The 62,168-nt window shown below is 42.2% G+C and overlaps 3 protein-coding genes across 3 annotated transcripts; all 3 read right to left on the minus strand.

The window, feature by feature from the left end:
• Nucleotides 1–37,414: 37,414 nt before the first annotated feature.
• On the minus strand, nt 37,415–39,066 carry LOC308282689 (nuclear factor 7, ovary-like; the record flags this gene model as incomplete). The annotated part of the gene is made up of 1 exon (XM_080723078.1): nt 37,415–39,066. Exon 1 carries the CDS (start codon nt 38,852–38,854, stop codon nt 37,415–37,417), a length of 1,440 nt encoding a protein of 479 aa, XP_080579204.1. The 5' UTR covers nt 38,855–39,066.
• Nucleotides 39,067–45,938: 6,872 nt separating this feature from the next.
• On the minus strand, nt 45,939–53,625 carry LOC308282691 (C-reactive protein-like; the record flags this gene model as incomplete). Its single annotated transcript, XM_080723080.1, has 6 exons — nt 45,939–45,945; nt 47,546–47,745; nt 49,742–50,045; nt 50,692–50,908; nt 51,862–51,925; nt 53,581–53,625. 6 exons carry the CDS (start codon nt 53,623–53,625, stop codon nt 45,939–45,941), a joined length of 837 nt encoding a protein of 278 aa, XP_080579206.1.
• Nucleotides 53,626–56,871: 3,246 nt separating this feature from the next.
• LOC308282692 (C-reactive protein-like) lies at nt 56,872–58,290 on the minus strand (the record flags this gene model as incomplete). Its single annotated transcript, XM_080723081.1, has 2 exons — nt 56,872–57,185; nt 58,146–58,290. 2 exons carry the CDS (start codon nt 58,288–58,290, stop codon nt 56,872–56,874), a joined length of 459 nt encoding a protein of 152 aa, XP_080579207.1.
• Between the last annotated feature and the right edge of the window lie 3,878 nt (nt 58,291–62,168).

Consider the following 62,168-nt stretch of genomic DNA (forward strand, 5'->3'; position numbering starts at 1 on the left):
CATTGTTATACATTGGCAGTTAAGGCACAATTTTACAGCGCAAGAAAACGTACTGTTGTAGATACAGCAGGTTAAAGACGTCACAAAAGAAAGAAGCACCATCAACAATATATACAACACCCTCAACCTTCTTGCATCATGCAAGACAAAATAAATAAACAGCGTCCTTACTGCAATAGAATAGAACAGCATGCACTCCTTGGGGTGTTTTTTTTTGCCACATGTATAGGCCTATATAGTATACTGTATACGAATATACACAGGTGAAATGAGCAGTGAGCAGCCATTGGATTCTACGGCGCTCTGTGAACAATTAGGGGTTAAGAGTCTTGCTCAGGGACACACATCAACATCAACATAGCTGGGCTGGCCTGGAATCGTACCTGGGGTCCCCAGTTAAAATATGATTATTTTGTGGGTTGCGGCCTGAAAACCACTGCTGTAGGCTACCTGTCAGCAGGGAGTGTCGGGTGGGAGGAGTATAGGACGGAGGTCCGGGTAGCTCAGTTGGTAGAGCTCTCGCCTTTGGACTACAAGGTCATGGGTTTGATCTCGGTCATCACAAACTCATCATACAGTATGAGTAGCACGGCTTGGGTGCGGCAAGTTGTGCGGTAGCTGGCCTTCCACCTTGCGCGTATTACCGGCTGATACCGACAATAAGCCACTTCCTGACCTACTTGTTTATGTCCTCCCGGTGGAGGACTCTGTCCTCACTGGCAGTGAGTCAGGAGGTGACCACACACAAATGTCTGTGGGGGAGGATTTATTGGCATGACAACTAAATTGATAAAAAGGGATACAAAAAAAGATAGCCACATCTGCTTGTGTATAATTAATGATTTTGGCAACTTCCATTTCTGAAGTTTGGTTGAATTATGCACAAACTCCTGGAACGTTTGCCAGGAAAGTTCAGATCAGCTACAGCCAACGTATTTCCCTAAAGACCACAAGGTTTTCAAAGCTGTCAGGTGTGTCACCAGGGGGATCCAGGGAAGGCAACTGGAAATGTAATTTAAATTCAGATTTTATTCATAAGCTTACTTTGACAGTTTAACCACTTTCGACATTGCATGATGGATTTTTTTGGCCAAAAAAAGAAAAAAGAAAAGAAAAGAAAATCAACATTTTCCAAAAGGTGAAAACCCTCCTCAACGTTCCACAAGGTTTCACAAGACTCGTGGTGTCGCAACTCTGTCATTCAGCGGTGCTGTGTGCCAAGATTAGCAGATCTACAAGCTGACAGCGTGCCATGACACTTTGTGAGTTCCTAGATCACTCGATTGGTTACTCTTGAGTGCATGCAAGTCGTAGACTCGGGCATCTGCAGGGTAACACCAGAGAGGCGGGCAAATGCTGACCGAGCACGAAACAGTCCGTGAACTCTGAGCATATCTCCAAAAAGGCTGTAATGAATAATGAACTATGTTGTCCGTCGAGAGGATTTGCGGGACGTTTCAAGAGCAAGGTCATCATCGGCCACGGCACACCAGGAATAACCAATGAGGCAGAGAGGAAGCAAAAAGTACGGTCGGTGTTGAAATAGAGCACTGGTTCTAAAAGTGTGGTCTGGGGACCCCTTGGGATCCAATGCGGGTAATCCAGGTTCCTCATCAGCTAAATGATTGATAGGCTACTGATAGTTCGGTCTATAAAGACCCACAAGTGTGAGACACCACCACGGGACAAAATATAACTCACGTTTACGCTTCGTTTCCACTGTGATGTGTGTTTACCATCCACTGCGTTGACCACAGTGGATGAAGTTAAATGATAGGGGAGCAATTAGCCTCTCCCCGCTGAGCCATTTAAGGCAGCCAACGGACAGCATTGTGATCACTTTCTATACTCCCATGGCCAACGAGGAAGGCGTTGTTTTATTTCCAGGCTGCTTATAGCTGTCAGACGGTAGCAATGCTTCCTACGTGAGCACCATGCCTTGGGTTTTAATTGTAAACAAGCATTCGTCTATGTGTGACCGCAAGGGAATTACATAAACACACACAAACGGTTGCTGTCGGGCAGAAACCTTGTGCGTCCATGTTTCAAGTTTCTTTTCATGTTTCCTCGTAAATTAGCGCTAGTTCATTATACACGAGGGTGCGCACAAAAGCATTGAAAATAGCCAGTCTATAAAAGCTCACAACGCAACACTTGTACCGTACGTTGCCTATTTTTGCTGCTTTAGACATTTTTGAAAGTTAAAGTGGATAATTGTTGTCTGGGGGATTTAGAAATGATGTATCCAAGGAAAAGAGCTTGTGAATGAATAATAACCACCACACTGGATCCATTTAATCAGGGCATGGCAGCTGAATGCCACCCCCTAGTGTTCACATTTAACCTCAAATTCAGTTATTTCATACATAATGTCCCCAACTCTGAATTGTTTGAGAAAATTAATCAGATTCCTGATTTCTACATGTGACACGTTATAATTTGCCCTTTATTGTTATGCAACCATTCATTTATTAACCAAATGTGGCATCCCTGCCCTAAATTTTTTGCCCCCAAAACAAATAGTTGATCTACAAGCTCTCAACGCATAGCTTGGCGAGATGCTGAGAGCTTGTAGCTCCATTGTTTTTGCTATTTTAGAAATGGAGCTATGGACTTTGGTAACTTAACTTTTGCCACCCCCTGTTTTTCTGAAATTACGCCTCTGTGTTTTAGACGTACAGTACAAGTTTTCCACCTGCCAGCGATGAAATACACCACAGCTCTTTCCTTTTCTGTATGAACTGACAAAACGTCCTCAAGGATGCCTGGAGGAAATGGAAATGTTGACAGATGGCAGAGAGGCCACTACAGGGGACCGGGCTAATGGGAGAAAGTGAACTGTAGCTTCTTCTTTTATGAGTTTCTAAGAGTGGGCCGGGGGAACACACACTGATAAGAATCTGGAGACATTCCAGGACCGCCATGACAATGTGCCGGTCATGGTGGGGTGCTGGCTGTCTGATTAGTCTTTCAACTACTACCCCATTGGTTTTCAAGCTTTTTATTCCATTATTAGACAGCATTTGAGCCGTGGACCGCCATTTGATGAGATTTTAGCCTCGATTTTGGTCGTTGGATAAGATAGGTACCGTAGGAGCAGGGGGGGGGGGGGTTGTAAGGGGGGGGGGGGGGGGGGGGGGTGGCGGGGGGACGTGACTCGGGAGCAGTCTAGTTTGTGTAGGAAAGATTTGAGTGACTGTGAAAGAACTTTCGCCCAAGGTAAGATTAAGACATCATACTTTATATAAATCCTATTATATTAAGCCTAAATGGTTCTGCCACCGTGTAGAACTGTTTTTAACCGTTTCTTTTACTTTAAAAATGAATAATTTCCCGTGAAAAACCCGTATTTTTCAGCCCGTGAAAAACCAAGGGGGGCCCACGTGGAGGGGGGGGCAGGTCTTTGATCTTGACCCCCGTCCCAAAAATCTGTACGACGGGCCTGCCTAGGAGAGACAACGGGCAAATACGTATCAATATGTTGGTCCTTGACGTGAAAATGCTTGAGAAACGGAGCTCATATACAGGCAGCCCTTTTTTTTTAAGATTTGTTTTTGGGCTTTTATGATGTGTACGTTATACAGCAGAGAGACATGTCATACAGAGGCAGTGGTGTTGCAACGTGCGCACCACTGCCAGACGGAACAGGTGGTTATCAGCCCCCTGCAGAGAGAGAGGTCACCTAATGTTCAGCTTCCCTGAAATGAAATGGGTGAGTCCAAGGAAACTCTATCTATAAGGAAAGGACGCCAACGTCATTTTCTCTTTCATGCAATTCCAGGTGGCAGATTCGTCGCATTGGATAGCGAACACACACTGGAAGTTCGGCGAAATAACATTGGCTATGAGAGCCGGCTGGACAGCTTATGGACAAACACTATTTCTGAACGATAGAAACCTTTATAAATTGCTCGGCTCAGGAAAATAAAAGAAGACGTACAGTATCACACATTGTTTTCCGCTGTGTTACTTTTCGATGTGTACTCTGTACAATTTCACGGAGGTATCCAAAGAGCACAAAGTACGTTTCTGAACATGCCAAGTATCTTGAGAGTCGAGACTGCATGTACAGTACACCATTTCCTGTCCAATAACCAAAACTCGCGATATCCTCCTAGACAAATGATACCTGCCGAATCCCGATGCCTCAATAAAATGATGTAGGCCTACTGTGCACATCGAAAGCAAGTGATTGTAAAACAACCTGCGATCTTCTTTTTATATTCCTGAACCAGTTATATGTCAAAGGTCGCAATCATTCATAAATAGCGTTTGTTCATGAGCTGGTCTAGCCGGCTCCATTCACTGCCATGTATTTCATTGAACTTCCGGTGCGAGTTTTGCCACCCATGAGCGCCATGGCGCATCCCCGGCGACCAAGCCATGGTCCAAGCAAATCTTTTCCTTTCATTTGTTCCCAGGGTAAGTCCCGGTGGCCAGCCTGTCTGTCTGTCTGTCGGTCTCTGTGTATGAGTCAGCTGAGTCAGCTGGCCCAGGGACTCTGGGCACAAACGCAAGCACAACTATCAGACGGAAAACCCATTGGACCAAACCAGATTATAAGAAAACAAAAAGAAAGCTACAACATACTGTAAAGAGACAACCCAAAACCAAAGCAAAGTGGAATGCTATCTAGCACTAAAAAGAGAATGGCAGAATATCTGAGCACGGTAAATGACCCAACACTTAGGAAAGCCTTGACTAGGTACAGACTCAGCAAACGCAGCCTTGCAATAGAGAAAGGCTGCCACAGACAGACCCCACTTCCAAGGGAAGATATGCACCCACTGCACACAAAATGTGGTGGAAACAGAGGTACACTTTCTAACCACCTGCCCACTATACCAAGACATCAGAGACACATACTTCCCACAGATAACGCACACCCAAAGTGAGTTTTTAAACATGACCAACGACGAAAAACGCCCATACCTACTGGGAGAAATACAACAATGTGCAAACACAGCAGTGAATGGGTAAAGGCGCTACATGAATGCACCATTAATGACCAAACTAATAGATAAAACAGAAATAAAAAGTACGGCATGACATCACAGGTCATCTCACATTTTGGGTGACTGGATCCCTGGCTAAAATGAAAGGAATAAAAAGGAAGCATAAAAAACTAAAATCAAATCAACAGAAAACTAAAGACGCTCAGGAAAATAGCAGGGGAACACAAAGGGTCAAAATAATAATTGAGATAGGCGAGAATGAAGCAAAAATAAATCTCTTTAGATTACACTTAAAATATGTACTGGTTCAGCCTTTCCTTGATTCCTAGGAGCACCAAAGCAACGTTTTAAATATGTTTTATTAGCACATGCTCATGGAATGCCTCCAGAGAAACCCACAAGGACTGGCCCACACATTTCAGTCCAGGACTGATATGTGTGCCGCTTTTTAAATTGACTTTTTTCCCACTTTGAGCACAGATTAAATTTAATTAAAGACAACTTTTCCGCATTGATCTCAGCATGTGGACTGATCTTTACTGACGACCCGTTAAGTTTGTCTTCGGCACTGCCGGGAAAACTTTTTGATGCCTCGAGCGTTATGCAATATAGTGCTTGGAATTGCTAATAGAAGTTGAAATAAGAGGAGGGGGAATAGAAATTAGAGTGGCTGAGTGGCTGGTGTTGTTGGTTGACTACTGAATAACTGAGCTCACCAGTAAAAAACGAATAACCTTCTCTTAAAGGGGTAATTCGCCCCAGAAATTTCTTATTTTTTTTCTCTATCGATTACTCACCCCAAGGAGAACTTGAATTCATGGATATTTTTCTGTATTTGAAGCATTAAAGTAAAAAATGTGACGACCAGCAGCGGTTCTATGGAGACATAAAGAGCCTGCTTTGTTCCCTATGGAAACACAAAGATCTCCTCAATTTATTGGCTTAGGAATGCGACAAAAACAAAACATATCCATGAATTCGAGCCTGTATTAGGGCAAGTAATATAAAAAAAAAAAGTCAAATCATGGCGTGGTTTAAACCATGTATTAGTAAAAACAAACCTGAGTGGTACTTGTTTCACAGATCTCCCCCCAAACACACGCACGCACGCACACGCGCGCAAACAAACACAGAGCCTTGGCTGACAGAAATGTATTCCATTCAGATTAGATTGAAGATTAAAATATGTAAATCACAAGCCACCATGGTATGTAATCGTTTGATAATTATGGTGGGTGAGGTCATCCCCTGATTGGGTGTTAAAGGGTGCTACAGCACTTATTATTATCCCAGGTCAAAGCATCACCGTGTGTGGTGCCAGGAGCAGGGACGTGCTGGGCCCCTGATTCAGCCTGGGAAAAAGAGTTGGAGAGGCCCTCATTTTTTATTTTATTTTTAGTTATATTTTGTCGTTGTCGGGTGGAAACCTTGTATGTCCAAAACCGTTTGTTTTGTATTTATCATTTTAAAAATGATTTAAACTAGTGAAAACAGCCGATCTACAAGCACACAACGCCTTGCAATCACTACTTTTGTGCAACGGCCTTGTATGATGAAGCAGGGCTTGGAGATACGAGGTTTCTGCCCGACAGTGACAATTTACTTTGTTGGCCGCCCAGCCCCCAAAATGGAACTAAGGCCGACACTTTATTTTTAATTTTTTCCTAATGGCCAGCCTGGACCGGCTGGGAATGAACCGGCCGTTCGGGAGTTGTCCCGCTTTTCCAGCACGTCATGGCCAGCACGTCCCTGGCCAGGAGAAAGTGCACACAACTGTCTCTGTTGGATGGGAAACCTTTGTACCTCCAAAACGTTTCATTTTTTTAATTATTATTCCAAAAGCAGTGGTGGAAAAAGTACTCACATTCTTTATTTAAATAAAAGTATCAATACTGCAATATAGAAATACTCTGTCATAAGTAAACGTCTGGAATTCTAAATGTGCCTGAGTAAAAGTACAAAAAGTATTATCAAAATGTATTTACAGTAAAGAACCAAAAGTAGAAGTACGCATTCTGCAGAAGTTTTTAAAATGCAAATAAATCTTTTGAAAATAGCAGATCTACAAGCTCACAATGTGTCACATCGTGACGCATTGTGAGCTTGTAGATTCAAATGGCTGAAATGTATAGGGCTGAAGTAATGTGTGTTTTAATAATCAAAGTCTACAAAGTAACTGTAGTAACTAAAGTTGTCAAATTGTAGTGGAGTAAAAGTACAGTTCGAAGTGGAGCGGTGCATTTGAGCATACTGTTTGTGTGTTTTGTGTGTGTGTGTGTGTGTGTGTGTGTGTGTGTGTGTGTGTGTGTGTGTGTGTGTGTGTGTGTGTGTGTGTGTGTGTGTGTGTGTGTGTGTGTGTGTGCGCGCGCGCGAGTCTAGGCTGCGCAACAGCGGCACTTCTGGTCACCCAGCGGTATTGCAGCTGTTCGTGCTGCATAGGGACAGGGTTGAGGACAAACTAAGTAAAATGGTGGGAGGCGGCTTCACAAGGGATGGGTATTGTCTGCGATACTTTTAATGGTATCGATTGCATGACGTCGATACTATCGGGTACCGGTTCACGTAAAAACGAACAATACCTCGTTTCGATACTCTGGAACGCACCCCTGGCCGGTCGCTTCTGTAACAGTTGGGCTGAGAGTTTAATGACTTTAAGTTTAATGCTTTAGTAGGCTACAATCGTTACTGTGGAAAATAGCCGACAATAGCCTATAATATTTATTATTATGATGATTACCCAACGTCTATACTCTCCGCTCCGCCACACTGTGTGATCAACATCATCGGCAGCAGCAGTAGGGCAGTTAAACTTAAATAAAAAGTATCGAAAATGGTATCGAAAAGGGTATCGTATCGATTCCCAGGTATCGAAAAAAGGTATCGTATCGATTCAAAGGTGAACGATACCCATCCCTAGGCTTCACCGCTCCAAAAACATGAGATAGTTGAAACATGGAGATACAAGGTTTGTGCCCGACAGTGAAGAGGTCGGTATACAGCACTGACGACTGTGACGTTGTGGAATTTACATTAACTTGTCCATTCCATTATGCAAATTGGCATCATCAGCTTCACTGCAGCTGACCATGCCTCTGCTTCCGGTCAGAATTAATTAAAGTAGTTTTATTTAAATATGTATTCAAATATTCATTGATTATAATGAAATATTTATATTGTTGAATATTTAATATTTTCCTTTAGGGAGATGTAGACAGTTGTGTTGATATCGGTCTGATGTTTGATCACGTTTGATGTGCTACAAGCCTCAGCTATTTTAACTCTCAAATACCTGGAACGCGCCCGAGTCGCGTTAGATTTTAAACACTTTAACCATTATTTTATGCTTTAACTTTAGAAACATAGCAGATATACAAGCTCACAGCGCGGAACCGAGTGCCGCGCTGCGAGCTTGTAGATCTGCTATTTTTGAAAAATCTTGAAAATGTGTGCAAGTCTTTGATTATCTTTGACCCGATCTATGACCCGACTTCTAAATCCTTCCCCTAAATCATGTTGTTCTCAAACTTTTTCATGTCAAGGACCCTCAAAATTACAGGTATTTGGCCACGGACCCCCATCTCAAAATATGTTGTTCCAGGGACCACCCAGAAGCAAATATTTGAGTTACAAATGTTCGCTTTTAAATAGATATATTCAAAGACTTGCAAAGAAAAATCATGATGATTTTTCAAAAATAGCAGATCTACAAGCTACAAGCCCGCGCTGTGAGCTTGTATATCTGCTATTTTTCAATAGTTAAAGCAGTCAATAATCCTAAGCCTAAATGGGTTAAGAGTATAACTTGAGCTCAGGAAAACCGCCCCTAGGTTTTCGGTGTTCAAGAAGCTTAAAAACAAAGGTTCAAATCCACATTCATTCACCCTCAAATCTCCATGTTTATCAGTTCAAATAAACAAGTGCTCAGTCCACCGCCGCGGTGGAATTGGTTTCAAATTACTATTTCCCCCTCGGTTAAAAGCCATGAAGGTTAATGGCGGCCAACGCGCGCATGTGTGTGTGTGAGATACATCCAGGGGCGTCACAGCGGGGGGGGGGGGGGGGGGGGGGTTACTGAGTTACTAGGGCCCAAGGTGGAGGGGCCTTAATTATCAGATCTACAAGCTCACAGCGCGGCACTGAAAAGTCGTGACAAATTTTGAATATATGTATTTTTTAAGTGAACATTTGTAACTCAAATTTTGCTTCTGGGGGGTCTCTGGAAGTAAATATTTTGAGATGGGTGTCCGTGGCCAAATACATATCATTTTTGGGGGTCCTTCACATGAAAAGGTTTGAACACCACTGACATAGAAACATAGGTTTTTCCAAAAACCTTAGAAGGATTTAGAAGACATTTATAGAATCGGGTCAAAAATATTCAAAGACTTGTGCCGCTCTGTGAGCTAATTATCCTTTTCAATGGTTAAAGCACAAAATAATGCGTAATAATGCGTTCCCAGTCTAAATGGGTTAAAACCCCCTCCCCATATGAAGAACATTCATGGGGGGCCCGCAGTGAATCCTTGTACCCAGGGCCCAGAATTTGGTGCGACACCCCTGCGTGCGTGCGTGTTACATCCTGTAGCTACCAAGCTGTTAGCGTTGTGTCCACAAACAGCGGCACTTTACAATTTCAATTTTCTCACTTGACTTGCAACACGTTGGGGAGACTGTGGTGGATATTCACACGCCAGCGTGAAAAATCACACGAGGAGTGATATGGAGAGTGACAGCAACTTTTTAAAAAAAAAGAGAGAAGACATGAGAAAGGAAGAGTTCATAGTTCATATTACAGTCAATGCTAGAGATTCAAGTGAACTATTTTTACTCTCTTTTCTATCAATGATAGGCTACAAGACGCCCGTAAGAAACCCAACTCTTGATTTTATTTCATTATTGTTTATTCTCTATCCGTTAAATATGTCACCATCTGTTTATTTCACTTTATTATGTATCCCATTTTGCCGCTGTTTGTTTTGTGTGGGTTGGAGGGGTTGAGGTATGGGTGAATAGCCTATTTCAGAAAGAAAAGCAATCTGCTTCATTCTGGATCCGTAATAGTCACGCAGCATTGTGCTTTTGTGCATGCGTGCCTGTGTGTGTGTGTGCCTGTGTGCCTGTGTGTGTGTGTGTGTGTGTGCGTGCGTGCGTGCGTGCGTGCACGCATGCACGCGTGCACGCGAGAGAGAGAGGCCCAGAGACAGATGAGATGAAGGTATTTTGAACAATAAACCTCCTAACTATAAAATAATGATGTTTAGAGATCCCATTATCCCATGCAGTATTATATTTGTTTATGGTGCTATAGCCTACGCTATATAGACCTAACACATTGCCAGAAATCAGTCCGCTTACTCAGAATGCAGCTACACCCATTTTAACCGAACGTTTTGCCCCTTATTATGAAATGCCCAGAATAGAGACGGTAGGGTTTGTGTCGTTGACTTGGATCCTATCTAAGCCTTTTGTGCGCAATGAATCAAGATTCAAGGCGGCGAGCGGTATAGACTCCCGCCGCCCACGCTAGCATCCCTCAGGCTCTGCTTAGTGGAGACCGGTACTGGCAGGGGTGTCGCACCAAATTCTGGTCCCTGGGTAGAAGGATTCACTGTGGGGCCCCTGTGCTTTAACTATTGAAAAAAGTGCCGCGCTGCGAGCTTGTACAGTAGATCTGCCATTTTTGAAAAATCTTGAAAAGTTTTTTTGAAAAACCTATGTTTCTATGTAAGTGGTGCTCAAACCCTTTCATGTGAAGGACCCCCCAAAATGATATGTATTTGCCCATGGACCCCCATCTAAAAATATTTTGTTCCAGAGGCAAAATTTGAGTGACAAATGTTCGCTTAAAAAATACATATATTCAAAGATTTGCACACATTTTCACGTCTTTTCAATAATGGCAGATCTACAAGCTCGCAGCGCGGCACTCGGTGCCACGCTGTGAGCTTGTATATCTACCATTTTTCAATAGCTAAAGTATAAAATAATTAAGGCCTCCACCTTGGGCCCTAGTAACTCAGTCCCACTTTCCACCACCTTGTTGTGGCGCCACTGGTTACTGGGCCAGCTCGTTCCTAACTAGGTATTTCTTTGGTTAAAAAAGAAAAACAAGTATTGTGTGGGTGTCAAAAGTCCAAAGTAAAGAGTCGATTTGTCGCCAAGTTATTTACAGCCTCCAATATTGTCTCATATCACCGCTGTGTAGGATATCTCCATATCCTACGCTTTTGTCGTAAAAGAATATGCCCTACTTCGTACTACAGCGTCACACAAAAGCGTAAAAAGTAGCAGGTCCTGCATTCGACGCGTGTTGAGCTTGTAGATCTGCTGCTACTTTTGCTGTTTCTGAATTTGAATGCTGTAAAGTAACATCATTGGACATATGAGGTTTCCACCCGACAGAGACGATTTCTCAAGTGAACACACTTGAGATAACATCTAACAGTATGTATAGGCTATCAGTGTAAACCTAAATCCATGGCATGATGAAAATAGGGCTATAACACAATTGATAATTGATTAGTTCCAAATTAATAAACATCATTTAAAAATATATTAACAATGCATCTTGATTATTCGATTAATCTGATCAAACTGATTGCTGCGGCCTTGGTGAACACACAGGTGTTGACAAGCATGCTTGTCAAGGAGTGAAGGACCCTTGAGAACCACACAGTATTAGTTCAACCAGCGACGGCTCCAGAGAATTGTGACCGAGGGGGCTATGGCGGGGCTGGCTTTTTTAGAGCGGGGCCCAGTTAATTTTGACAAACTATAATGAATAATACTAATACAACAAAGGCGATTCTCTCGCTTAGGGTATGGACACCTCCACGACAACATCAGTGTGTTTGACACAGAGACCAACTGCTGGCTGAGCACACCGTCTGTACAGCTTCTTCCAGGAGGACGCATGGCTCACTCAGCCTTTGCCTGTACAATGAAGAACTGTACATATTCGGTGGCGTCAACCAGACCACCAACGTTCTGTTCCAGCAACCTTTTCCCTTGGAGAAGGTTCAGCCCAAAAAAGGAAAGGCCCGTCTTGGGCGTCTTGGATGTGTTGTTGCATGCATGCCATGGTGGGAGATGGCATCATCCTCTTTGGAGGACCTGACCTGCACATCCTTACCTTGACACAAGTCCTATAGTCTCAAGACATTATGCAAATTAACAGTTAGTCAGTATGGCATGGAGGAGTTGGAACTCCCACACAACATCAGGTGGGAACTGGCAGCCATGACTACAACTGAACAAAAAAACAAAAGAAGAAAAGAAAAAGCCCATTAGAAAGTAAGTAAAAGGGGAATGCACAAGCACATACTGTATATAGATGTGCCATTTCAAAACTTCACACGCCCTGCCATTGGCAAGGGGTGCATCTCTCCATTCCGACATGTCTCCTTTCCGACAGAACTAACCCTATCTCTCTCTTACCCTAACCCTAACCTTAACCTCTGTGGAGGTGGCGCCACTCCGACAATAAGAAGTCACTGTAGGTGTGGCGACATGTCGGAATGGAGAGAGCCTCCCATTGGCAAGACAGTAGATTTCCAGTGGATAGGGTTGAACATTGAGCTTGTAGATCAGCTATTTTTAATATTTTTATGACCTTCTCTGACTCCAAAGTTTAAATCTACCTATGAAAGTTTGTGCTTTTAGTTTTCAATGGGAATGTTTCTTGCCATTTGTGGGTTTCTGCAAAAATACGCTCCATTCTCCATGAAAATGAGAAAACAAACGGGGAAAGAAACCTGTGGAGTAAATATCATCAGGACATTTTCAGGAAGAGAGCAGTAAAAGGCTTGAAACGGCACATCTGCACGCATGCACATTTTATCAAATGGGGGTCCTTGGCCAAATGCGGGGCTCTATCCTTGGGATTATAGAAAGGTTGAGAAATACTGGTCTAACAGAAGGACAGAACCGTGCTGGGCAGTAATAATGTGTCCCGTGTGTGTGTGTGTGTGTGTGTGTGTGTGTGTGTGTGTGTGTGTGTGTGTGTGTGTGTGTGTGTGTGTGTGTGTGTGTGTGTGTGTGTGTGTGTGCATGCGCTGCGGATTGGAGCCCTGGGGCGGACAGTGGACGCACTCCTCTGTCAGAAAGGTCAGGCTCCAGGGATAGTAATAATGGACCTCACAGTGTCCGTGCAACCACCACTGACCCAAGGCCACTGCACACACACACACACACACACACACACGGCCACACACACACACACACACACACACACACACACACACACACACACACACACACACACACACACACACACACACACACACACACACACACACACACACACACACACACAGGTGTAATAAACCTGCAGGGAACCAGCAGAGAGGCAGCTGGTGTTTGGCTCACAGGTTTCATTTCAGTCCAGCTCCACGTCGCGTTTCAAAATATGCAAACCGTTGCCGCCCGCAAAACATTTGATCCATTTACGGTATCTATTCTAATATATTTTAATCTGATAAATATATATATTATATATTCCCGTAATTGCTGGACTATAAGCCGCACCTGAATATAAGCCGCACCAGCTAAATGTAGAGCAAAAAACAAATGTTTACATATATAAGCCGCACCTGACTATAAGCCGCAGGCGTCCTTCCTGCTTCCCACTAGAGTGCCCCTGGTGGTCGTTAACTGTAAAAATCTATATATAAATCCTTGTTAAAGACATTGTAAAACTAACTAACTGGCCGTTAGCTGTAAAAAATCTCTATATAAGCCGCACCGTTGTATAAGCCGCAGGGTTCAAAACATGGGAAAAAAGCCGCGGCTTATAGTCCGGCAATTACGGTGTATATATATATATGTTACAGTATGTTTGGGTAACTCAGGACGTTCATTGTAAGAGCGCTTGTTTTGACGTTCACCACACACTAATCACCACCAGATGGCGACGACAGCCCATAGACAGCCATTCACTAGTGCAGGCGCTGACGTCACTCGTTTGCGACTCTCTTTCTTTATTTACTAGCCTAGCTGGGCGGTGTTTAGCCATTAGCTTAGCCATTAGCTTAGCCATTAGCTTACTATGAGCGTTTATCGTGGGCTTGCCCAGGCCTTACGGCCTGGGCATAAATATAACGATTGCATTCACCACGGCTTCGCGGCCACTCGCGCCTGCGGCGCTCGGGGGCGAAGAGCAGGACCAAGGTCCGCTGGCCTTCGCGCCACTTGCAATGTCGTGGACAATCGAGCGGCTCCGCCTGGAGCACGTTGTTGTGGGCGACCGCTTGTTCCGCCCCGTGCGGCACCACGAGTGCTCCGTTTCTCGACCGTCCTGTTTCTCTAACAAACCGTGACATATATATATTTATATATATATTGTCCTTTCAACGTAAGATGCTGCATTCAAGTTCAGGAGAGTTTGGACAAGGCAATTCTCTTGAATGCTGCCTTTGAATTTCTTTCACCATAGTAAAAACTGCATTCCTGCATTCATCACACAGCCAACCGCTCGCACACAGTAACCTTTACAACCTGTTACTACCAGTAAGACTCCCTAATCGGGAGGCCACAAATAGGCCAAAAGTTTGTTTTACCAATTATCAAGACATACGGGCAGTTGACAGTTTGCCATGGTTACTCATTGAAGTTGAATCTCCATATATGGAGATAACCTACGCATCACACTAAGTCTGACCTCACCAGCCCATATTTGGGCATGAGCAACTTATGTCTCCATATATGGAGATATGATGACATCACACAGTCCTCAGCCGATGATGTGGCGTGATGTCATACAATACACAAACGAGCCCTACAGTATAAAGGGGCAATTCTTGCCAGGAAAGAAGCATTTCTTCGACTCAGACCTTATCGCCAGGGTTGGCTTATAGCAGCTGTCTGTAGGACCATATATGGATTCTGTTAGTGTGGATCTCCTAACAGGGCATCATCTGGGATACAATCCCTTTTATGCCCATATATGGAGATCCCTAACAGAATCCCTTTCATGCCCATATATGGAGATCCCTAACAGAATCCCTTTTATGCCCATATATGGAGATCCCTAACAGCATCCCTTTTATGCCCATATATGGAGATCACTAACAGCTAACAGAATCCCTTTTATGCCCATATATGGAGATCCCTAACAGAATCCCTTTTATGCCCATATATGGAGATCCCTAACAGAATCCCTTTTATGCCCATATATGGAGATCCCTAACAGAATCCCTTTTATGCCCATATATGGAGATCCCTAACAGAATCCCTTTTATGCCCATATATGGAGATCCCTAACAGAATCCCTTGTATGCCCATATATGGAGATCCCTAACAGAATCCCTTTTATGGCCATATATGGAGATCCCTAACAGAATCCCTTATATGCCAATATATTATGGAGAAATCCCTGCTCTGAGTATCTGACATCAGTGTGATGTCACCTGTTTATGCCCATATATGGAGATCCCTGCTCTGCGTATCTGGTTGCTATGGTAAACAGTTGGTTGCTAGGGTAAAAAAAACATGGTTGCTATGGTAAACAGTTGGTTGCTAGGGTAAACAGTTGGTTGCTAGGGTAAAACCATGGTTGCTAAGGTGGTTGCTAACGTACACTAACAGACCAGCAACAACAGACTGTTGCCACAGCAACGTACACAAAGGTTTGTGTACACATGTGGTGTGATGTCATACTGATGCGGAGATATGAGCAGGGCAAAGGTGTGACGTGTGACGTGTGACGGACGGCCGGTGGAGGTTTTCATAGTAAAGTGCTCCCTGACGGTCGCAATAACAACACACTCACCTGCAATCACACCATTCACACACAAACACATGTACACACACACACACACACACACCACACACACACACACACACACACACACACACACACACACACACACACACACACACACACACACACACACACACACACACACACACACACACACACACACACACACACACACACGTACGTGCTGGCCATTGGGAAAAGCGGGACAACTCCCAAACGGCCGGTTCATTCCCGGCCGGTTCAGGCCGGCCATTAGGAAAAAAATCTAATAAAATGTCGGCCTTCGTTCCATTTTGGGGGCTGGGCGGCCAACAAAGTAAATCGTCACTGTTGGGCAGAAACCTCGTATCTCCAAGCTTCAAATTTGTATTTTTTTACGCAAAGCAAAGCCCTGCTTCATACAAGGCTGTCGCACAAAACTAGTGAAAACAGCAGATCTACAAGCACACAACGCCTCGCACCCGCGAGGCGTTGTGTGCTTGTAGATCGGCTGTTTTCACTAGTTTAAATCATTTTTTTATTTTAAGTGTCATGTTTGCTATAGAGAGAGATCTCTCTCTATAGCGCGCAATGAGGGCCTCTCCAACTCTTTTTCCCGGGCTGAATCAGGGGCCCAGCACGTCCCCGCGCACGCACGCACGCACGCGCGCGCACGCACGCACGCACACACGCACGCACACGCACACGCACACGCACACGCACACGCACACACACACACACACACACACACACACCATATCACATTACAGGCAAAGTGGTCTGTAGTGGTCTTTCCTGAGGCTTTCCTGAGGGCCAGTTGCTAGGCAACGTGGAGATGTTCTAAACACGCTGGCAACACGGGACCAAACGGACCCCCAATTTGGTATAAATTAGACCAAGGACCCCCATGACTCTTGAGAGTGTACAAATGGAACGCAATTGTACACTCGGTTACAGAGCTGCATGGGACCATTTTGGTTCCTAAATGTCAATTGAGTAAATGTGCTTGGTTAGTTTACACACTTTTCGTTCATCTATTGCACATCTCCAAGCCGGACCTTCGTAGCCTATTGGCTTTATTATTTTTAATTGGTCTTTCAACCCTCTCTTGGCCTGGTGGTTTTTAATCCATGTAACCTACCTGCGGGTTCTTACATTTGCGTGTGGTGTCATGGGCTGTGCTTTTTGTTGTGTTTGATTTTAGGCTTAGCCGTGACTGATTACTTGTCTTTCTGATCCCTCAAGGGAACCCATTATTGGACCGAAGGACAGAAGGAGGACTGGACACTGGAGGGATAAAGGGACTGAGGGACTGCTTGTCCGAAGGACTGTTTGGGCTATTACATTACTTTGCCTGTTTTGTATTGTATTAAACCGTGTTACCTTTTTGAGCGGTGGTCACACCGTCTCCATAGCGTGGCCGTGTGTGTAGGTATGTTAGTTTGTTTGAATGTGGGTGGGTCTGTATGTAGCCTCAAGCCTGTGTAGTACCTTTTCTGACCACACGTTAAGGGAGGGGCGCTGTTGTCCAGGCCACACACACACACACACACACACACACACACACACACACACGGGGGGGGGGGGGGGGGGGGGGACCACCGCTCAGTTCACACGGGTGTGATTTTTAATCTTGTTTTCTTGTATTCTTATTCTGCACAACCATTGTTTCAAGAACCTGTGTTTAGGCTTTGTGTATTAGATCCACGGGGGAAATTCAGTTGCCCAGAGGCAGCACAGCAGTTAAGGTTACAAGTTACAGAGAAGTAAGAAAAAGAAAAAGAGTACTGTAGTGTACAGTCCAAAGAACAAGCACAAAAAAAGATAAATAAAAGAAAGTGTCGAAAGCCAATGCAAAAAAAAGAAGAAGAATATATACATAAAGTGACCACGAAACATTCAACGCTCATAAGTGACACGTCACACACACAAAAAAGCTATACTCAAAACTTAACAAACAGGGCCAAACAAAAAGAGTGCACTTAACAGTCACTGCTAGTCAATGCAGTCATGCAACACAAGTATCACACCGCCATATCAACACTGCAATTTTTTCTTTTCTTTTTTTTTTTTAAGTCCTGGGCTCATATCCAATCCCAATCACTCCAATTGGGGTAGTCGACCCTTGTTGTAAAAAACTACGTTGTCCTTTAAATTGACAGTCTTGAATTATTATTTCTTTTTTAACATGAATAACCCAGCAAGTAAAGTGGTTCATATGGAAGGCTTCCCCTCCACTAGGACCCTTCAGGGGTGTGTTTTTCTCCCTTTCAGTAAACTGAACAACACAAATGATGACTGCAGGCCTGAGCAGCAGGACAGACTGACTGTTCGCTGTGCAGATGGCACAGTTCTAATTAGACTGCTTCAGGACGGGGACAACTGAGCGTGGAGCCATCCTGGGGATTTAGTACAACGGTGCTCGGATGCAAATCGTCGCTGGAAACATTTATGTCCAAAACCAAAACCAAACAACAATAAAAATTGTGAAAATAGCGGATCTACAAGCTCACAATGCCTGGCGATGTGAGGCGTTGTGAGCTTGTAGATCTGCTATTTAATTTTGTGTGACACTCTTGTATTATCAAGTTGGGCGTTCATTTACAAAAGAAATATATAGGCAACAGAGTCTTATGCACACCTGATCAAAGCTTAGCGATGGGTGCGTAGGCGGGGGTCAACATCATTTCAAACATGCACAAGAAGTACAGGGCCCGCACACCATCTTCAACTTGCCAAAAAAACTCTCTTTATTTAATGCAACGTTTCGGTCAAAGACCTTGCGATGCCTGAAGAAGGTCTTTGACCGAAACGTTGCATTAAATAAAGAGAGTTTTTTTGGCAAGTTGAAGATGGTGTGCGGGCCCTGTACTTCTTGTGCATGACAAAAGAAATATATAAAACGTTGAAATATGGAGATACTGTACATGGTTTCTGCCTGACGGCGACAAAATGTTAAACTAAATATTACAAAAAAACTATGGACTAAAACGCAATTAAATGGACGATCGGTCTGCATCGTCCTATACTCGCCCTGTTGACTGGCGGTGATTTGTTAATTCATCATTTTGTGAGTTAATTCATCATTTTGTGCTAATTAAAAGACGTTAAAACCGTTATTTTCTATAATAATGATTAATTTGCTTCCCTTGAACAAAAGGGAGAGTTAATAACAATGAAAGCAAAAACAAACAAAAGCATACAGTATGGCAAAAGCACATCTCCATAAATCATATACATTGATAGCAAGACCATTGATTTTTTTACGAACAGCTACATATGAATACTTGTGGGACCATCACCATTGACAACAAATTGAAGGTTGATGTAAACACTGGTATAATCTGCATAAATTGACAACATTATAGATTGCACTGCATTTTTTTATGTGGACAAAAGTATGGTGGCTCTGACTGATCATTTACTGAATCCGTTTTCACCTCATCTTTGATGGCCTCATGGTTTTTATCTGTGAAAATGATTGATTGATTGATTGATATTCTTTATTTAAGTGTCATGCTTCCAAAATCCAGCCCATATGGACTTTACAGGACACTTTTCTGTTTCATTTAACAAACAATGAACTGTCATAACAATTCACAAACAATGACCAAACACACAACCAACTAAAATATCCAACTACATACGGAGCAATTGACAAGAAATACAACCTAAAATAGAACATTCTTGTAATTGGACCTGTTAATTCATATCTTAACAATAACAGGAGAGCCGACATGAACCTTTCAAGCCTACTTGAAAAGCTGGGATTGTCTTCTTACTCCAGGCCCTAGAGACAACATATACTGTCTTAAACACTTATCTTCTGGCCATCATCTTCCCAGAATAGCTCAGGTTTTTGTTTTTGTATTACATCAAATAAAGGAACCCCCAAATCATCATAAAGTGTAAACGAAAAATCTTTTCCGACTTCTTTCAGATCACATACATTGCATTTCCTATATTCTCTGAGGCACAGCTGAGAACCAACCTAACTCAATAGCAAGAGGCAGGATGAAAATAAAAATCACACCAGTGTGAACTGAGCGGTGGTGTCCATTAATTTCAAGGATGTGTGTGTGTGTGTGTGTGTGTGTGTGTGTGTGTGTGTGTGTATGTGTGTGTGTGTGTGTGTGTGTGTGTGTGTGTGTGTGTGTGTGTGTGTGTGTGTGTGTGTGTGTGTGTGTGTGTGTGCTTGTGTGTGTGCGTGTACATTTCAAGGATGCTCAACAGCACCTCTCTGGTCACCCAGCGGTACTCAGGCTACATACAAACAGACAGACAGACACGGATACACGCACATGGCCACGCTATGGAGACGATGTGACCACCGCTCAAAAGGTGTCAAGAAGTATATGTCACTCAATGACATGTCAGTCAGAGGACTTGGATTCCTAACATACATTTCACTGCTTGTTCGTCATTTAATTTAAACAAATAATGTTCACCCACAACGTAACACACACAACGTAACCGTAAAATAAATAATTCATAACATTGTATATTAGTTCTATACAGTGCATTGCAATAATGGGTCAAACAATCCCAAGGCACACCTGGACTTGTCTCACGCCACACTAATGTGCCATGTTGGCTGGGGAAGATCGAGACATTACATTGTATTCAAAACGTGTATGCATAGACGCACAGTTCACACCAAGTCCCACAACAACTTAAAGAAACGTGTGTCTCTTCATAGATTAGATTGTCAGTCCGTCACGTCATGCTGTCATTAATGTACATGATCTATAGTTTGCCTGCTAGCAGTAGGGAAACTGGCGGTCCTGTGGTTGCAAAACCGCCCCCTCACCAGACCCCAGGGTTCATAGATAGATAGATAGATACCTTTATTATCCCAAGGGGGAAATTCAGTTGTCCAGTTGTAGCACAGCAGTATACAGTTATTTACAAAGTTTACAAAGAAGTAAGAAAAAATATAGATAAGAGAAAAAACAAGAAAAAAAAACAAGAGCAGTATAGTACCAATAAAGAGAAGGTGCATCAATATATAATATATAAGTATATATAGTGTCTTACAAAAAGAGACCGTAGCAATCAATGCTAGTTAGTGCAACAAGTATCTCACTGTCATTGTTAAACAAAGCACAGACAGTTATCCTCTGCTTCATCCATCAGGTCAGAAGATTCAGAACTTCAGTGAAAAGGGGCAATAGATGGAACACCTTAATTGTGCCATGCTTTTTATGGTTCATAATAATTGTTCATTATGCCCAGTTAATGAAAGAGATGTAAAAAAGAAGGGGAACAAAAACACACATCCTAAACCCACTTGTTAGGGTGCTGCTGGATCAAAAACAGCTCACCACATTCAAAAGATGAAATCCGCACAGCAGGGTGTCTCCCTTTTCGCAAAAACATTTCTAAGGCTCCAAGGAAGAGTCCAGTGCTTGAAAAGTCACTTCAATAAAACACTCTTGCAAATGGGATGGGAGCTACCCGGTGTGCGGAATTTATCTTTTGAACACTATGCCAATTAACCCACACAATTCTGTGCTGCCGCTGCTATTGTACTCTGGCTTACCTGCCAGTGGGGAGCCCCCACTGAGAGGACGTAGTAACTGTCAACGCTCACGGTTTTTAGTTACATCTTGTTTACAGGTACATACAAGAGTGAATTGTGTTTCATTCTGGTTCAGACATTGTAGCTTCATTGTGGGCTCGCCAGTACCTGGCGAGCACACTTTAGATATTGTCATTATTGTGGGCTCGCCTATAAGGCGAGCACACTTTAGATATTGTCATTATTAAGTGTGCCTATGCATAGCATGGGACACTTATTGTTCTCGCTCATATTTATTAAGTGTGCCTATGCATAGCATGGGACACTTATTGTTCTCGCTCATATTTATTTAGGTCTTTCTTTCTGTCCATACTTTTCCCCAAAGTTTGGCACGCTACTCCTCCCACAGTTTTTGCACCAGACACTCGCGCCATATGTCAAATCGACCGGCTTACGCGGGAATGGTGTGCTAGTAAGTTGCTAAGAGAAAGGTTCTATAGTTTAATTGATATTAATTTATTAGTGAATTAATTTTCCCCATTGACTTATAATGGGAATCGCATTCAATTATTTTTCTCTCGCAAACCATAGGGGCTACAGTTTCAAGACTTGGAGAGGAGGTTCATAATGATTGTAAGAATTAATCAAAAAATAATTACATCACTCGGCCTCATGGTGGCGATATAATTGCCAACTTTACGTTTTGCCCCGTAACTTTTGAACCGTAGGTCGGAAAATTAAAATTATTTTTTCCCTGGATTCCTTGGGTCAAGACGCATCTCCTGATATAGGCCACGCCCATTTGCGTATGGGTAGATTTTCCGCCATCTTGAATTTTCTCCAAAACACACTTTTTGCTCCTTTTCCTACATATTTTCTTCAAATGTCTTAAAAACCGGTACACATGATCTATGAAGCCACGCGATAAACATAGTCAAAGGATATTTCGATAGTTCGTACCGTTCGTTCGTAACGCGCTTCCAAAGTTAGCGGGAGGGGCCCGTTTGGCAAAAAATTGCCCTAACTCACAAACAATAGGTCGAGTCAACACTGAATTTCAACCACAGGTCGGGGGTGGCATACTCAACAGATCCCCAAAAGCATTTCCACTTCGACCCCTAGGGGGCGTCACAAACGCGCAAAAGGTAACCGTTTCGTGCCAGAACGCGTTTTTCACGGGGACCGACCCTCTCACAACGAAACGCGGACGACTCGGCGGACGGTCTCGCGGTCCGAACCGCCGCACGGGGTCGCGCATTTAGCGCGCTGCAGGCACACTTGTCAAAATTGACTCTGTCAATTCTAGTTAAGTGTGCCTATGCATAGCATGGGCAGACTTATTGTTATCACTCATACTTAAGCCAGACATGGACACACACACACATGTATTTCCCCAAAGTTTGGCACGCTACTCCTCCCACAATTTTTGCACCACACACTCGCGCCATATGTCAAATCGACCGGCTTACGCGGGAATCGTGTGCTATCAACTTGCTAAGAGAAAGGTTCTATAGTTTAATTGATATGAATTTATTAAGAAATTAATTAACCCTTACCTGTCCCCATTGACTTATAATGGGAATCGCATTCAATAATTTTTCTCTCGCAAACCATAGGGGCTACAGTTTCAAGACTCAGAGAGGAGGTTCATAATGATTACAAGGAATAAATAAAAAATAATAGCGTCATTTGGCCTCATGGTGGCGCTATAACAGCCCAGTGTACGTTTTGGCCTGTAACTGTTGAACCGTAGGTCGGAAAATTAAACTTATTTTTTCCCCGGATTCCTTGGGCCAAGACGCATCTCCCCATATAGGCCACGCCCATTTGCGCCAGGATAGATTTTCCGCCATCTTGAATTTTCTCCGAAACACACTTTTTGCTCCTTTTCCTACATATTTTCTTCAAATGTCTTAAAAACCGGTACACGTGATCTATGAAGCCACGCGATAAACATAGTCAAAGGATATTTCGATAGTCTATACCGTTCATTCGTAACGTGCTTCCAAAGTTAGCGGGAGGGGCACGTTTGGCAAACGATAGCCATAAATCACAAACAATAGGTCGAGTCGACACCGAATTTCAACCACAGGTCGGGGGTGGCATACTCAACGGATCCCCAAAAGCATTTCCACTTCGACCCCTAGGGGGCGTCACAAACGCGCGAAACGTAACCGTTTCGTGCCAGAACGCGTTTTTCAGGGGGACCGACCCTCTCAAAACGAAACGCAGACGACTCGGCGGACGGTCTCGCGGTCCAAACCGCCGCACGAGGTCGTGCATTTAGCGAGCTGCAGGCACACTTGTCAAAATTGACTCTGTCAATTCTAGTTTATGTCTGTCCATACGATTCCCCAAAGTTTGGCACGCTACTCCTCCCACAGTTTTTGCACCACACACTCGCGCCATATGTCAAATCGACCGGCTTACTCGGGAATGGTGTGCTAGTAACTTGCTAAGAGAAAGGTTCTATAGTTTAATTGATATTAATTTATTAGTGAATTAAATTGTCCCCATTGACTTATAATGGGAGAAAGCAAAAATTCACATTCAATTATTTTTCTCTCGCAAACCATAGGGGCTACAGTTTCAAGACTTGGAGAGGAGGTTCATAATGATTGTAAGAATTAATCAAAAAATAATTACATCACTCGGCCTCATGGTGGCGCTATAACAGCCCACTTTACGTTTTGGCCTGTAACTGTTGAACCGTAGGTCGGAAAATTACATTTATTTTTTCCCTGGATTCCTTGGGTCAAGACGCATCTCCCGATATAGGCCACGCCCATTTGCGCCTGGATAGATTTTCCGCCATCTTGAATTTTCTCCAAAACACACTTTTTGTTCCTTTTCCGACATATTTTCTTCAAATTGCACAAAAAACGGTACACATGATCTATGAACCCATGCAATGAACATACTCAAGGGATATTGCGATAGTCCATTACGTTCGTTCGTAACGCGCTTCCAAAGTTAGCGGGAGGGGCCCGTTTTGCAAACAATAGCCATAAATCACAAACAAAAGGTCCAGTCAACACTGAATTTCAACCACAGGTTGGGGGTGGCATACTCAACGATCCCCAAAAGCATTTCCAATTGGCCACATGGTGGCGCTATAACGGACCACTTGCCTCGTAACTCTTGAACCATAGGTCGGAGAATTAAAATTCTTTTTTCCCTGGATTCCTTGGGTCACGACGCATCTCTCCATATAGGACACGCCAATTTGCACATGGGAAGATTTTTCACCATTTCAAATTTTCTCCAAAACACACTTTTTGCATTTTTTCCTACATATTTTCTTCAAATGTCACAAAAATGGGTACACATGATCTACTAACCCATGCAATGAACATAGTCAAGGGATATGTCTATAGTCCATACCATTCGTTCGTAACGGGCTTCCAGAGTTAGCGGGAGGGGCCCGTTTTGCAAATAATAGCCATAAATCACAAACAAAACGTTGAGTCAGCAATGAATTTCAACCACAGGCTGCGGGTGGCTTACTCAAGGAATCCCCAAAAGCGTTTCCAATTCGACCCGTAGGGGGCGTCACAAACGCGCAAAACGTAATTGTCCCCATTGACTTATAATGGGAGAAAGCAGAAATTCACATTCAAGTATTTTTCTTTCGCAAAGCATAGGGGCTACAGTTTCAAACCTTGCAGAGGAGATTCATAATGATTTTAAGAATAAATCAAAAAATAATTACATCACTCATCCTCATGGTGGCGCTATAACGGCCCACTTTACGTTTTGCCCCGTAACTCTTGAACCGTAGATCGGAAAATTAAAATTATTTTTTCCCTGGATTCCTTGGGTCAAGACGCATCTCTCGATATAGGCCACGCCCATTTGCGTAGGGATAGATTTTCCGCCATCTTTGATTTTCTCCAAAACACACTTTTTGCTCCTTTTCCTACATATTTTCTTCAAATGTCTTAAAAACCGGTACACTTGATCTATGAAGCCACGCGATAAACATAGTCAAAGGATATTTTGATAGTCCATACCGTTCGTTCGTAATGCGCTTCCAAACTTAGCGGGAGGGGCACGTTTCGCAAACGATAGCCATAAATCACAAACAATAGGTCGAGTCAACACCGAATTTCAACCACAGGTCGGGGGTGGCATACTCAACGGATCCCCAAAAGCATTTCCACTTCGACCCCTAGGGGGCGTCACAAACGCGCGAAACGTAACCGTTTCGTGCCAAAACGCGTTTTTCACGGGGACCGACCCTCTCACGACGAAACGCAGGCGACTCGGCGGACGGTCTCACTGTCCGAACCGCCGCACGAGGTCGCGCATTTAGCGAGTTGCAGGCACACTTGTCAAAATTGACTCTGTCAATTCTAGTTTCTATACTATACTAGTCATATCAAGTTCTCCTCAAAACTTCGGTTCCTTTCTACTCCTACATACTTAGTGAGAAAATGAAAATAAAAACATCAATGTGTTCAGTTTACAGTGGCGAAGTGTGCTATTATTTTCTATAGCAATCGGCCAAATGGTGGCGCTGTAGGAAGCCTTCGAAAGTGCGATCTTTGAACAGGTATAGCTCATGCTGTGTTATACATACAGCCATGAAACCTGTATACACTTATGCGTCTCCTCATGCCGAACAACTTTTACCCTCTAACTTTTGACCTCTGACCTTTAGGTCTCCCACAATTCGGAATTATATGAAAAACAGTAAAAATCTATCTCCTCCTGGGATTTTCGCGTCAAGTGCACAAAACTTTTTTCACATGAACTTTGAACCTATATCTACACAGGCTATGTGGTGAGAAGTTTGTACGTTAAATAATGATTTTTTAATAATTCAATATATATTGCGGTTTTATGCAAATTATTCTTCGGCCTCTAAATCATACATGCAAAGTTACACGTTCATGGCATTTGGCAAAGATGTGGAGGGTTAGTCAAAGTATCACTGAAACCAATTTTATTCCAATCGGCCAAAGGGGGGCGCTATACGAAGCGTCTGAAAATTCAAACTTCAAACGGGCATAAGTCATGACTCGTTTTGTTTGAAGACATGCAACTTGTTACACGCGTGCTTTGACTCAAGCGGAAGACATCTGTGTCGTTGTTAAGTAAGCTCCGCCCTTCGATTTTCCGCCATTTTGAGCAGTTTGTAAAACGCGTAAACCCGCTTTTTTTCTGGAATTTTCGCGTCACGTGCACAAAACTTTTTTTACGTGAACTTTGGACCGATATCTAAAGATCTGTCTGATCGGATTTCTTTAACATTGAAACATGCTTTTTTAAATAATTCAAACAATATTGCATTTTTATGCAAATTATTCTTCTGCCTCTAAAACATACATGCAAAGTCACATTTTCATGACAAAATAGTGTAGAGGGTTAGTTCAAATATCACTGAAACCAATCTTACCCCAAATGGCCAAAGGGGGGCGCTATATAATTTTGAGCAGTTTGTAAAACGCTTAAACCCGTTTTTATTCTAGGATTTTTTTTGCAATTTGCATGAAACATTCTACACACAATCTAAGGACCTTTATCTAACATGCCTATGAAGTGCACACAAAAAAATTATAAAATAATAATAATAAATATAGCTGCAAGCAGCGATAAAGTGTCCAAAGCCAAAAACACCTCAAATCATGAACATCATGAAATCATGAACTGGGATGTGCGTGAAATCTTGCAAGCACATTCCCAATAGGTCAAGGAACAGATACCAACCTTCTCACATTGGCCTGTTATAGCGCCACCAGCGGGTCAACTTTTGCATAACACATTTTTGGAACAAAATGGACCAATCTTTGACGTCAGTAACGTCAAAGAGAGCACTGCCTGCGATCTTGACATTTTGTGCTTTTATAGCCATTGTTTTCTGGCTTGAAGCGAGCCCACAATTGTTTCGAAGGAACAATATTTTTCTAGTTGTGGGCTCGCCTATAAGGCGAGCACACTTTAGATATTGTCATTATTTATCTATCAGTCAGTCAGTCAGTCAGACAGTAGACGGGAACTTCGGTTCCTTTCTACTCCTACATACTTAGTGAGAAAATGAAAATAAAAACATCAATGTGTTCAGTTTACAGTGGCGAAGTGCGCTATTATTTTTTATAGCAATCGGCCAAATGGTGGCGCTGTAGGAAGCCTTCGAAAGTGCGATCTTTGAACAGGTATAGCTCATGCTGTGTTTGAGGTACAGGCATGAAACCTGTATACACGTATGCGTCTCCTCATGCCGAACAACTTTTACCCTCTAACTTTTGACCTCTGACCTTTAGGTCTCCCACAATTCGGAATAATATGAAAAACAGTAAAAATCTATCTCCTCCTGGGTTTTTTTTGTTACGCGCACGAAACTTTTTTCACATGAACTTTGGACCAATACGGTGAGATTGATCAACCAGATTTTTTTTAAAGTGAAATATAATTTTTTAATAATTCAATCAATATTGCGGTTTTATGCAAATTATTCTTCGGTCTCTAAATCATACATGCAAAGTTACACGTTCATGGCATTTGGCAAAGATGTAGAGGGTTAGTCAAAGTATCACTGAAACCAATTTTATTCCAATCGGCCAAAGGGGGGCGCTATACGAAGCGTTTGAAAATTCAAACTTCAAACGGGCATAAGTCATGACTCGTTTCATTTGAAGACATGCAACTTGTTACACGCGTGCTTTGACTCAAGCGGAAGACATCTGTGTTGTTGTTAAGTAAGCTCCGCCCTTCGATTTTCCGCCACTTTGAGCAGTTTGTAAAACGCGTAAACCCGCTTTTATTCTGGAATTTTCGCGTCAGGTGCACAAAACTTTTTTTACGTGAACTTTGGACCGATATCTAAAGATCTGTCAGATCGGATTTCTTTAACATTGAAACATGCTTTTTTAAATAATTCAAACAATATTGCATTTTTATGCAAATTATTCTTCTGCCTCTAAAACATACAAGCAAAGTCACATTTTCATGACAAAATAGTGTAGAGGGTTAGTTCAAATATCACTGAAACCAATCTTACCCCAAATGGCCAAAGGGGGGCGCTATATAATTTTGAGCAGTTTGTAAAACGCTTAAACCCGTTTTTATTCTAGGATTTTTTTTGCAATTTGCATGAAACATTCTACACGCAATCTAAGGACCTTTATCTAACATGCCTATGAAGTGCACACAAAAAAATGATAAAATATTAATAATAAATATAGCTGCAAGCAGCGATAAAGTGTCCAAAGCCAAAAACACCTCAAATCATGAACACAGCCTGGGATGTGCGTGAAATCTTGCAAGCACATTCCCAATAGGTCAAGGAACAGATACCAACCTTCTCACATTGGCCTGTTATAGCGCCACCAGCGGGTCAACTTTTGCACAACACATTTTTGGAACAAAACGGACCAATCTTTGACGTCAGTAACGTCAAAGAGAGCACTGCCTGCGATCTTGACGTTTTGTGCTTTTATAGCCATTGTTTTCTGGCTTGAAGCGAGCCCACAATTGTTTCGAAGGAACAATATTTTTCTAGTGACAATATCTAACCGTCATATCAAGTTCTCCTCAAAACTTCGGTTCCTTTCTACTCCTACATACTTAGACAGAAAATGAAAATAAAAACATCAATGTGTTCAGCTTACAGTGGCGAAGTGTGCTATTATTTTTTACAGCAATCGGCCAAATGGTGGCGCTGTAGGAAGCCTTCGAAAGTGCGAACTTTGAACATATAGAGCTCATGCTCTGTTATACGTACAGTCATGAAACCTGTATACACCTATGCGTCTCCTCATGCCGAACAACTTTTACGCTCTGACTTTTGACCTCTGACCTTTAGATCCCCCAGAATTTTGAATTATATAAAAAACAGTAAAAATCTATCTCCTCCTGGGATTTTTGCGTTACGCGCACAAAACTTTTTTCACATGAACTTTGGACCAATACGGTCAAACTAGTCTCGGCGGATTTCTTTTAAAGTGAAATATATTTTTTTAATGATTCAATCAATATTGCGGTTTTATGCAAATTATTCTTCGGCCTCTAAATCATACATGCAAAGTTACACGTTCATGGCATTTGGCAAAGATGTGGAGGGTTAGTCAAAGTATCACTGAAACCAATTTTATTCCAATCGGCCAAAGGGGGGCGCTATACGAAGCGTTTGAAAATTCAAACTTCAAACGGGCATAAGTCATGACTCGTTTTGTTTGAAGACATGCAACTTGTTACACGCGTGCTTTGACTCGAGCGGAAGACATCTGTGTCGTTGTTAAGTAAGCTCCGCCCTTCGATTTTCCGCCATATTGAGCAGTTTGTAAAACGCGTAAACCCGCTTTTATTCTGGAATTTTCGCTCCACGTGCACAAAACTTTTTTTACGTGAACTTTGGACCGATATCTAAAGATCTGTCAGATCGGATTTCTTTAAAATTGAAACATGCTTTTTTAAATAAATTCAATGAATATTGCAGTTTTATGCAAATTATTCTTCTGCCTCTAAATCATACATGCAAAGTAACATGTTCATGGCATTTGGCAAAGATGTAGAGTGTTAGTCCAAATATCACTAAAACCAATCTTACCCCAATTGGCCAAAGGGGGGCGCTATATCATTTTGAGCAGTTTGTGAAACGCTTAAACCCGTTAGGATTTTTTTTTTGCAATTTGCATGAAACATTCTACACACAATCTAAGGACCTTTATCTAATATGCCTATGAAGTGCACACACACAAAAAAATTATAATAATGAATATAGCTGCAAGCAGCGATAAAGTGGCCAAAGCCAAAAACACCTCAAATCATGAACACAGCCTGCAATGTGCGTGAAATCTTGCAAGCACATTCCCAATAGGTCAAGGAACAGATACCACCCTTCTTACATTGGCCTGTTATAGCGCCACCAGCGGGTCAACTTTTGCACAACACATTTTTGGAACAAAATGGACCAATCATTGACGTCAGTAATGTCAAAGAGAGCACTGCCTGCGATCTTGACATTTTGTACTTTTATAGCCATTGTTTTCCGGCTTGAAGCGAGCCCACAATTGTTTCGAAGGAACAATATTTTTCTAGTTTATTTATTTATTTATCTAGTAAGTAGACGGGATTTTCGGTTCCTTTCTACTCCTACATACTTAGTGAGAAAATGAAAATAAAAACATCAATGTGTTCAGCTTACAGTGGGGAAGTGTGCTATTACTTTTTACAGCAATCGGCCAAATGGTGGCGCTGTAGGAAGCCTTCGAAAGTACGATCTTTGAACAGGTATAGCTCATGCTGTGTTATACATACAGCCATGAAACCTGTATACACGTATGCGTCTCCTCATGCCGAACAACTTTTACCCTCTGACTTTTGACCTCTGACCTTTAGGTCTCCCACAATTTTGAATTATATGAAATACAGTAAAAATCTATCTCCTCCTGGGATTTTTGAGTTAAGCGCACAAAACTTTTTTCACATGGACTTTGGACCAATACCTATACAGTCTATGTGGTGAGAAGTTTGTACGTTAAACCATTAATTTTTAATAATTCAATTCATATTGCGGTTTTATGCAAATTATTATTCTGCCTCTAAATCAAACATGCAAAGTGTTACTTTCATGGCATTTGGCAAACATGTAGAGGGTTAGTCCAAATATCCCTGAAACCAATCTTATTCCAATTGGCCAAAGGGGGGCGCTATACGAAGCGTTTGAAAATTCAAACTTCAAATGGACATAAGTCTTGACTCGTTTCGTTTGAAGACATGCAACTTGTTACACGCGTGCTTTGACTCAAGCGGAAGACATCTGTGTCGTTGTTAAGTAAGCTCCGCCCTTAGATTTTCCGCCAATTTGAGCAGTTTGTAAAACGCGTAAACCCGCTTTTATTCTGAAATTTTCGCGTCACGTGCACAACACTTTTTTTACGTGAACTTTGGACCGATATCTAAAGATCTGTCAGATTGGATTTCTTTAAAATTGAAACATGCTTTTTTAAATAATTCAATGAATATTGCATTTTTATGCAAATTATTCTTCTGCCTCTAAATCATACATACAAAGTAGCATGTTCATGGCATTTGGCAAAGATGTAGAGTGTTATTCCAAATATCACTAAAACCAATCATACCCCAATTGGCCAAAGGGGGGCGCTATATCATTTTGAGCAGTTTGTGAAACGCTTAAAACCGTTTTTATTCTAGGATTTCTTTTTAGCAATTTGCATGAAACATTCTACACGCAATCTAAGGACCTTTATCTAACATGCCTATGAAGTGCATACAATAAAATAATAAAATAATAATAATAAATATAGCTGCAAGCAGCGATAAAGTGGCCAAAGCCAAAAACACCTCAAATCATGAACACAGCCTGGGATGTGCGTGAAATCTTGCAAGCACATTCCCAATAGGTCAAGGAACGGATACCAACCTTCTCACATTGGCCTGTTATAGCGCCACCAGCGGGTCAACTTTTGCACAACACATTTTTGGAACAAAATGGACCAATCTTTGACGTCAGTAACGTCAAAGAGAGCACTGCCTGCGATATTGACATTTTGTGCTTTTATAGCCATTGTTTTCTGGCTTGAAGCGAGCCCACAATTGTTTCGAAGGAACAATATTTTTCTAGTTATTAATAATCTTACAGCAGGGGTCATGGACGTGTTGGCTTGTGGTGGACATTTTGTTAAAGATCTATTTTTTTGGAACATTGGTACGAAATGACCAACACAAAGATTTAAAACAATTGAGAACCAACCTCCTGCTATGTGGCTCTGAGTGCTGGAGAGTAACAAAAGAGGATATGAAAAAAGGTAGATGTCTTCCACAATAGTTGCTTACGCAGAATCTGCAACATCTTTTGGCCAAATAAAATCTCAAATGAGGAACTCTATAAGAAGGCCGGTAGCTGGCATAATGTCTCTTGAGATAAAGAGACGCAGGTTAAGATGGCTCGGTCATGTATTGAGGATGCCCAATGAACGGTTATCCAAAGTTGCCTTGAGATGGACCCCAATTGGGAAAAGAAAGAGAGGCAGACCAAAGAACACCTGGCGAAGGACGGTGATGACGGAGCTGAAGGAGATGGGTCTCTCATGGGACGAAGCGCAGGCCAAAGCCCGAGACAGGGCTCAGTGGCAGTGTATGATTGCGGCCTTATGTCCCACCCGGGACGAAGAGGAAAGTATAGTAAGTAAGTCCTAGTGGACTGTGCCATAGTGTCATAGCAAATCATCGTCATATTCTGAAGAAAACCTGGAGACTGACGTGCAGTAACTGGGTCTTATGATCAAAATAATATAATGTGCCACGGACAAGGCCAAGTCTTGCCACGGACAGATTTTACCCCTGTCCTACAGTGGCGCTTGAAGGTTATTCTTACGCCTGAGTTATGAACCTTGTAAACGTCTTTGTGCATATAAACGGGCAAAGTGACCTGTGCCACAGTGTGCCAGTGTCCTTGGCATTGTTCAAATGACATGTGCTCCCTCCCAACTTACTCAAATACAGCAGCTTGGTGAAAAGCAAGCGTCCTCTGATGCCCTCTTGTGTCTCTAAACCTCCCCATGGTAAATAAAGTTAAAAAAAGAAAAAGAAAAAAAAATACAACACAAGAATAATTAAAAAGGACAGTACTTACAAATGAAAACAACTAAAACCTCTGTTAATGGGAAAATATATATGTTCCACAAGGATGCAGGAATGACAGAGTTTATTAAGATGATCATCACAGCATCATAAGTTGCTGACAAGCCATTCAATGTAAGAATGAGACGCCTCAGGGCAACATGGCCATCTGGCCAGTGATGTATGTCGGACCAGTTACCCATAATGGAGACCCCTGTTACCCATATATGGAGATCCATGTACTGTATATGGAGATTATGCTGTGAGAGCCCAAACATGCTTACTCAGTTATTTGTTATGTGAAAGTCCTATGATGTCTAGACATCTGACATCATACCCTTTTTTGCCCATACATGGAGATCCCTGTCTGTAGAACCAGCCACACAGATATGGGCTGTCTTGGCCATCTGTCTTGGCCATATATGGAGTGTGGTATGTGGCCGATGTGGCCTCCATATATGGGCATTCCCATATGAAGTCCTGTTAGATATGGGCTTAATATTGATGACATCAGGGAAATCCATATATGGGCATAAAAGTGATTCTGTTAGTGTGACATCACAGTGAAGGCAGAGCGTGATGTCACAGCGGCAAACCCATTCTGTTAAGAGTGGTTCCCCTGACATCACAGTGACATCAGAGCATGATGTCAGAGCGACAAACCCATAGAACCACAGTGTCAGGCGTGACATACATAGGCATACGGACAAGCTGTGACCGTTTACATTCTAATCTGCGACCTACGGTCGCAACAATGATACGTATTTGGCCGTCTATTCGGAAACCATACACATAGCATCTGATGAAGCAACACTTTTGAAAATGTTTGAAAGTTTTTCACCTACAGTATAACACATGCCCAAATGAAGGAAGTCAGCACAAATCTGCTCACAATAATTGCCAATATTTATGTGATCAAAAAAGTAAAATAATGGCCGATGTCATCCAAACCGCCTGGTCTAGTGCTTATACTGTAGATTGTATAGTGTGACTTGTATTTGTTGTTGTGCTGTTTTTAATAGCGTATTCCCTCGTTGGCACAATAAAGGCACTGAACTCAGTTGGACTGGAATCTGATATGATATTTTGAAACGATAATGCACTTTGTTTTATGAACCATCCAGACTCCTCAGATCATTTGGGACGAGTTTAGTTTTCATGAACAACAAACTCCCACAACTGCTCTGTTCTTTTAAATCTTCTATATTCTTTTGCATGTGCACAGTAAACTGTATTAATGCCCTTAACTTTAAAGTGCTGTGATACTGCTATACAAATAAACTTGCCTTGAAAATAGCAGATCTACAAGCTCGAAATGTGTTGCTTAGCGTTTTGTTTCCGAGCTTGTGGATCTGCTACTTTTGATGCTTTTGTGTGGTGCTGTAGTATGATCAAGTAGGCAAACTTACGGGGAAAAAGAAACCCACATAAAGTTAGAATATGGAGATAAGAGGTTTCTGCAACGTTTTATAAGTTTGAGTCCTGAAAATATACCAAATTCTTCTTAAGTGAAAACGTTTGGGAACCCCTGATCCTGATGATTAAGCATGCAGCCCCTGGGGTCAAATGACTGTATAATGAATATGGTTCTATGAATGCATACATTATGAATTATATTTTGACTATATTTGGGTATGGGTTATTTGACTATTTGAATATTTGATGATCCAATTAAGGATGGCATTGGGTATTAAAAAAGGGAGGTTAAAACATATTGACAGTTAGAAAGACATTTTTAATCACGTATAGATTTCGGGATACACAGATCTTGGACTTCATGTGGCCAGCCTGTCACATCAGTCTTCTATGACATAATGTCACATGAATCCTAGGCGGTTTTGGAGGAATTAAGGAAAATGTTTGTGAATCCATGTTAAAGATGACTTGGCTCCGGCTAGATTGAAGGGCACGCTGTAAAAAGGTTATTTGTTTTTGTTTTGTTTTTGGCACAAAAACGTGCTGCAGTGCCCCAGCATGTAACAAGCACTGTCATGATGATACAGGCCTGGCCTGGAGGGCTTGGAGACATTGGCTTTAAAAAGCCAAAGCTCCACAGGACATTTAACAGCTATTTGCTCCACAACGGTCCTGGAGACACGAGCTCTGCAGCTTGTATGTTGCATCTTACCAGCTCCAACAGAGGGAGGACTTGAGGCTATATGCTGCCGACAGAGGACCACTACCATCATTAGATCACAAACCACTTTTTGTGTTAATAAACTATTCTATATTTAGCATCATCTGGAACTGTGGCACAAGGCAGTGGTTTTCCAAGTGGGGGCTGGGGCCACCAGGCGGTGCCAGAGGGTGGCATAATTGGAAAAGAGAGGAAAGTAAATGTAAACATGTCATACCCCCAATTTTTGGGTATGACATTATTGTCCAAATTCATTAAAGGATGAAGTATTCAATTTTTATTTCATAAAATGTGGCTCAATAGTAAGGCCCAAATTGACCATTTTTTACATGTTTGAGAGATAGACACTTGTCCTCATTTGCTACTAGGGGTAAAATACATTTTGGGTTTATTCAAATAAATTACTTTACCCTTTTTTCGATTTTGAAGGCGTTTTTAAAATCGGCCTGCAGGTCTAATGAGCTAAGTTGTTTCATAAAACAAAAGAGAAGGGCTACTTGTAGCTTGTGGCCGAGATGCTCATGGAAACTGACCATGTGAGTTCAGTGTTTCCTGCATGAGTTTATGCAGCATCATACATGAGGTGTTTTGTAGTGTTCATTTTCAATATACTGTATTCATGGGTTGCATTTGTAGTCCTAAATTGGCCATATTGAGGACCAACACAGGTGTTCAATTTGTCTGATTGGCATAGAAACAATGTTCTACGTTAATCAAAACACCTATGTTGGTCCTCAAAATGGCTGGTGTAGGACTACAAATGCAACCATGTGTGTGTGGTCTTGTGTGTTTATTTGTGTTTGTACTAAAACAATACAAACAAATTAAATAGAGGATTGTGTTACTAGTAACAGACAGAAGCTGTGACAAAAACAATCCTGTACTACTGTCCAGTGTCATGTACAGAGACATGTAGGGCATAACCATAACCCAGGGAGGGTGACAGTTACACAAAAAGGTTTCTTCTCACACCAAAGGTTTGACAGCCCTGAACCTGACAGACAGTCAATGCAATTCAGTTTCAATTCAAATGACTTTATTGGAATGAGAAAACATTTACATTGCCAAAGCAAGTGTCAAAAATAAAATTGAAACAGTTGAAACTGGGGAACATATACAGTATACAGTTGGAGGGGGTACAGCATTGTGTACACAGTCACTGTCACAGAGATATCTGAGTGAATTTGATGAACATAAACCTCTTTGTAGATTACTAATTATATGCACTGTAGAGCAGAGGCAGCAGTTTTCCATGATCTTTAATACATGCTAATCTGATATGACAAAATAGGGCTTTACAGTATATCAGCCTGGTCATAGAACGTGTTGTCAATGTGTCCTGCAGCTTTAAATTTACATCAGTTGCTCTCCCCAGGTTGGCAGAGGGAGTGTAGCACCCATGATTACATTAGACAATTGACACATGGGTGAGGAAAAAATGGGTTACAAAAATCATGGGATAAAAAGAAAAAACTGTCAGTGAATTATTCATGGATTTGAATATTATATTTTTAATTTAGAGTAGCCATTAATTTTTAACCCTTTTTTCCCCCAATTTAGTCCTTATGTCAATTAATTCTTCCTCACACGCCTGTGTTGTCACAGAAATGTAGACACTCGATAAAGCCCGGATACACCACGGATTCGAATCCACAGCCTCTGTGGTGGTGGGCAAGGACTTTACCAGTGAGCCAAGAATTAGATTTGTTGTACTTGCTGGATTTATTGATATCAATGTAAATGTTACCCTGTTTTGTCATTTCATTGTATTTATCTGGTTACCATCAAATAAAATTACATAGTCTTAACTGAGTAATATCATTCAATACTTAAAAACTCATTCAGAATGCTCATGTGACTTGGTATAAATTGACCTTTAGATCAACAATACCTCTAGACATCTATTGAGCTACACAAAGTAACCTATTTTACTATTTTATTATATGTTATCATTGTATTATCAGTGAGTCAAGTGACTGCCGGGTTATGGTCTACCTCACCAATTGTGGTTTCATAAAACCTCTCATCATATTCATCATATCACATAACGACCATACAAAATGTCAGACTTTGTCATAAATGTGGAGGAGCTGTGTTATTTCAGCGGTTCTCAAACTGAGGTTGGGATGTCCCCACATTATTATTTTTATGTATGTATTGTATGTGGGTGTTTATTTATTTGTAGGGGTCCCCAGATGACATTGAAGTGACATTTTAAGACTTTTAAGACCTTTTCAATACCTAAAAAATGAAAGAAAGAAAATACAAAAGACCATTACTGCATCAAAAGTAATCAACAAACTATACTATAAAAAATGGTCAAACCGTGGCCAAATTGTCAAACAATAAGAAAGATTTAAAACAAATTACTCGCAACGTTCAGGAGCCATTATTTTCACAATATTCATATGTGGAGTCAAACTAAATGTAATCAATTCCAAGACAAGTGATTTTCATTTCTCAACTACTTTGAGAGTTCACTGTATGACGCATGATCGCTCAGTGGTTGGTGGTTTCCCTGGTAAAATCTTCAGAGGGAGAGTATGATCTGTGCCAAAGAATGGATAGAGTTTTTCAGTGAAAGTGTGTGTGAAGGTGTGTATAGGAGAACCATCAGAGAATGACAGCTTTCCTTCATTCCAGTTCAGCTGGACTGTGATCTTCTGGGGTTTCCCTCTCACTGAGAGAATGGTGCGTGACCCTGATGAGTCGACTGACGTGTATTTACCTTTATTTAACTCTATTCCCCAACTCTGAACCCCGGATGATACACTCCCGAAGCGTCCGGTTTCCTTCCTCTGAAGAGACCCTGCCAACACACCTACTGTCCAGTTTGGATTGTTTCCAACCTCAACGTCCCAGCTGTGAGTCCCTGAGTTAAAGCCCTCAGAACCCAGGACACGGTACCTTGTGTCAAACCTCTCTGGGTTGTCAGGGAGCTGCTGTATCGGTCCACATCTCACACTGGTCAGATCGTCAGACAGGATCAGTCCTGGATGGGCAGTGTTGGGGTCCAGAATGACAGGAGTGTAGGAGACAATGTCCTTCATCTTGTTCCAGACTCTGAAGGTCAGGTTGTCCAGGTGTTTGGCCACGTTTATCAGTGCTCCTGAGATCGGCTGTGGGTCCTGCAGTGTGAGCTGGAGTCTTTCCATTGTGGTCTTGTGGTTCTGCAGGAATGAGATGTCTTCAGCTCTCAGATCCTCCTCTAGGGCTCTGATTGTGTATGAAAGGCATAATATGTCTCTGTGCAGACCCTCAATCTTCTTCTTCATCATCTGACTCTTCTGCTGCTCTTCCTCCCTCAGTGCTTTGATCCTGGCCTCCTCTTCCTCTTGTAGAAACTTGTGAAACTTCTTAAATTGTTCCTTCATCTTCATCTCTGTGTGCTGAGCCAGGAATTTAATGTGTCCTGCTGTTTGATCATAGTCTGTTTTACATTTATTAAAGACCTTCACTTTCTCCTGTAAAGGCTTCAGTGATTTCTGGACTTCCAACTTGTGACCAAATGCTGCTATATCAATGGGTATGAAACTGTGGTTGTTGTGTTTCTTAAAAAAAATACCCTTAGAATCTCGACACACAACACACGCTGGCTGTTGACATTCCAGACAGAACAGTATGAGTTTTTTAGCATGCTGACTGCAAAGAACCTCAGGCCCTGAGGTTGGAGCGCTCTGTTGTCTCTCCCGTATGAAGGCCTCACACAGGTTCTTCAGAGCCAGGTTTCTGGGTGGATCCACTGAATGTCTTTCCTTACAAACTGGACATTCCTTTATTACCTTCCCTCTCCACCATTCCTGCACACAGGCTTTACAGAAGCTGTGGCTACATGGCAGGAGAACAGGATCTTTAAAGATGTCACAACACACAGGACAGGAATAATCCTCATCTGAGCGAAATGTGTTTGAGGCCATTTTGTCTCTATGAGTGAAGCTACTAACACTCTGCCCAAGCCAGGAAATCAGCCAGTCAGTGGTCTTCCAGAATGTCAGCCAGTCAGTGGTAACACTCCCCTCTTCCAGAATGTTCCCTGAAGGAACTAGTTTCACAGTGAATCCAGATTCTGGTTAAAGTCCATTAGTCAACTCATCAGCAGGTTCCAGTGGTCTGGGATCAGTGTTCCCTCCTGTAGTGGAAAGACAGGCTGTCCTCCCTCCCTGGAAGTAGTGAGTTTGATTTGAGTGTGTATCTTATCGTCTGTCTCTGTGTGTGTTTCGTCAGTGAGGAGTATACGTTTCTGTTTCCTGGTAAGGGGTGGAGCCTTACAACCTGTATAACCACAAGTTTACAAGGTTCACTTTGCTGACGCCACACACACACACACACCTACACACCTACACACACACACACACACACACACACACACACACACACACACACACACACACACACACACACACACACACACACACACACACACACACACACACACACACACACACACACACACACACACACACACACACACACACACACACACAGGAAACTCCCTCATGTTGTTTGTGCTTCAGGTCATCAGACAGACACGTGGTGTGATTTCCTCATCTCAGGGTATTTATGGGAAACAGGTTAGCAACATGCACATTTATTTCTAATTTACATTTACACATTTACATTTGCACAGGATTATTATATCCTCACAATCTATAGTAACAGTTGCACAGATGACTAAAGCGGTTTTGTGATTGTATTATAGTGGAGATCAGGTGTAATTTACTAGTGTAATATAATAACTTTGATCTTAGACAGTAAAAGTATGACCATCAGACTGACACAAAATGAAATGTGCATACTAAATAAAGTATTATTATTATACTTATTATTTTTGTTATATTTGTATTAATATTTAAGGGGCTTACAGCGGCACTACGCAACCTTTTTAATAAACACATTTTTACTTTGTTAATATAATATAACCCTGCTCTTCTATAGAGACATTTAGATTGTGTCAAAGGCCATGTCTCACCTAGACACAGGATCTGACAACACATTTTAGCTGAGGGTCAAGATTCAATTTATCCCCTGAGCAAGGGGATAATGGTTGAAAAATGTAAAAATAAAAGGTCTTTCAATCATGGAGAAACAGAGAACACAGATTGGCAGTCAATCTACCTGGCCATTGCTGTTGGGCTTGGCTGTCAGCAGAGCAACTAGCTTTAACTTTTTGCAACAAAACTGTGGCATTATGGCATGACAGCAGACTTACTGTACTGTCTGGGAAACAATAAATTATGCTTTTTGATTATGTGGATCCTAACCTATCTTTATAAAGCAGGTTTAACATTGTTCTCCAACAGAGTAGATAGCAGGGTTGGAACATGGGAAAGTGAAAGTATTAGTAGGCCTATAGTTTGTCTGTGTCACTCTATTCTTTGCACACCACTGAAGCAACACGCAGCAGATATCAGTAAATTGTTGCCATTGCACAGAAACCTTGTATCTCCACATTCCAACTTTTTATGTATTTTCATAAATTAATGCCCCATAATGCCTCATACAAGAATGTTGTAAAATAGCACATCTACAAGCCCACAATGTGTTGCATTGCAATGTGTTGTGAGCTTGTAAATCTGTGATTTTCACTAGTTTAAAAGGTACCAAAGAAATTATTAAAAAAATTGACTGTTTTGGACATACAAGGTTTCCACCAACAGCAGCGAGATAGGGTGTGGAGCAAGGTTTACTCCCTTCTCATGTTATCCATGCTCCCTTTCACTGTTGATAGACTGTACACATAGGCATATGCATTGTCATACATTGTCCTTATAGTCTGTCTGTATGAAGGGGCACATTCATACATATTATGTCCAGGACAAATTTCCTATAGGCACACTTTTCCCGAATCCTAGATTAGGGCTTTTCGGAATACAAGTAAGAGTTGCAGACTGCAGAGTGGATTCAGGCAGAAATAACCCATTTCTCATTAAAACCCTTGACATGACTTGCTGACACCCTGTGAGTGCTATTGTGTGCAGAGGAGGGATGAGACTGTGGCTGAATGTAGAGCCTGAGAAGGAGCTAAGGAGCTCTATAAGTACACTCAGAGCGGTTCTCAACATCGGGTTCTAGGGATCTTTGAGGGGGTTCAATTAAATTGCATGTTGTTGTCCTGGGTGGGGGTTATAACTAAATGAACGTTAGAAACCAAATGGACCCTTATGGGCATACAACTCTGACTCTGAGAGTGTGCAAATGGTTTTGTATATTGAACACTGGTGATTTCACAATGTAGATTGGGTCCCAGAGATAAAAATTATATCAACAAGGTGGTCCGTGGCTTAATGCGTATCACACCAACCAAAGGGTCTGTGAAATTCAAAGGTTGAGAGTCACTGTCTTAGGGGAAACCTCCCCAACCACGACTGTCCATTTTAACTCCAGTTATTGAGACACAGACAGCATTATTCAGCCAGAATGTCTGCTGGTATCTATTGTGTTGAAATAATGGCAAAGAGAAAGAGTGCTGTATGTAAAAATGTAGCTTAATGTGCGATAAGGGAAAGATAGATAAACAATTGTATATACTGTACTATAGCAGCAACAGTAACAGTACATAGTGTTTTGTACCAAAGCAGCAGTCTCAGTAGTAGTCACATCAACATGAAAAACGTGCACGATACCTAGCATTGGACCATGCTACTCAGTGTGTAATAAGAAGTTTCACATGGAAAGCATCAGTGTACAGTGTGAGATGCTGGCCTGATGAGACTGCAGAGAACGTCATAGCTGCCTTGAGCAGTGCAAACACAAATACTTACAGAATACTTACTCAACAATACAATCAATACAATAAACACATGATATATGGGATATGCAGTCCATATATTTGAGACACGTTTGAGCAAGCAGTATACTGTGTCAGGGAGGCTAGCCAGTAGTCTGTAATTGTCGTTATAAGCCATTAGCATAGGAAAGGAATCTCTCCCACTTCAGATGGAACTGGTCCTTTCTGCCCTTCATAGAAAAGGATATCTGTTTATATGATGCTGTTCTTATTAGTAAGTACGCCAATCTAAACTTGATGGTAGGTGAGCTGACTTCCATAGTTGTACTAGCAGTCTCCTACCCAGCAGCATTATGACTGTTTGGACCCATTCCACAATTACAGTATACTGTATGTCACTGTATGCATTAAATTTGGTGGGAATTAGTTGTTAAATATGCTAGTATTGCAGACATTGTTTTCAATGTTAAAGAGTGTGAATATGTGCCTCCCTCCATGAGTCCTATCCCTCAGCCAATCTCCTCTTCTCTGTGGCTAGAAGAGTCTGATTGTTCCGTTCTGTGAGGACCGGCTGAGCCTGGTTTGGTGAGGAGCTCGAGAGACTTTTAGACCATGTCCTTTGTGTGTGTACAGTGCTGGATATTAAGTTAGTGTGTGAGGGCCACATTCATACACAATTTGAGTTAATCATTAATTAAGCAGTTACGTGTATAAATGTGTCCCCTATGACAAAGTGTTAACATATATATTTATGCCCTGAATTCTGCAAGTAAAAGTTCTAGAGTGGATTTCTGCGTCCTATCAGGTTAAACCCATTGCTCATTAGAACCCTTACTGGCATGACTTGCTGACCATTCTGTGCTTTATACTGTGCTGTGGCTGAATGTAGAGCTCATCCCCACTAGCTCAAGAAGGAGCTGAGGGGTTCTAAGTACACTAAGATCAGTGGTTCTCAACATCGGCACCAGGGGTCTTTGAGGGGGGCTCAGCTAAATCGCATGTGGACCCAAAAGTTCAGTTTAGAGGTGTACTCATGTAATCATACGGAGAAGTATGGACAGGGAGAAAGAACGGACATCAAACGGACCAAACGGAAGAAATCTCTCTCCCCCTCCATTTCTTGCGTCGACCTGTGGTCGTTATGTATTATGCATGATGCTTTAGAGAGGGCTTCGACCCCTGCTCAACCACCTTCAGGACTGTCCATTTTAACTTCAGCTAGAGAGAAAAATTTCCTCAGCAGCCTGTTTTTTACATACATTGTGTTGATGCCAATAATGGCAAAGAGAAAGCATATCGTCGTTGTCGGGTGGAAACCTTGTAAGTCCAAGACCATTCGTTTGTATTTATCATGTTAAAAATGAACTAAACTAGTGAAAACAGCAGATCTACAAGCACACAACGCCTCGCGGTGCGAGGTGTTGTGTGCTTGTAGATTGGCTGTTTTCATTACTTTTGTGCGACAGCCTTGTATGATGAAGCAGGGCTTTACTTACTACTTTAATGAGGCATGAATGTGCAATAAGGGAACGCCACTTGAATGAACTTGAAATGCAGAAAACACTTGCATATACTATAGCAGCAATTGTACTAAAGCAGCAGTCTGTGACATCAACATGAAAAACTGTGCAAGATATGATATGTGATAGGAATAAGTTTCACATTGAAAGCATTGGTGTGCAATGTGAGATGCTGGGCTGATGAGACTGCAGGGAACGACATAGCTGCCTCGGGCAGAGGAAACGCAAACTCACACAATGGAAAAGATTCAACCAGTATCTGTGAAAGTGTGAATATTATGAACAGCCCTTGAGAATTTGGCTGAGCAGCCTTCTGACTAATGTGTAGTATTATGTATGGCCTCCAGCTAATCACAACCATACAATCACTTAATGATATTATGTTGTGATAAAGAGTTTTTACAGCATTGCCGAAGGCCAAGTCATCTTTAACAGGATTCAGTACAGTATGTTTGTATTGTCGCTGTCCGGTGGAAACCTTGTACTGTATGCTCAAAACCATTCCATTTCTGGAAATGGACAAAATAACCTATGTTCCAATGGATCCAATGTAGGTGTTAATTTAGATACAAGCTCTCAATTGTTAAATGAAACCCACAGACACACTTAACCCCTTTCAACCTGGAGTCCCTGCATGTGTCACATAACTACTGCATGGTATGCCGAGAACCCAAATTGCAGGACATCAAGGCATGTACCGTAGTGTTCAAAACCCATGATTTGGTGTTTGAATACATGTGAAATATAGAAGACATCACAATCATGAACTGACGTTATGCAACACTAAACATTTAACTCAACAAGAACTGACAGGCCTGGTCAGACTAATATCACTTGCGTTGGAATCTCTGTGTGGAACCAGTATTTCCAATAGTGGTGGATTAAAAGAAATGGTTCTGGTGATAAACCTGCCCCATATTTGGATACTGGGCAGTGGGCCCTGATTGTTCCATCACTACTTCAGAGGTGCCAGACCAAATCAGAAGCCGGCAATTTGTTTTTGTAATGGCAGATTCGTCTGGTTTCCAGGCTAGGACCGACTGGGGAACAACAATAATATATCCAAAAATAACAAATCTACTTGTAGATCATCTCATTTCATATTAGCGGAATGCAAAAAAAGGTGTGGCGTGAAATAAAGAATAGTTTTGGTTATTTTTTATTTTTTTAAACCTTCTCCAGTCTGCTGTCAAGAAGATAGGACACAAACCTAGTCCTATTTACAGTATAGAGGCAGGGTTTTTAATCACCACATACTGAGTACAGAGCCAAGAAAAAAAAAATAATATGTGACAATTTCAATGAATACGCCGGTGGAATAATGAACTGACAGCATATAGGATATTAATGAATAATACATCATCAATATGCTTCAAAAGCAGCAGGGAGAACACAATAATTAGGAGTTATGTCATAATAGTCTAGTTGATGTGTAAACGTTTTAAATACAACTAATCAATAGAATCTCATTCAGACCTGCAGGGCAAAGAGTTTTAACCATTTAAACCCGATATATATAATTCATTGATCGGGGTTCCCCAGGGTTCTATACTTGGGCCTCTCCTTTTACCCCTCTCACCAAATCTCTTTGATGACAACAGCAGATGTGCCACGTGCCACAATGTGGCGTGTTGTAAGCTTGTATACATACTATTTTCGGCATGCCAATTGTAAAAAGGTCCCTTTATTTGTGTTTATCTTAGGGGTTCCCAAACATTTCCAGCTCATGATCCGAAACAAAACCTGCTGAACTTACAAAAGTACACCATGAATTAAAGATTTAAGCTCTGTTTTACAAATATCTAGAATAGCCGATCTACACACTCTCTACACACCGCGATGGGGCGCGTTATGAGCTTATACGTAAATCTGCTATTTCAGTACATATGCCCTTATCATAATGTAAACCAGGGTTCTTCAACAGGGGGTCCGGGACCCCTAGGGGGTCCTCAGAGTTAATACAGGGTGTCCTCCAAATCTTCCAATCCTTTTTATATTAGCAACTTGAACCCTCATGTCCATATTCTGAGAACTGTAGCCAAAAATAGCAGATCTACAAGCTTACAATGCCTCATGCGAGGCGTTATGAGCTTGTTGATCTGCTATTTTCGGCAAAGAGGTTTGGAGTAGAGGGGGAAAAGAGCAGACTAAGTACAGAGTAAAAGGTCACGTTTATTAGGTAATGATGGCTCAAGTGGTTAAATATCTGAAAACACACATTTACATGAACCCAAAATACACTGATGATTGTGTCAAAACGATGAAACGATGAAACTATATGGAACAGGTTGTGGGGGTCCCTGCTTCATCTCTCTCTCAACTAAGGTGTCCTTGGCCTGAAAACGTTGAAGACCCCTGATGTAAACCCTTCCTGCTGAAAAATAAATGAGTAGTGTGTTGTGCTCGGGTCACATGAGAAACACATAATACCTGGTTACCCTCAAGATAGAAAAATGCTCGGTGGTTTGCTGCCATCTATTGGTGAAGGAATGTCTTAAGAATACAGTCAGGGGATGGACAAAGAAAGGATGCATACATAAAGGTGTCATGTCACGCACCGAAATATTACATTATGCTACAGTATAGGTCATGTGGTCTTTCTTTAAAACAGTCTGAAGGGGGCGGGACTGTATCAGTTAGTAGTGAATGTATGCTTCAAAAATATTAGCTATTTAGATTACAAGTTTATTTCAAACACTGGTGAAACGTACTGCATTATGCAATCATAACTGCAAACTCGCTCCCAATCTTCCATCATAATCTGAAGACCACACCACACCACACCATATGCTCAACCACAACACAAACTTAAATGCAACTTAGGGCCTACTGGGGCCTCTAAACTAAATAGACACATCAGCAAACAAATACATCAAATCATATTAAAGAATGGCCCAGTATGCATTTTGTCTCCTCAACACAATACTATATGGCACATAGCCGACAGATAACCTCATTATAAAACCCAGTCACAACTAACAATATTATGTCACGTGGGAAAAACAGGAAAAGTTTGGTGTCCTCCTACAATAGATAATAATAAATCTGGTCAATAGAGAAATTCATTCATCATTATACAAAATGTAGATTATATGAGATACAAACTCCAAAACATTACCCCTCAATTATATACTGTATGTACAGCTCTCACTGGATAAGCACAGCCACAGAAGTAGCTGTGGATCTGGTTAAACCAAGACCTAGAGGCTCACAGAGAATAATTACATTGACAACATTGTCCCCATATTAAAAACCCTCTTAAAAACCATTCCCCTACTCTTTGCTGGCTCAGGCAATCTTCAGTCCCCGTTACTATGGAAGCATAAACCTGACATAATTAAAATGAAATGGCAAATGCGAAAATTAAATTGATATAACATAATTGCTTTTTCATTTTCAGGAAATGCACGCATTTTTGGAGACAAAAATGAATGTAAAATGCAATGGCGTTTACATTTTCCATATACAGGTGCTCATTCTATGACAAATTTAAAATGATAAATAAAAGATCATTTGAATTTTATTTTTTAAAAAATGACCGCTAATTTGTTGACAATATTAAAATGAAAATGCAATTTTGAAAATGAAAATGAAATAGAGAAATGCTTTTTAATCTTCAGACAATGAAAGCATTTTTTGAGACAAAAATTAATGTATAATGCAATAGCATTTCCATTTAATAAAAGGTCATTTGATTTAACATCTTCAATAAAGGCCACTCTAAATAATTGACAATATTAAAATGAAAAAGCTACTTTGAAAATGTAATTTAAATAAGGGTAATGCTTTTTATTTTTAAGCTAATGGATGCATCTTTTGAGACACAAATGAATGTATAATTCAATAGCATTTACATTTCATCTCCATGTGTGCTCATTCTATGACAGATTGTAAAAGCAAATGCAAATCACATTTGCGATTTCATTTTCCAATTGTAGCCGCTCAAAACATGACAGAATTCAAATGGTCCTTTGGCTAAAGTGATGGCGCAGGAAAGTGATGTCATAGGAGTAATCCTTCAACACAGGAGCTTCGATGTTTCAGAATAAAAGCTCATCTCCATTGCCTGAATTTTTCTAAGTGTTTAGAAATATTTCGGCCCGGGGACCTGGTGATACCAGCCGGAAGCTCCAGGGACCCCCGCGGACCCCCGTCGCCGTTCCGATTTTCTGCCCAGCTATGTTAACTGCAGGAGGGCCAAATTCTTTTGCGGGGAATCCGGGACTTTGACCAGCCGGACCACTCCCTAACCCGACCCCCACAAAATTGACGGAGCCGCCTGGTGGCACCGCCCGGTACTGCAGCACACTTAAAACCCCACAGCTCGGGCTAGGAGCGACCGACCGACGCGGGAATAGTACCCACGCGTCCGGCTCGGTGTCCCGGAGCCGGGGGCCCCCCCGGACCCCCGCGCCGGCCCAAGAAATCCGAAAGCAGCCGTTCCACCGCCTCCAGGGGGTCCCCGGGTGGTCCCCGGACCCCCGCAGAGGACCGGGGGCTCCCGGGGGTCCCCGGCCGCCCGCCGAACGCCCTGGCCCCGCCACGCCGCCCGGGGGACCCCCTGGGCCCAAACAACACCGAAAAACACCCATCTATAGCAGCTCCTCAAGCTCGCAAAACTCTAAAGGCCGCAGCTCAACAGCCGTGCGGGCGGCTGGGGACCCCCGGGAGACCCCGGTCCCCCGGCTCCGGGGCACCGAGCTGGACGCGTGGGTACCGGTCCCGCGTCGGTCGGTCGCTCCTAGCCCGAGCTGTGGGGTTTTAAATGCGCTGCAGTACCGGGCGGCGCCACCAGGCGGTGCCGTCAATTTTGCGGGGATCCGCGGACCCCCCTGGAGGGGTCCGGCCGGTCAAAGTCCCGGATTCCCTGCAAAAAATTTTGGCCCTCCTGCAGTTAACATAGCTGGGCAGAAAATCGGAACGGCGCCGGGGGGTCCGCGGGGGTCCCCGGAGCTCCAGGGGGTCCGCGGGTCGGCCGTGAGCCGAGCGGGGCCGGCCTCTTGCCCCTGGAGCTCCCGGCTGGTATCACCAGGTCCCCGGGCCGAAATATTTCTAAACACTTAGAAAGATTCAGGCAATGGAGATGAGCTTTTATTCTGAAACGTCGAAGCTCCTGTGTTGAAGGATTACTCCTATGACATCACTTTCCTGCGCCATCACTTTAGCCAAAGGACCATTTGAATTCTGTCATGTTTTGAGCGGCTACAATTGGAAAATGAAATCGCAAATGTGATTTGCATTTGCTTTTACAATCTGTCATAGAATGAGCACACATGGAGATGAAATGTAAATGCTATTGAATTATACATTAATTTGTGTCTCAAAAGATGCATCTATTAGCTTAAAAATAAAAAGCATTACCCTTATTTAAATTACATTTTCAAAGTAGCTTTTTCATTTTAATATTGTCAATTATTTAGCGTGGCCTTTATTGAAAATGTTAAATCAAATGACCTTTTATTAAATGGAAATGCTATTGCATTATACATTAATTTTTGTCTCAAAAAATGCTTTCATTGTCTGAAGATTAAAAAGCATTTCTCTATTTCATTTTCATTTTCAAAATTGCATTTTCATTTTAATATTGTCAACAAATTAGCGGTCATTTTTTTAAAAATAAAATTCAAATGATCTTTTATTTATAATTTTTATTTTGTCAAATTTGTCATAGAATGAGCACCTATATATGGAAAATGTAAACGCTATTGCATTTTACATTCATTTTTGTCTCCAAAAATGCGTGCATTTCCTGAAAATTAAAAAGCAATTCTGTTATTTCAATTTAATTTTCGCATTTGCCATTTCATTTGAATTATGTCAGGTTTATGCTTCCATACGTTTCAACCAGCAACCTGGCAACTCTGTAACTAATTAAACTATGTCCCCAGCATATGAATTATCAAAGCCTCTACATTAACTTAAAGATGTCTTACCAAATGCTATGCTGCACTGCTTGTGCCTCCAGGTCCTCACCAAACACTCTGGCTCAGGCTTCTGGCCAAACAGAAGGCCTCGAATCCTGGCCAGCCCATATGCACTCTGCCCTTAAAGGGCCAGTGCTACACTAGTAAAACATCTCTACTTTTACTTAAGTGTGGCTATGCAGGTCTGTCACTTAACCGTTAATGCAGGGTCTCCGGTCTCACTGTCCAGTTGAAGGAGGCTTGAATGGGTGCATTGTTAATTTTAATTAACAATGCACGTTTAATACATCTACGTACAGACGAACATACTGTACAGACAAGGCTTCCCAACACATCAAAGAGAAAACGTGGATGGTTTAGGTTGATGCAAGCGTTACGTTACAAACAACACAAAACGGCGAAACAATCCCCTGCCCTTTCCCTATATATTTACATATATTTTATTGTTTTGAAAGTGAATTTGATAGTGGTTAGTGTGTCTGTGGGTTTTGTAAATATTTAACCAATTAAAGGTATCTCGTTATCGATCCGCAAACCCGGCTATTAGTTTTGAGCACTATAATCAAACACCATAACCCGACCAGTAGTTTTGAGCACTATGGTGTCCCAGTCAAAAATGTTGCCTCTCGTCACCCGCTGTCCGGCGTACAAAGCCTTGACAGTGTCAGGACAAAGGACATAGTCCCACATATTGATGTCACTGATCTCTCCCACAAAGCTCTGGTTGATATCGAAAGAACCAAGCAGTTTGTCAGGATCTTGGCCGATGATAACCCGGCCCCCGGGTAGCATCTTGTGGCCCTTCTTGTAGATCTTACTGAGGCTTCTCTTGCCGTCCATGTAGAATGCAGTCAGACCTGAAGTGGAGTTCCAGGTCACACACAGGTGGGTTTGAAGGGCCCCAAGTTGAGGGAGCTGGAAATAGGCACCATCTGAACTAGAAGCTAGGAAGAGGGCCAATCTAAGGCACACACACACACACACACACGCACGCACGCACGCACGCACGCACGCACGCACGCACGCACGCGCACGCACACACACACACACACACACACACACACACACACACACACACACACACAGAGAGAGAGAGACAGAGAGAGAGAGAGAGAGAGAGAGAGAGAGAGAGAGAGAGAGAGAGAACACAATTTACATTTGCCGAAAATTTTGTAAAAAGGGCTGGGCTGGGACAAAGATTTGGCCCTGCTATTTACTTGCGCCAGCAAAGCGTGCAAGTACTATGTTCGTCTGTGTATGTATGTACGTATAGGTAGGACTAGGTTGGTATAGCTGTGTGTGTTTAAGCCCGTAGCCGAATCAGGGACCAGCATTTCTGGCAACATCATCATTAACAGTGATGCCAGTGGTGAGGGCACCATCTTGAAACGTCCGAATCCGAAATCCAGCTGAGCTATTCCTTCTTTGCCTAGTCATGGGATTATAAAACCCACAGACATGTGCAAAGGTTAAGTCAGTTAACATTGGATCTGGAGGGGTATCTCACTATCATTACAAGAAAGAAAGAAAGAAAGAAAGAAAGAAAGAAAGAAAGAAAGATAGAAACGTAAAGCAAGCTATACCTGCCATCCGAATCACGCCACACATTGAGTTCGTCCCTTTGTTGTGTACGGTATGCAAACAGAATGATCTCTCTCTTGCCGCTCAGCTCTGTGGCCAGACGCATGCACAGAGTGAAGGCTGTCAGGTTCATTGGCTTCTCAGGTGTCATCTCAACATAGCTGTCAGCTGACGCTTCACTGAATACCAGTGACCTGCCCGAAAGACCCCCACAACACCCTGAAAAGAGATTTTTCAGTGTTTCAGATTTATTTTACCACAGCAGGTCTCAAAGTGTGGTCCAGGGACCTCCAAGGGTGCCGGCTAGAAGTCAGCCCGGTGAGAGAATGTTTTAGAACGATTATTCAGATCATAGGTCATTAGCCCAAAACAAACTGATAAGGGTTCTGCTTAACCTTCCTTTTAGGGCTCACCTTACTGCTGAGCACCTTTTAAGTGTGGGGTGGTTCACGGTAGCTGATAAAATACATCATCTTGCAATGGGCCTGGTGTACAAGATACACTACACCACTAAGATACACATGTACCTGACAAAATACTTCCAAATGTCAAGGATGTTTACAATTACAACACCAGAGGCAGATCCACAGATCACGTCCAACCCAGATTTGGCTCAAACAATGGGTTGACTTCGTTCTCCTGCTATGCCGTAAAAATGTGGAACGCCCTACCGAAGGCCTTAAAGGAGTGTAAATCCCTACCCTCCTTTAAACCGCTCTGAAATGTCACTTACAGGCGGCTGCTACTTGAAACTGGCAAAAAGACTAAGCCTATCCTTAGCCCTCCCTGACCTTTTTACTGTAAATACAATTTATTTTCTATTCTACAACAGTTTTTTTGTGATATTTTCTGCATTGCAGCCTACTGTGTTTTATTTGTCTGTCATTTAATGTTCTATGAGCTAAAAAAGGACCCCAATTGAGACCGGAGGCAAACAAATACAAATGACAAACAAATATCCAAGCACTGTTGTTGTTGTTGAAGAAATTGTGAAAATAGTAGATCTAACACTTTTCACATTTTTTTTAAAATGGGCCTTTGGTGGGGAGACACCAAATAAATGTTGTGAAGCTGAACATTGTGGGCCTGATATAACCTATCTGAAGGTAGCATCCGTTGTGTTTACCCCAGAAACAACATTATTTGAACACATGTTAAGTCTGAGAACGTACCTGCTGCTTGCAGAGGGTAGGCGAGGAGGAAAAGAGCTGCCAAAATCTTCATGTTGTCCACAGCCTAAACAGAGATGGGAAAATACAAATTACAAATCACAATACTAATACAAAATACTGGTCTGAGAAATGTATTTGATTTTGATAAGCATTTTATTATCAAGTTTATTCATTTCGGAAACAAAGTAACCATGTGCTTGAAGTTACAAAATACACGAAAATATATTTTTTAAAAACTGTGCTCATGTTTACTCTGCTTATTCCAATTTCTTATCCCAATATCCCAATATTAATAACAATATTTCACGCTCTGGATAAGAGTGTCTCCCTAATTTGTGAATTGCTGTATTCAGCTGTCCTCTCAATCTTTCAATACCCACATTTGTCAAAATAAATACATAAATTATCATTTATTATTACTATTATTATTTCATACATACTGTACCATCAAGGTCCTTCTGTTGATTAAAAGCCAACAGCCTGGATTTGTATAAGTCATTTTCCAAACTCCTCCCATTTCACATAAGCAATGACACCTGCAGTCATAAGCGGTGTGCCCCCTCTGACGCTGTGTGTACCGGTATGTGTGTGCGTGTGTGTGTGTGTGTGTGTGTGTGTGTGTGTGTGTGTGTGTGTGTGTGTGTGCGCGTGCATGGGTGGGTGGGGGAGGGCCCATTTACCGGACATTTAGCTACATCAGCCCAGCTATTTCTATGAGCAGCCAACAACAGTCTATCCATTAAAGGTATTAGCTTTGGCTTGAGGCTACTTTGTATACAGTCCACTGTACTTGATTTGATAGGCAAATTGTGACGTCAAACATGCACTTTATCAGAGGCTGCAACCCCCCGGCACAAATACACATTAGTCTGTTGATTCTGTTAATGATTGAATTGATGACGAAATGAAAGGTGATGAAAGGCACAGGGGATGAAAATAACCAGGGCTCATCGCCATGTTGGCCTAAGCTTAATTTGACTAAGTCACCACACCCGCAGAATTCCCAAACCTGCCATTTGATTAGTTACTGAGCACACTTTTCACAATTACTCAGTCCACTTTTCACAGCCAGTTTTCACTCTTCATAACGAAAAAAAAAAAGAAAGAAAATCTCATGGATGCACCTGGGACGTATCCTCAGTGATGTAGCCCAAGCTCATTGAGGTTTCGGGTCTTGCAACATCATATCCCTCACTCGGGTGACACAGCCGGGGTTGATCAAGTCCCGACTTAAGCCCCTATCATAGTAGGCACCGCGGTGATAAGCTATCCACCGCGGTGTAGTCTTAAAACCTTAAATTAAGTCATAAAACTACAACGTTACGTCATTACTCGCCACCCGACACATCTCTCTGTTTTTACTTTCAGACAGATCGGCCCATCACCCCGTTCACTGATTGGTCGATCTAGACCAGTCAGTCACAGTGATAGGACTTCAGCGTGACTGACTATGATGGCCTCCACTTGTTTTCTCACTTTAGGTGGATTATACATTTGCAGTGGTAGGCTGTTCACCGCAGACTCTGATAGGGGCTTTACGTCCCAGTAGTTACCTACGATCAGTCCCACTAGGGAAAGAAAGGGCCACGCACTCCACCACTCCGGAACTACTCTGCCGAGACTGGGAGAGGAAATCTGGTGCTTGGAAGTACTAGGCTCTGTGGATTGACTCCTGTCTGGGCCCCTCCTACGTTTCATCAGGTCCACTCCTGCTCTCACCAGGTCCAGGACCTGTGTGTTGCACCAGAATCCAGTACCAGACATTTCACTCAGGAGTGGTGGATTCTTGAGCTGCAATGGTACAGCAAGCTCCACCTAGGCAACAGTGGTGCTGCAGGCTCCGCTTGCGGCTTGAATGGCCCTCCTAAAGGTCTAACCGTGGGTTTGTTGGGCTTCTTCCTCACAGAAGACACAGGATGGTGTGCCAAAACACATTGACACAGGCACCTGTCAGTCATTCTGACCTCGTGGATTATTAAATAGCATTGGCGTGTGTCATCACGCCTTAAGTTTTTGTTTAGGGGCTGGGCTTATAGGGCTGTAATTGTTTCATTAGAATACAAAAAAACACTCACATCTTTAACTTTTTTTGGTATCCATTGTTAGGTATGGCCATATTATCACTACAGATTGGCTCTAAAAGTGTGAATAAAGTATTTTTATTTTTATTTCACTTATTTAAGTGTGGCTATGCAGGTCTGTCAGCTGTTAATTATACAGAGGTTAGGGTCTCACTGTCCAGCTGAAGGGCTTGACAACCAAATAATGTGAAACGGTGCTAAAAGCTCGTTTTTCATTTAAAGCTATACTATGTAAGTTGCTCAACTTGTGGTCAGTAGCTCTATAGCAAACCTCGGTCGCGTCCGCGTCTTTCGTCCGTTTTTCGGTTCTCACACCCCCGCGTCTGCCTCCACCTCGCCGAGATCTATCTTTTGAGGGGTCCCTGGTTGCTGTGCGTTCAGCCATTCCGGAGATACACTCCTTCACCCATTACCGTGCACCCGAGTATAGAAACACACGGGAGACTACAAATATGGCCGCCCTAGCGACCCCACTCCAAGATGCGCTGTGATTGGCCGGCAGTGTATAACCCTCGCTGTGATTGGCCGGTAGTGTGATGACGCAATTTTGCCGCGAAATTCTCCCCCCCTCACGGCTCATAGAAAACATATAAAGAGAAGGCTTTAGAAGCTGAAAATAACGGAGTGGGGGTTCTAAAACTTTAGCGATTTAACAGTTAGGACAATTTTAAGATTTGTTTTATAAAAAAAGTTACATGGTATAACTTTAAATCAGAGTGTTCAAATGTAACCAAATGTAGCAGAATGGGTCCATTTGCTCACATTCCTACACTCTGAGTTAAACATGGATAAAATAAATATTCCTGGGCATTCCTGGTTAGTGATTAAAACAAACCTTGCCGCAGCACAATTGGTCTTCAACCAGCCAAAATTCTCACGTCTCCCCCCTTCTCCGCTCCCTCCAATGGCTACCGGTTGATGCCCGCACAGAGCACAAAATATGATGCTGGCCTTCAAAACAGCTAAAGGTATGGTACCTCCATAGGTTCAAAGCCTGATCGAACCCTACAACCCCAACCGTTCCAGATCAGCTAACACATGGAAGCTGACAGAATCCTCGCTAAACACCCCAGTACAATGATCCACTCATCCTAGACTCCTCCCCTTCCTGCATGCCCCCCAAACTGTGGAATAAACTCCCTGTTGCACTTATAACTGCAGACTCACTCCCTAGCTTCCACCATGGTCTAAAGACTCACCTCTTCAGACTCCACCTTAGCCCATAGCACTTAATTACCGTAGGACTTGCTTATACACTCAATGACCATACAATTTAGATATATATATTTATTTATTTTTTACTGAATAGGTGCTTGGGTTGTAGCCAGGGTTCGACTATGCACCTGTGTCACCTCAAGACCTCAGGAGGGACCCACCCAATACCTCCCCAGAGGAGCCTCTTGTTGCCAGGAGGAGGAGATGAGCAGTGACTTGGGCACCACTGTCGACTCTGCCATCGGAGGGTGTAACTGTTCAGACACCTGATGACGATGGTTACCGTCTGAAGACATCAACTCTTCCTGTCTACATTCACCAAACGTGAATGAAGGAGAAGCATCATTAGATTTAATTATAATCTTGGTCTACCTACGTTTCTCTTAGATTACTATTTCTATGCATTTATTGCAGGGCAGGAATTTCATGGAGGCCATGGCCGCCGTTGCCCCTCAGTTTGGCCTTGTGCCCCTCAAACCAATGGCATGGCCTGAGGCCACAGTGGCCTTAATGCCCCAGCTGACTGTACCACTTTCTCCTCTGTCTCTGTCTTGTCAATATGTAGACACAGTAGACACCAGTGTCTCTTTTTTGTCATGTTGACACCAGTGACTTTTGCTGAGATTTTAACTCCCCTGAGTCCCCATCTTTAAACCAAGCCAGTGACTTTGATTGGTGCAGGGCTGAGCATGGATCAGATTGTAAATAGCAGGCATGATTTATTGTTTTTTATGTTGATGTATTGATAATATTACCTTGCTTATTGTAAATCGCTCTGGATTAAGAGTGTCTGCTAAATGGGTAAATTGTAAACCTTTTTAGGCCAAAAAAAAAAAAAAAAACAGGACCTGAAATATCAAAACATATATCAGATTGCACAATATGCAATGATTGCATATGGCATTGTTAACATTGCATTTCTTTTCTTGTGGTACAGACATATACAAGCAATAAGACATCATTATATCATCATGACTCATGATTCATGAGGCCTTTTAGCAAAAATGACCAGCAGGTGGTGGTAAAAGCAAACGATGCACACATTTTTCCATACCACAGAGGAACACTAACTTTATCCAAATCCATGAAACCAAATTAGTTCATTTTTAAACCAAATTAGTTTTTAATGAGCAAGAAAATTATAGTCATAACAATAATTTCAAGCTTAATTTTTCATTTACAATATCCATATACTACCCTGCAAGCCAAATGACGTCATGATGACATTATGGTAACGTCCTCCGGTGACTCCGGTGACATTCAGAACTAGGCCAGATCACAGCCCATATGGGGATAATCTTGATATCATTACCAGGACGTCATATGGATTTATGGATTATTGTTATTGTTTGTAATGTTAGTTGAAACATGAGCATGTAAGGTTATATTCTGGGACATATCTGACTAGTTATGATATTTATCTGGCCTCGATCGGACCCTCTCTGATTAATCCAGGACGTCCGTTTTCGTGTGCAGGATTTATGTTGGTTGAAATCAGGTGACTTGATTTGGCTCCAATCGAGACGTCACTGATTGGTCCAGGTCCTGACCGTGCTTGCTGGGTATAACACCATGCAAATGATACTGTATGCGCTGAGCTTATTGGCTATTTCCATAATTTTTTATATTTTGAAAGTACATTTGATAATGGTTAGGGTATCTGTGAGTTTTATAAATATTAGGTAGCCCATTATCGACCACCAAAACCCGCCCATTAGTTTTGAGCACTATAATCAAACACCATTACCCGACCAGTAGTTTTGAGCACTATGGTGTCCCAGTCAAAAATGTTTCCTCTCGCCACCCGCTGGCCGGCGTACAAAGCCTTGATAGTGTCAGGACAAAGGACATAGTCCCACATATTGATGTCACTGATCTCTCCCACAAAGCTCTGCTTGGCATCAAAAGAGCCGAGGTAGTTGTCAGGATCTTGGCCGATGATAACTCGGCCCCCGGGTTGCACCTCGTGACCCTTCTTGTAGATCTTACTGAGGCTTCTCTTGCCGTCCATGTAGAATGCAGTCAGACCTGAAGTGGAGTTCCAGGTCACACACAGGTGGGTTTGAAGGGCCCAAAGTTGGGGGAGCTGGAAGAAGACACCATCTCTGCTATTAGAGGATAGGAAGAGGCTCAATCTAAGGCACACACGCACGCACACGAGAGAGAGAGAGAGACAGAGAGAGAAAGAACACAATTTACCAGGGGTGGACTGGGTATACCGGGCATACTGTATGCCCGGTGGGCCGACTATACAAGTGGGCCTGTGGGGGCCAATCCTTCAGTAGCACCGCCCCACAGAGCAGAAAGACATCACATGATTGGCCCACTGGCTTATCATCTGAATACTGGCCTAGTAGCCCAATCACAGGTTACTGTGGCCCAGGACAAACATTTAACAGCATACAAGCCCACAACGCGCTGCTGCCTCGATGCGTTGTGGGCTTGTAGATCTTCTATGTTTGGTTTGTGCCAGTTGTGGCCGGCCGGTCTGGGCCAAGATACCAGGGCTGAATTTATGTCCCAGTCCGGCCCTGAAATTTACTGTACATTGGTTGAAAATTCTATAAACATGGCTGAACTGGGAAACATTTGGTGCTGGCATTTAAGGTCTTGCTCTGCCCCTATGCACCTTTCATTTCATCGTCAATTCAATCATTAACAGAATCGACAGACTAACTAATGGGTATTTGTGCATGCAGCCTCTCGCACTGCTGATACAGTCCATGTTTGTTGTCACAATTTGCCTATCAAATCAAGTATATACCGTAAAAAGTAGCCTAAAGCCAAATAGAATGCCTTTAATGAATAGACTCTTGTAAAGGCTGCCTCCAGAAATAGCTGCACTGATCAATCTGATGCCCACAGACACGCGTGCATGGCATGCGGCACATCTGAAGGGGACATCATGACAAAAATGATGAAGGAAGGAGAAAGAAAGAAAAGAAAGAAAGAAAGAAAGAAAGAAAGAAAGAAAGAAGCTATACCTGCCATCCGATTCACACCACACATTGAGTTCGTCCCATTGTGGTGTACGGTATGCAAACAGAATGATCTCCCTCTTGCTGCTCAGCTCCGTGGCCAGACGCATGCACAGAGTGAAGGCTGTCAGGTTCATTGGCTTCTTAGGAGACATCTCAACATAGCTGTCAGTTGACGCTTCATTGAATATCAGTGACCTGCCTGAAGGACCCTCGCAACCCCCTGAAAAGAGTGTATGTTTTTATATTTATGTTATTATTTTCCTACAGCGGGTATCAAAATGTGGTCCGGTGACCCCCAAGGGTACGGGCTAGAAGTAAGTCTAACGAGTGAATGATTATTCAGATCGTTGCACTCTCTCCTGCAATCTCTCCCTGTACCTAGTAATATTCTGTCCTACATCAAACATATTTCTCTTATGGGGTCCCTGGCAAAAACAAAAAACGAATGGGGGTCTGCGGCCTAAGCTTGTATCACTCTTGGGGTCGTTTTAAAACCGGATTAAATATCATACACATACGGTAAGTGATCAAGGTATATTATTGTCATAAAGAGTATTGAGACACTGCATAGTAATTTTAGCCACGAACACTTGAAATATGAGTATTCAGGTATTAATCACACAGAGATTGTAAAGTAGTTTCCCAAACAAATCCTCCCAAAAATATTGAATCTCTTATTTCAAAAGATTAATAATTAGATAATTATTATATTTTTTCCACAAAAATGAAAAAGTATTACCAAAATAATTTAAAAAAAAAGGATGCTACCTGAAAGTAGCACAATTTGTGTTCTGAACACATGCACAAGTAAGAACGTACCTGCTGCTTGCAGAGGGCAGGCGATGAGGAAAAGAGCTGCCAAAAGCCTCATGTTGTCCTCAGCAGCCTAGGAAAAAGGCACAAATGAACCACTCAAAACTATTTATATTTCTTCTCTTCATTCGGTGTTATCAGTTGACACTCAACGAACATAGCAGATCTACAAGCTTACAATGACACATTGTGAGCTTGTGAGCCTGTGCGATAGCATACATTAGCACCATAAGCCATATTTTTCTGCACAACAAAAAACTAAAAACAAATACTGGTTTCGTGAATTACAGATCCGTCTATAGTCTTAATGACATGCCCAAAATAGGGACGTCAGTTTGAAGTGGTTATAATAAGTAATAGGCCTACACACATTTCAGCATGGGAAGTCACACAATATACAGTATGAGTATGACCCTGGACAATGCTCCACACATCCTTTGATGTTTCAATAATACCCAAAGAATGATGTCATACATACCATCATGGTCTCTTCTGTTGATCAAAGGCCAACATGCTGGCTTTTTATAAGTCATTCTCCAAACTCCTCCCTTTTCATAAGCAATGGCGTCTGCAGTTATCACGGCACACATCTAAGACCGTGCAAGCATTTTTGTGTGTGTGTGTGTGTGTGTGTGTGTGCGTGCGTGCGTGCGTGCGTGCGTGCGTGCGTGCGTTTGCATGCATGTGAATTAGATTGGGCCTCTTATCTACGCCTCTTATCTTCTAGGTGCCTTTTTCCAGCTCCCTCAACTTTGGGCCCTTCAGACCCATCTGTGTGTGACCTGGAACTCCACTTCAGGTCTGACTGCATTACATGGACGGCAAGAAAAGCCTCAATACGATCTACAAGAAGAACCACGAGGTGCAACCCGGGGGCCGAGTTATCATTAGTCAAGATCCTGACAAACTGCTTTGCACAGCTTTGTGGGAGAGATCGGTGACATCAATATGTGGGACTATGTCCTTTGTCCCGACACTATCAAGGCTTTGTACGCTGGCCACAAAGTGGTAACAGGCATTTTTGAAAACCACAGTCCTCCAAACTAATGGCCGGGTTGACAAAAGTAATTTACATTTGCTGAAAATTGGGCTGGACTAGACTGGAACACGTCCTGACATTTAATGTCTTGCACAGCTGATGTGGGAAAGAATTTGTCCTAATGATATTTTCATCCCATACTCATACACCGGATATGCAGCTCAGCAAATAAAAGGTGAATTGATCCCAGTGCATGGCGGAGGACGATATCACAATAAATAAAATCTCCACAGTCCGATTATTGTGAGTGTTTTTTATCACGATAAACAATAATATGACGTATCGTCCCATCCCTAGTTACATCTCCACATGAACCCACAGTTAAACTGAGACTTACACAGTGTGCAACAGGGGCATGGGCAGGAAAGAAAGAAAGAAAGAAAGAAAGAAAGAAAGAAAGAAAGAAGCAAGCTACCCCTCCTCCGGTTCACGCCACACATTAAGTTCATCCCATTGTTGTGTACGGTATGAAAACAGAATGATCATCCTCCTCAGCTCTGTTTTTTTTTAATAAATGTAAATTTTTATCTACCATTTAATTATGACGCATAGAAACCTATGATTATCTAGTCAAATTATTACGTGGCATGATCAGACAGCTAATGCATAATCAAATGGTCCTGACTTAAGAACAGATATTATAATCCTGTGCACTGTGTCTGCATTCACATAGACACAGAATCTGAGAACTATAAATCATCAGCTCTGCAGGGCATCATTACATTAACAGGTAAGTGCTGTTAATAGTCTGCTATATGGCTGTCAGCTAATGAGGTTTTTCAAATTGCAAAATAAAAATCACACCCGTGTGAACTGAGCGGTGGTTCCCCCGACCCCCCCCCCCCCCCCCCGCTCCCCCCCCCTTCCCCCCTGTGTGTGTGTGTGTGTGTGTGTGTGTGCGCGCGTGTGTGTGTGTGCCTGGCCTGGCCTGAAAACAGCGCCCCTCCCTTAACATGTGTGGTCAGAAAAGGTACTACACAGGCTTGAGGCTACATACAGACAGACAGACCCACCCACCCACATACAAACAAACAAACAAACAAACAAACATACCTACACACACGGCCACGCTATGGAGACGGTGTGACCACCGCTCAAAAAAGACATGGTATATGAATCAAACCATGCAGAACCCCATACTCTGTTTTCCATACCATATGACTTACTGTTAAGAGACTCCTTAAAAGACATTTGACTAACTATCCTCATTTTCGTTTAAATTAACTGACCTGTAGTTGTTTTTTATTGGACTTTTATTGTCTTTTTTTTAAGACATGTACATGTTTTTATTGTGTTGTGTTGTGTTGTGTTGTGTTGTGTTGTGTTGTGTTGTGTTATGTATTGTATTATGTATTGTTATGTTTTTTTTGTGGACCCCAGCAGCTACTCTTAGCTGCTACTTTGGTGGCAGCTAATGGGGATCTGTATGAATAAAGAAAGAAATAATAAAGTATAGTGTTTTTACCCTTGTCTGATTTAACTTCCACCTCAGAGAAGTTCAATGCACATTAGACCTGTACAATAAAGTATATACAGTATATTCTATTGTATTCTGTTCTATCCTAGGGCTGTGTACCCTCTCCTTATGTCACAGCCGTCTGTACCACGTTGTATATGACCAAATGAACTGGACTGATGCTCAGCAGTACTGCAGGGACAAGTTCACAGACCTGGCTACTATAGGCAGCTTGGAGGACCTCAAGACACTGAATGATATGCTGGACTTACACAGCCTGGGCAATCATGTAAATATGTTCACTTTTCTGTTATATAGTCATCATAGTCATTTCTTCCTGATTCATTTGGAGGAATTTCAACTGAGTCATAATGCATATATTTTATAGGCAGGAGATTAAAGAGAGGGAAGGCAGATTGGGGATGACACAACAAATATTATCAAAAGTATTACAATATTAACCTGAGGTCCAGACCCCAAATTGAGTCTATACCGGTCTATACTGTCTGAATGTGTCTGTTTCATTGCACTAATGACAGACCTGTATGCAATACCCTTTGCACGTAGAGTTGTCACTGCACAGTGCACACCATAGCAAAGATACTGTAATACACTTTGTAAATCTGTCACATTGAGCTACTAACTATAAGGCCACGAAGTAGGCACACATTTTAGCTTTTTAATTGTGTAATTTCTCACTTTATTGTATTTAAAGTTAAAGC

This window comes from Nannobrachium achirus (assembly GCF_963921795.1).
Source record: "Nannobrachium achirus genome assembly, chromosome: 4".
NCBI lineage: Eukaryota > Metazoa > Chordata > Actinopteri > Myctophiformes > Myctophidae > Nannobrachium > Nannobrachium achirus.